This window comes from Cupressus sempervirens, chromosome 1 (assembly GCF_028749045.1).
Source record: "Cupressus sempervirens isolate cs-2001-9-10 chromosome 1, ASM2874904v1, whole genome shotgun sequence".
Classification (NCBI taxonomy): domain Eukaryota; kingdom Viridiplantae; phylum Streptophyta; class Pinopsida; order Cupressales; family Cupressaceae; genus Cupressus; species Cupressus sempervirens.
In genome coordinates, this window is record NC_143118.1 from 267,152,497 (window position 1) to 267,224,585 (window position 72,089).

A 72,089-nucleotide genomic window follows, 5' to 3' on the forward strand; every position below is an offset into this window, starting at 1 on the left:
TGCTAACTAGGAACAATTGATTGTTCATTTTATTGTACCTAATCTAATGATAGTTCTATAGGAATTTGTAATTAACCCAACTAATTAGAAACTAGACCAATTTAACTAGGTTATGGTTTCTTTCTTTCTAAGAATATTTGCTATGATATGTTTTTCTAAAATTTCTTACCCATTTTTCCTAGTTTACATTATTTTTGTTTAGGATCTCGAGCTAACTTAGTTAGAACAAGTTGAGTGAGTTTTATTATTTTATTATTTGAATTCTAGAATATAGGCTCTATTTTATCACCAGCTTTGTTCAAGTCCTAATTTTAATGAAGCAACAAAGTGGTTTTTAGGGTGGAAAGGACTATATAATGAATAGGAAACTTGAAAGCTTGAATGTTGAAATGCTGAAATGAAACCTATCAAGGATCAAATATCTATGGAAGAGTTACGACATAATGTGAAGTTGATTAGATATAAATTGAAAAAAACACAACATAAATCATTCCCCATTTGTTTTGATTGTGGAGAGTTGCATGCAAAAGAGGATGGAGAGCTCTAAAAAATGGTAGAGAGCTCCAAATGTTGGTGGAGATTTCATTTTCATTCCCTTGTGATCATTGTATTTCATTTTCATGCCCTTATGGTCTTTGCATTTTGTTGTCGTGCCCATGGTGGAGATCACTGGAGATTTCAAATTTCATTATCATGCCCTTGTGATCTCTAAATTTCATTGGCATGCCCTTGTGATCTTGGTGCCTTTTCTCTATTATTTCTTTCATGTGTTGTGCCCTTGTGATCTTTGTACTCTTTGCAACACTACAAAATTTTGGATCAAATTATGATGAAAATTTGCAATGGCAATGTAATTTGTGGTGTTCCAGCCCAAATATAGTAGTGCTTTCTCTATGTTGTTTGCAAGGGGAGAAGAGGTACCTATGTAAATGTTGTTTTCTTTTCCTTCTAAACATGTATATCTTTATGTTTCCCCCAATAGGTGATTAGAAGAGCTTCTCTTCATGTGTCTATGTGTGTGTGTGTGTGTGTGTGTGTGTGTGTGTGTGTGTGGATATATACACATATATATACATATACATATGTATATATATGTATATACATACATATAAACATACATATACAGAGATCACAAAGGCACACAAATGAGATTCAAAGATACATAAATACATAAATTCATATACACATACATATATGCACATATATACATACATACATACATATGCATATGCATTTTTATCACTATGGAAAATTGTATTTGATCTTTACTCAATCACTAAGAGATAATATAATTTGTAAGTACAGATGTCTGCATACATAGTTTGGTATGAATAGTTTCGATTGAATTTGTCTAAGGAGAGTGAGTCTACTTATGATGCTAATGGTTCCATTTATTGGGTCGTCAGAGGAGAGATACTTATAGAATATTAGATGTTTATGGATATGGGATAATTCATTTTTGTGAATGGTTGATCAAGCAAGTTATAAAAATCAAGGTGTCATTTGCAAGTAGTTTCATTAATTAGATAAGGGAATCATCTTTGAAAGCAGGATGATCAAAATTGGCATGTCCATCCTTATGATAGATGTCTTTATCTCACAATAGAAAATTACCTAAAATGGCAAGCAACAAATTATTAAATATATTGAAAATCAGAAGAACATTCACTTATCATATTTTTCAATGACAAAAATATAATAAAAATATATTTTGGTGGAAAAGTCCATGAGCTATGTGGTTCAACATTGTGGTTATTCCACTATCCAGTAGTGGGAACTCTTCATATTAAATATGAAGATCTTAAAATTAAAAAAGATAACTATCAGAGATCTATATTTGTGTTTTAGTGATTAAAAATATACAATCTAATTTTAAGAAAAATAATAGTCTTGAATGTATTTGAGTAAATAAAATAAACAAGATTACTAGTTGTAGCTGTATAATTCTAGTATTACTGATTATGTTAACCAAAATGTTCAATGAAACAAGTATTAAGTAACATAAATAGATCATCTGCTCAATCCTATGATGACTTAATGTGAATGCATCTAATCATTACTTGGACAATATTATGCATGAGATCTTTACTCAATCGCCTAGAGATAATATCATTTGTAAGTACATATTTCTGCATACTTAGTTTGGTATCAATAAATTCAATTGAATGCAAGGATAATTTGTTGTGTGAATCGAAGACATGAATGATTAATTTAATTTAGCACAAGCACTATAAAATTGTGTATGTATGCATGTAAAGTAGTTCACATAGTGAACTAATTTACATACATACATGCACATATGCATACAATCATTATAATCAGTTATCCTTGAATTTGACCAAAGATATTATATATGAATATGGGATACATGTTTAGAAAGAAAAGAAAAGAACATTTACATAGGTACCTCTTCTCCCCTCAAAGAAAATTGCATAAAAAAGGCATGAAGATCACAAGGGAATGACAACAAAATCCTAGATCTCCACTAATCTCTACCATTTTTTAAAGCACTCCACCCTCATTTAGAGCTTTCCACCATATTTTGCACATAGCTCTCCACAATCAATCAAAATAAATGGGTAATGATTACTGTCATGTTTTCTTTTCCTTTTTGTTTATAATCCATAATCCATAATCTACAAGATCTATCTGTATACATACATACATACATACATGCATACATATATACATATATTACATACATATATACATACATATATAGATGTATATATATATATGCATACATACATATATATGCTTACATACATGAAAACAACAATGCATTTTCTAAGAGTTTACAATTTTTTAACAAAATTAATGTTTAAAAAAAAATTGCACCTAAAGAACTATTAGCTTAGAAGCAAGAACATGGTGTTGAAAAAGTTCAAAAAGTGCTTGACATGAGAGGTCTTCAAGTGAGGGTGTTAACCAATCTTGAAAACTTGAATGCTAAAATGAAAGCTATCAATGATAAACACATATGTCAGAGTTACAACACATAGTAAAGTTGATTTTAGATAAGGTAGAGGTAGATATTCAGAAGTTTGATAAAAAAAATTTAAGACACGAGAGCAAAGAAGGAGTGACTTTAGAAAGAAAATGAGAAGGAGCAGCTTTAGAAAGAGACTGCATGGCAGAAACAACAACCAAACAATATAGAAGACATTATGGGATCCATTGGATAGAACCTAGGAAAGTGTTGTGGTAGGTATTATAACATTGGAATCACTTGCAAGTGTCCTTGAGAATTTATAGTCCAAATATCAAATGCTTATAATAGTGTTTCACATAATGGCACAGTCTCCCTATGATGATCCCAAGTATCAAATGTTTATAAGAGTATTTCAAGGTTGGGAATCACTTTAACACCCTTTACAAGGTTCAAAGGTAATTTCATTGTGGCAAAGGCTTCTACAAGGGAATGAGCCTTGTGATTATGGCTAGTTTCTTTCTAAAAATATCTACTATGATATGTTTAGTAAAATTTCTTGCGAACTCTAGCCATTTTTCTTGGTTTGCATTATTTTTGTGGAGGATCTTGAGATAAGTCACTTAGCACAGGTTGAGTGAGTTTTATTTTTTTATTATTTGGATTCTAGAATATGTATGTAGCTGGATAAATTTTTCTATTATGTAGCTAATATGTAATAAGCACCTTATAAAATATCTCTAGATATACATGTTCAAAAGGAGATATAAACAAACACATGTTTAGAAGGTAAAGAAACCAATACTTACATACCCTTGAAGAAAATTGCAGAGCTAGGGCATGGCAAAAAAATCATAGAGCAAGGGCATGATAACAAAACATAGAGATCACAAGGGCATGGAAACCAAATCGTAGAGCAAGGGTACATCAATGAAATGTAGAGAATAACATAGGAAAGAAATGCACCAAACACATATGCATAATCATGAGGCTCATTCCCTTGTAGGTGTCATAACCTAGTTAAATATACATATATATCAACCCAGCTAATCAATAACTAGACCCATTTAATTAGTTATGGCTTGTTTCTTTCTAAAAATATCTACTATGATGTGTTTTTATAAAATTTCTTGCGAACTCAGCCCATTTTTCACGGTCTACATTACTTTTGTGCAAGATCTTGAGGCAAGTCACTTAGCATGGGTTGAGTGACTTTTATTGTTTTATTATTTGGATTTTGGAATATGTATGCAACTAGATCATATATGTAATAAGCACCTTGAAAAAGATCTCTTTAGATATATAAAGAGATACATGTTTAGAAGGAAATATAAAGACATACATGTTTACAAGGAAAAGAAAAGAAATTTACGTACATACCCCTTCTCACCCTTGAAGAAAATTATAGAGCGACATTGAAATCATAAAGCAAGGGCATGACACAACAATGAAATCACAGAGCAGGGGCATGACAACGAAATGCAAAGATCATGAGTGCACATCAACTAACTACACTAATCACAAGGGCACCATGACAACATTCATAACTCTCCACCTCTTTCACACACAAATCTTTGCAAAATCAAAACAAATGGAAAATTATTCACATGTTTCTTTTTTATGCTCTCAAGGGCATTGCAATTACAATGCCAATATTAGTATTGCAATGGCATTGGGAACAATTGCAAAAATAAAACATGAAAATAACCACAAATTACACTACCATCACAATTTAACCCCAAATGTTGTAGTGGGTTGAGGGAGGGAGTCATAGTCACCTACTAGTCAAGATCTGTATATGAAGCACCACTCCCTACCATTATCAATTTAGTTTAGATTATATGTGTATGTAAATGCTCAAAATTTATGTAGATTGTAGGTACTTGACATTGACTTCCATGAATTACTAGGATTAGCGTGCCTTATTACAATATCTCAATGGGAAAAAATGGGAGATAATCCCCGAGTCCAAATCCTAACCTTAAGCCAATTGTCCTAGAAAGTAGGACAAGTATTTGAGTTTTACCCTTCTGAATTTGTCAAGTGATGTGAATTCATGATTTTGACCCTTGAGTTTGATTTAGTATTATGTACTTCATAATGGATTTTTGTATTTAGTTTTGTGAGTCTGATGTGATTTGCAGTTATAATTTAATCAAATCAAACATTTTTAGATGATTTAATTTAATGAAATATTTACAAAGAAAAATCAATATTTAATTAATTAAATAAAAGAATTAAATTTAAAGATTTAATTAAAGTTCTAATTTTGGCGTAGTTATATTTATTTAATTTAATAATAATATATTTAGGAGTTTCATTTTTATAATAAAATCTATATATTATTTTTAGTTTAATTAAAAAATAATTTATTAAAAATGTCTTGTGATTTAATAAGAGAGAGCAAGAATTGATTTAATAAAGTCTATTTTAATTAAATTGTATAAGGTTGCATATGAAATTAAAATATAGTAAAATAATTAAGAAAAATGTTTGTCATGATTGCAAAACCGAAGCCCTAATTGGAGAAAACTCTTTATTTTAAGAGACTAGAGCTCATTCCTCCACACACAGGTTTGGAGGAACCAATTTCCAAGAAGAGAGTTTTTTAAAAAAAGGAATTCCTTGTGAGTTCTATGTATCCATTGTTAGCATAAGATCCAAGTAGGATCTTGTGGGTTTTTCATGATAGTCACCTTCCTTGAAATAATGTCTTCTCCATGACTAAATGGAATGGTTTTCAAAATGTAACAAGGTTGAAACCCATGTTTCTGAATTTAATTGTTCTTTGTTTGGAAACCTCTATAAACGAAATGATGATTTGAAACCCTTGTTTTGTAAATTTAGAGATTTATATTTTGATTTGGGCAGGGTTTGAAAAATAAAGAAATCAAGATTTGATATACAAATTTGATTGGTTATTCACATTTTCCCTATTAGGTATATATATATATATATATAATTACCAAATTAAAATATGGATCTAGCCATTTCTGAGAGGGGAGCTTATGTTTTCTTTTTTATAAAATATTTTGTAATATGAGAGAAGGGGTTGTGAACTCCCCCCAACCAACTCGGTTGCGATGGCAAGTCAGTGCCATAGTAGCAGATGCTACAAAGGTAGCAAGCGGTGCCAAGATAGTAGACATCACTACAGTAGCAAGCTACCCAAGTAGCCAAGCCATACTTTGGCCTCCCCAATTATGGGGTATGCAATGTAATCACGTTTCATATTTAAAAAAAAAAGTCTTATTATGTTTTTAGATTATGTTAATATTATTAATATTATTATTATTATAATATTTATTGTAATGATTATTAATATTAATAAATTAAAATAAATATAAATATATTATTTTATTGATATTTTGATAATTGTTGTTATTAATAATTTGATAATTTTTATTAGGATAAAAATAATAATAATAAATAATTAAAAGGCTGCTGTAAATATACATCATAAATTTTTTAATTGAATTAATAGTGTATTTTCATAATTATATTTTTAGAGAAAATGTTTGCTATTGAAATTTGTTGAGCGTTTGAGGTTCTTTTAGACTCAAAGGGCTTAACAAATCTGAGACTTGAATAAATGAAAATGTGATCCTTGATTGTAATCAAAGACCCTATAAACTGTAAAACTTGAAAAAAATGAAAAATGAAAACTTGAAAGCCAATAGTCAGAATTTGAACTTTTGTGTTTTGAAAACCTAATGAGTTATGAAAGTTACATTGTTATGTACTTTATGTGATGTGCTGTTTACTAGAGTTGGGTTCATGTTTGACTTAGTACATTGACCAATCAGGATGTGCAGTAGAGGCTTGGGGGTTTTTGTTCTATGATGATGTTATGAATACGATCTTTTATACCTAACCATGGTGATGTGTCACATATTTTCTATGATGAAATTTGATTAATACTTGTTAGTGCTTTCTAGTTTCTTGTATAGAACTGAGATGAATGGTATGATTTTTTTCTTCGTGTAACCTTTAAGTTTTGATAAATTATCTTTTGGTGCTTTCCAATTGCTTGTATAGGACTAAGGTGATGATTTTGATTTATCTTTAGGTTATTTTCGATTGCTTGTAAAGGACTAAGGTGAATATTGTGCTTTATCTATAGGTGCTTTCATGTTTCTTACAAAGGACTAAGGTGAAAATTGTAATTCTATGAGTTGTACTTTTGATGAGCTTAGGGTAGGTAATCTAAGTGTACATTGGGAAGTGGCTTACAATGGAGGCCAGAGCCCTAAAGAGGTTTCTTGGGTAACCCATTGTAAGTTATTTTAATAAAAAAATAATATTTCATTAAATGAGAGTAAAATGAATTAATAAGAGTCATTGTTTTTCCTTGCCCATGCCTTGAGTGCTAGTACTTTCTAGGAATGGAATAAAGAGGATGCTTTGTTGTATCCTTGCTTTATTAGTATGCCTTATCTATACAAAAGGATACTAGTGCTACGTAGAGACACTAGGGGGTCAGAGTCCAAAGAGGCTACTAGGATAACCTTAGAGTTGGCTCATGTGATGACACTTTCCCACTTGCATAGTAGATTTCCTGCGTGTCTTTGTTGCCTCTAGGTTTAGATGTTACTTGTATCTTGGTACCTTTGAGATAGATTACTATCCGGATTTTCTTGACCTAGATGTTGGTTATGACTTGTGGATTGATATTTGTTTGGGACTTGAGACTATCTCTTGAGCATAGTGGTAGTGGGCCATTTAGGTTCCATGAGGTTGGGTGGTAGTATTTCTTATACCATTAAGATTTGACTGTTGGATGTCACTGCTAGATGTACCTGTGCAGTTCTTTCTTTCTTTTTGATCTTGTATTTTATGATGGATGGTTATACTTTGTTGTATTGTATTTGATTATCAAAGATCTTATGTGTTGATGTATTTTATTCATGATGTATATTCTTTGAGATTTTCATACCTTGTGAATTGTACAAGGGATGATTATGGATTCTAATTATTGCCAAGTGGCATCTTAAATAATTGTATATTATTTATTAGATTCATACTCCTAGTTATTCTATAATCTGGAATTGTTGTGTATTGGATTTAGTATTAATAAAACTTATTTTTATAAATGTGATTCAATGTCATGGAACCCTTAGGAGATGTAATATATTTTGATTGTTGTATGTATGTGAGCTATTGCTTCCGCTATATTATATTTGTTGTTGTTTAATTTTTATCTTTCAAAAAAATATATTTCTGGTAAACTTAGTGAAACTTTAGGTTTATTTATTTTGGGTTCCCTAGAGGGGTGTTACACTAGTCCTTCCTTTTCATTTTGGCCAAGCATTGGATCATAGCCACCTCGATACTAATATAGAAGGAAAAAAGTTTAAAAGTAAAAATATTTATGCGTTCAAATATTAAATTAGAAATTCATTGTAGTTCTATTTCAATATGTCCTTACATCCAATGTATTGATTTTATAAGGCATTATTAGAAATCAGCTTAATAACTATAAGTTATTAAATGTAAACCTTGTTATCCTAATATTTTTTCATGGATGAGCCCCTGGATTTAGATAAAAATATAACAAAAAATTTTTAAAAATTGAGTCATATCTAAATGTAATGCCCTAAAATATTTTAGCCAAAATAAATGTGCACTGTAATTTATTTTATATACCTGAGTTTTTTTCTTTGAAAATGTTGAACATTGAGGTGCTAAAACATAAAATTGGGATATTAATCTTTGTTCTCATATTTTTTAACTACATTGCCACAGGTTCAAAGAGGATTTGAATGACTAGATCTTTGATGTCTTTATTAGAATGAGTAAATCCATCTCTCTCTTTATAGAGGAGTTGGTAACTTCTTCCAATATTGTAGGCACAGTCCTTGCTTATAGTTGGAACATTATCAGGCTTCAAATACTCCCAATCTAATTGCTTGAGTTTTTTTTGCAATAATTCTTTAAGGTGATCCAAAGCTTCTTCCTCTGTAGATTCTGGGTGGTCTTTAATATAACATGATATTCCCGATACTAATTCTCCACGATTTGCCTCGGCCTTCAAAATAAAGATTCAAAATTATAATAAAAATTAGTTGGACTTAAAATAAACTAAATTCAACTTACATGTATATTTTTGTGAAAATATAAATATAAAATTATGCAAAGAAAATGATTACATACCTTGAAGGTTCTAGTGTCACCTTTTAGTCTAAGGGATAGGGATAAAAGTTCATTGAACTTTGATGGATAGTCTATTTCTTGAATGATGTTATCTGAAAGAATTTCATCTAATGTTAATATAGGTTGCAACATGGTTACACGATATCCTGAGCTTGGTATACCATTTTCTAGGTATTCATCTAAAGATGGTATGTAACCATCAGCAAGCCATTGAGCTTCCTTTGTAAGGGCTTCGAGATAATCTTCCCACTGTACAAGAAATTTTTTTTATTTAAAATGAACAATATTTTCACACAAAAACATTATATATGAGTTCAAATTTGGAAGATTATTAAGAAAAGTTATTAAAGCATTAAAATCAAAGTGTAAGATCAATGTTAATTCTATTTTAAAATGATCAAAGCAATTCAAAAATATATTATATTAAATTTCAATTTTCTACATAAAGAATATTTTATTTAAAATCAAATGCAATATAAATCTTAATAAAAATATAGAAGAAAAATACCAAGCTCTTTCAAAGTTGTATTACTACTATACTATGAGGTCTAATCAAAATAACATATAATAGAAAAATAAAAATAGTAACATTTGTAGGGAAGTTGAGTACTAACATAAAAATTGAGTTTAATAGTTTATAATGACTAGAGATCATTTATTTAGTTTTTAGTATTAAATTTGAAACATGAAAATGTTATGAATATTTGGCAACCTAAAATAAGTTTGATCCAAAATAACTCATTTAATCTCATATGTTATGTGTGGTGTAAGATGAAGTAGCGATTTAAACTTGTTATGAGTGATAGGTTCGAATTCATACAGCTTTACGTATGTACGGGAGGGTATCTCGTTGTTGAGTCTTCTGTGCTGCATCTGCACTTTCATTTACTCCCAAGTAAAATGCCTTATATGTTATTTTAATACTTTCAAGAAATCTTTCTGGAGGAAAAGGATCCCACCTAAATTAAAAGCATTCCAATACAACAAGTTAGTTTATATTAATAAAACACACCCTAGTTTATGCAACTATGAGTAAATACAAAGTAACAAATTAATAGAGAGCTTTAATTTTATATTTATAAATTGCATGAAAATTGTTGAGTAAATATAGTAATTGTTTCTTAACCTCAATTACCTATCATTTTCATTAAAAGTATCAATTTAATCTACTATTATGTTCTTTATACAAAAAAAATTTACATGAATATAAGCCTTTTTGTATACCATACTTACATTTTAATAGCTTCATTGAAGAGTTTTATCTCATCAATAGTACCATAGGTGTCATATATATCATCTACAATTTTTGCAAGAGAACAAATCTTTGCAAAGTCACTTCAATAGACCGAATACTTAGCATCTATAGAGTATGCACAAGCTAAAGCAAAATATTCCACATGACGATGACGAGCAAAGTCCACTTTATCCAAATTCAAATCCTTCCACCATCTAAGCACAACATTCATACAAATTTTAGTAATTTTGTATATTTAAACCATAAAATAAAATGAACACATAATCTCATTTATAAATGGTAAAGTAGTGTATATAAATTTTCAAATTAAAAAGTGTGCCTAGCTCCCACTTGAAAAACAGAAAATCTTATTGAAAAAAAAGAATGTATAAGCATATATTGTCCAAAATAAAAAGTTTATACAAAAGGATTAAAAGTTAATCTACAGTCTCATAAAGTATTTCAGTCTTGAAGGAAAGTTTTCCATAATGCACAAGTAGCATTTTTCTCTCCTCAATCAATATATGTGTCAATAAAGAAGTCTATTCCCCATCACTTAAAGGTTTAATCTATGATATTTACAATTTCCACCTAGAAACACCTTCTCCTTTAAATCCCAGTCCTACCCATAATGTATACCGCTCATCGGAAAAAGCCATAACCTTTTATAAAGTATAGGAACTAAAAGGTAAACTAAATTTGGATGGTTTTCCCTCCTTATCCAAGGTGATATCACCAAAAATGTCTTGTTTTATTCCCATAGAAAGAAAGAAAGAAATAAACCTTGGTTGTGATATTGTTCCCTTAATTGTAGAGCTCAACCCAAATCCCACAATTGATAAAGGAAAAGAAGGTTCTCAATCCTCTAGGTGCTAGAAAAAAGGGAATTTTAGGCAAAGGGAAATTTTTCAATATCCTCCATGAAAAAAATTTGACTATCTCACCCCATCTCTCTCTTACTATTGGTATCTCAAATTACAATTGTGTCAACTATATGGAATTAGGAGCTCGTAAGGTGATACCATGAGGGGCGCTATGAGACATGCTAAGCTTACATCAATGTATAAAATTGTTGCCACTCTTAGAAAGAATAGAAGACTCATTTGTTATGATCAATGCATCCCTAAACAAGTAAAGGAGACTCACTTAGAGGATTCGACCTAGTATGTGAAGGTTAGTGAGGACAATGTAAAACTCTATTGTAACCACTAAATCTCATTTCCAAAGTCTCCATTTCCATCTCCCGCATCCTATGAGACACATTTATGAAGGAAACAAGAAAGAAAAGAATTTTACATCTTTTATAATAACAACTCTAGAACATATGACCAAAGATTAGAACTATATCTTTTTAAGTATGTTATGCTTCTAATGATATTCTATTTTTGTTTTTGTTTGATTATTAATGTTATAAATATCCTTTATCTTGATCATTCTTATACCAATTTTTAATATATAAAAATAATAGCTTATCACTTGTAATTATTTAGTCACTTGCCCTCTATAACTTTGATTTTTATAATTAACTTACTTTACAATCAGCATAATTTCTATCTATTTTCATATTTTCACCTCATTATATGATATCCACTTGTTATTACTTTAATCAATCAACTTACTTTAATATCGGTTGAAGCTCTCGTCGATGGACTGATTGCATGATATTGAAGTCCAATTTAGCAAGACTTAGAATTTCTTTATTACCGCTCATCCTGAAAATCAGGGTTAGAAGGTCAGACTTTCTATAATAGAATAAGCCCTAGCTAACCACAAGAGGTAAAAGAAAAAACATATTGAAATAAACCAGCGCCATTACTCAGTCCAAGATCTATTTTTGTCATAGATGTCCATGTAATTTCTTGCTTCTACTCTGGGCAAATTTCCATGCCAACCATACTCTAGGTTGTACTTTATCTACGTGTTAAAATTTTGGATCAGGACCACAATAAGCAAATTTTTCCATAGTCTTGAAAGAGTTAAAACTTTAGCCTCACCTCTTGTGAAAGATGGGAACTGATATTATCCTTTTGTAGAGCTTGATTTAAATATGTTGTTGCAAAGGATTTAGCCTCGTCCATAATATTCTCCTCTGGGAAAGCAATTAAAGAAGCTCTATAAAGATTTATAACACTTTCTATCTTCTCTTCTTCTGATTGAGTTGATGGAGTCAAGAACTGCCCATCATTTCCTTTGAAGTGTCTCAACACATCTGCCATTATATCAAATAAATTTAATCAAAATCAAACATCATGAAAAAATTTAAATTAATATAAATGGATCTTCTTTAGTGATCACAGATTAATGAAGAAATTAAGTTTTGAAAAAATAAGCTAATCTTGACTATTTAACACTTTTAGTCTAAGAAGTAAGATTTAATGTGTGATATTTAATCTTTCAATATAGACATAATTTGATAACCTGAAGAAACAGGATATCTGTTCAAACGAAGAACCCGAAGTCCCAAGGCTGCCATATTCAGATCTTTAGAACAATTGTTCCAATATCTGCTAACAAATTATTTTATTAATATAACAATCACATAAATTTTAACTGTTGGAAAACAACATAAGCAAATATACTGGCCAGATACTATTTTGAATGATAATTAACAATGTAGAATAGCATTTTGTTTATTATAAACTTTTAAACCAACCTGTAAACATAATCAAGCGCTTGTTTTATTTCATTTTGGAAATGTCTATCTATTGCAAGGCGTTGAACTTTTTCAACCATCACAAGGCGCTCAAAAGCATTCTCTTCACAAGATTTGCCACTTTCTGCTGAGGGCATTTGATTGAACATTTCCTTGACCTCTCCAATAAGCCCCTCCCAATGTTCCATGTAATGAGAAGTCTGTAAGATTGTTATATATGATCATCTTGAAAGCTACAAAAAGGAATAAGAGAATATAAAAGAATGACCTAAAATGAAAGAAGATTACATACATCATATGTCTTGTCTTGGATGGTTTTAATAAGATCTTCATCGTTCCACAAGTTGGGATGATGGTTGCCTGTGCGCCTGATTGGAGCTTCAACGGTGGTGGTGGAAGCCTTAGCAATGAAGGGATTAATCAGCCTCCTCCTACTTAAGCTTTGAATGCTTTTATTGAAAAGCTTGACATTAGGGTTGGGAGGAGATCTAAAGCATGAGCTCAAAACAGAGGGGGAAACAGAGAAAAGAGCCATTGCAAGATCTCTAAATATGCCACTAGAGAACCCTTTGATGCCCTTTTATAACAGGAGATCATGATGAAATCTGTGGCAAATATAGCTTGGTTTGGAAAACGTGATTTATTATCTTTTCGTTACTCACATACCGTTTTGACTACGCAAATAGAAGTTCGGTTCACCGAGCAATGACAATACAAGCATATGCACGCAATTTTAGTTCTAATCGAATTGTTATTGAAAGTAAATTATATGGGATAGATTATTTTCAAGTTCAGTTTATATGAATTTTTATAAGTTTTAAATAATAAAAAAATATTTTACTTTAAAAGTATGGATGGAGAATGTTACATTTTATTAGTATTTGTTCATGGGTTAAATAATTATAAATTTATGAAAATGATTTATCTCAAGACTAAATTAATTGGCACATGCATTTAAGATGGATTGTATGAAGAACCAATATTTTAGAAATCACTACCTCAACTCTCTTTCCTTAAATAAATTCATAATATTTGTTTTAATATAATAAAAAAAATACATTCATCTAAATATTTTAACAACTCACTATTCATAAAATATTTTGAAACATTTATCCTTTCTTTCCATGAATCCAATATTTTCTCTAAAAAAATATTAAAATAACTTTACTATTCATAACAATATTACAAAATACAAATCAAATCCTCATAATTAGATGATATTGTTCATATATAAATAATAATAGATTTTTTAATTCTTATTTTATATTTTAAATATATATTTAGTAAGTTTTATAAATGTAAAAAAAATATTTAAAAAAATTACTCAATATATTATAATTATATCTAACTATTAGGCAAATACTTCATGTTTATGGAATCTAATATTAGTAATATTAAATGAAAGAAATGTAATTGGAAGATATCTTGATCTACTAGGAGGCAACATGTCACAACTATTAGTTTGTAGTAGAAATTTATGAGTTGAAATAATAGCTTCAAACAAGAATAGTCAATGCAAGATGGAAAATTTTGTCGCTAGGATAGTTTAAACAACACATGACACTTTTAGACTAAAAGTGATATACTCTTTTTAATTTAAAGATGAAAAATATATCTTATAATATGACAAAAATAAGAATAAAAGTTAGAATCATGCCACATTTTCAACTACCATGCATTTGATTAAATGTCAACCTAACTATTATTTGAAAATTATAGTTACAAGTGATAAAGTTATATACCTTTGATTTAGAGAGTGCAAAATAATGGAAATAAAGTATTGCCAGAGGTGCTAACTCAACTACACCACCACCCTCCACCCCCTACCCAACTCACATGTGGATGACACTGTTAAGTAGATAATAGTTACATACATACATACATGGTTAAGTGCTACCTAATTATGTCCACGACATCTGTACACTGGATGCATACTCCACCTACTAGGTTGCCTACATACCCATATCCACGGGATCAAGAGCCTTGAACTACTCACTCTAATGCATGTATAGTTTTGGTTTCTAATTGGTTAGATGCAGTTGTATTCCTATAACCATTGGTGAGATTTACTCACCTAGTATAATTGAAGTCGCAAGAATACACCCACTCAAGTGAATCATGTGGTTTTCTATAATTAAAATACTATAATACCCTAGTGCAACCTTTGTGTTGTAGTTTACAGTTAATGTAAGGTTAACTTACATATTTCTTAACTCACTCCTTATATAGTTATTTTTAAAAGCTTGTAACAATACCTGTGGCCATGCAGCCTATTGAGTGAGTTTTATTATTTTTCTATTGTGTCTCCATCTCTTTGTTCATATACATAGATACATAAATACATATACATATGTATATATATATTCATATACATACATACATATACATAGATCACAAGGGTATGGCAATGAAATCCTAGATCTCCACTAATCTCCACAATCCACAAGATCTCTATATACATATATACATACATACATACATACATATATAGATACATACATATATATACACACATACATGCATACATACATACATTTGTATATATGCAATTTTATCACCTTAAAAAACTATATTTGATCGTGCTAACTAGGAACAATTGATCGTTCATTTTATTGTGCCTAATCTAATGATAGTTCTATAGGAATTTGTAACTAACCCAACTAATTAGAAACTAGACCAATTTAACTAGGTTATGGTTTCTTTCTTTCTAAGAATATTTGCTATGATATGTTTTTCTAAAATTTCTTACCCATTTTTCCTAGTTTACATTATTTTTGTTTAGGATCTCGAGCTAACTTAGTTAGAACAAGTTGAGTGAGTTTTATTATTTTATTATTTGAATTCTAGAATATAGGCTCTATTTTATCACTAGCTTTGTTCAAGTCCTAATTTTAATGAAGCAACAAAGTGGTTTTTAGGGTGGAAAGGACTATATAATGAATAGGAAACTTGAAAGCTTGAATGTTGAAATGCTGAAATGAAACCTATCAAGGATCAAATATCTATGGAAGAGTTACGGCATAATGTGAAGTTGATTAGATATAAATTGAAAAAAACACAACATAAATCATTCCCCATTTGTTTTGATTGTGGAGAGTTGCATGCAAAAGAGGATGGAGAGCTCTAAAAAATGGTAGAGAGCTCCAAATGTTGGTGGAGATTTCATTTTCATTCCCTTGTGATCATTGTATTTCATTTTCATGCCCTTATGGTCTTTGCATTTTGTTGTCGTGCCCATGGTAGAGATCACTGGAGATTTCAAATTTCATTATCATGCCCTTGTGATCTCTAAATTTCATTGGCATGCCCTTGTGATCTTGGTGCCTTTTCTCTATGATTTCTTTCATGTGTTGTGCCCTTGTGATCTTTGTACTCTTTGCAACACTACAAAATTTTGGATCAAATTATGATGAAAATTTGCAATGGCAATGTAATTTGTGGTGTTCCAGCCCAAATATAGTAGTGCTTTCTCTATGTTGTTTGCAAGGGGAGAAGAGGTACCTATGTAAATGTTGTTTTCTTTTCCTTCTAAACATGTATATCTTTATGTTTCCCCCAATAGGTGATTAGAAGAGCTTCTCTTCATGTGTCTATATGTGTGTGTGTGTGTGTGTGTGGATATATACACATATATATACATATACATATGTATATATATGTATATACATACATATAAACATACATATACAGAGATCACAAAGGCACACAAATGAGATTCAAAGATACATAAATACATAAATTCATATACACATACATATATGCACATATATACATACATACATACATATGCATATGCATTTTTATCACTATGGAAAATTGTATTTGATCTTTACTCAATCACTAAGAGATAATATAATTTGTAAGTACAGATGTCTGCATACATAGTTTGGTATGAATAGTTTCGATTGAATTTGTCTAAGGAGAGTGAGTCTACTTATGATGCTAATGGTTCCATTTATTGGGTCGTCAGAGGAGAGATACTTATAGAATATTAGATGTTTATGGATATGGGATAATTCATTTTTGTGAATGGTTGATCAAGCAAGTTATAGAAATCAAGGTGTCATTTGCAAGTAGTTTCATTAATTAGATAAGGGAATCATCTTTGAAAGCAGGATGATCAAAATTGGCATGTCCATCCTTATGATAGATGTCTTTATCTCACAATAGAAAATTACCTAAAATGGCAAGCAACAAATTATTAAATATATTGAAAATCAGAAGAACATTCACTTATCATATTTTTCAATGACAAAAATATAATAAAAATATATTTTGGTGGAAAAGTCCATGAGCTATGTGGTTCAACATTGTGGTTATTCCACTATCCAGTAGTGGGAACTCTTCATATTAAATATGAAGATCTTGAAATTAAAAAAGATAACTATCAGAGATCTATATTTGTTTTTTAGTGATTAAAAATATACAATCTAATTTTAAGAAAAATAATAGTCTTGAATGTATTTGAGTAAATAAAATAAACAAGATTACTAGTTGTAGCTGTATAATTCTAGTATTACTGATTATGTTAACCAAAATTTTCAATGAAACAAGTATTAAGTAACATAAATAGATCATCTGCTCGATCCTATGATGACTTAATGTGAATGCATCTAATCATTACTTGGACAATATTATGCATGAGATCTTTACTCAATCGCCTAGAGATAATATCATTTGTAAGTACATATTTCTGCATACTTAGTTTGGTATCAATAAATTCAATTGAATGCAAGGATAATTTGTTGTGTGAATCGAAGACATGAATGATTAATTTAATTTAGCACAAGCACTATAAAATTGTGTATGTATGCATGTAAAGTAGTTCACATAGTGAACTAATTTACATACATACATGCACATATGCATACAATCATTATAATCAGTTATCCTTGAATTTGACCAAAGATATTATATATGAATATGGGATACATGTTTAGAAAGAAAAGAAAAGAACATTTACATAGGTACCTCTTCTCCCCTCAAAGAAAATTGCATAACAAAGGCATGAAGATCACAAGGGAATGACAACAAAATCCTAGATCTCCACTAATCTCTACCATTTTTTAAAGCTCTCCACCCTCATTTAGAGCTTTCCACCATATTTTGCACATAGCTCTCCACAATCAATCAAAATAAATGGGTAATGATTACTGTCATGTTTTCTTTTCCTTTTTGTTTATAATCCATAATCCATAATCTACAAGATCTATCTGTATACATACATACATACATACATGCATACATATATACATATATTACATACATATATACATACATATATAGATGTATATATATATATATATATATATATATATATATATATATATATATATATATATATATATATATATATATATATATATATATATATATATATATATATATGCATACATACATATATATGCTTACATACATGAAAACAACAATGCATTTTCTAAGAGTTTACAATTTTTTAACAAAATTAATGTTTAAAAAAAAAATTCACCTGAAGAACTATTAGCTTAGAAGCAAGAACATGGTGTTGAAAAAGTTCAAAAAGTGCTTGACATGAGAGGTCTTCAAGTGAGGGTGTTAACCAATCTTGAAAACTTGAATGCTAAAATGAAAGCTATCAATGATAAACACATATGTCAGATTTACAACACACAGTAAAGTTGATTTTAGATAAGGTAGAGGTAGATATTCAGAAGTTTGATAAAAAAAATTTAAGACACGAGAGCAAAGAAGGAGTGACTTTAGAAAGAAAATGAGAAGGAGCAGCTTTAGAAAGAGACTGCATGGCAGAAACAACAACCAAACAATATAGAAGATATTATGGGATCCATTGGATAGAACCTAGGAAAGTGTTGTGGTAGGTATTATAACATTGGAATCACTTGCAAGTGTCCTTGAGAATTTATAGTCCAAATATCAAATGCTTATAATAGTGTTTCACATAATGGCACAGTCTCCCTATGATGATCCCAAGTATCAAATGTTTATAAGAGTATTTCAAGGTTGGGAATCACTTTAACACCCTTTACAAGGTTCAAAGGTAATTTCATTTTGGCAAAGGCTTCTACAAGGGAATGAGCCTTGTGATTATGGCTAGTTTCTTTCTAAAAATATCTACTATGATATGTTTAGTAAAATTTCTTGCGAACTCTAGCCATTTTTCTTGGTTTGCATTATTTTTGTGGAGGATCTTGAGATAAGTCACTTAGCACAGGTTGAGTGAGTTTTATTTTTTTATTATTTGGATTCTAGAATATGTATGTAGCTAGATAAATTTTTCTATTATGTAGCTAATATGTAATAAGCACCTTATAAAATATCTCTAGATATACATGTTCAAAAGGAGATATAAACAAACACATGTTTAGAAGGTAAAGAAACCAATACTTACATACCCTTGAAGAAAATTGCAGAGCTAGGGCATGGCAAAAAAATCATAGAGCAAGGGCATGATAACAAAACATAGAGATCACAAGGGCATGGAAACCAAATCGTAGAGCAAGGGTACATCAATGAAATATAGAGAATAACATAGGAAAGAAATGCACCAAACACATATGCATAATCATGAGGCTCATTCCCTTGTAGGTGTCATAACCTAGTTAAATATACATATATATCAACCCAGCTAATCAACAACTAGACCCATTTAATTAGTTATGGCTTGTTTCTTTCTAAAAATATCTACTATGATGTGTTTTTATAAAATTTCTTGCGAACTCAGCCCATTTTTCACGGTCTACATTACTTTTGTGCAAGATCTTGAGGCAAGTCACTTAGCATGGGTTGAGTGACTTTTATTGTTTTATTATTTGGATTTTGGAATATGTATGCAACTAGATCATATATGTAATAAGCACCTTGAAAAAGATCTCTTTAGATATATAAAGAGATACATGTTTAGAAGGAAATATAAAGACATACATGTTTACAAGGAAAAGAAAAGAAATTTACGTACATACCCCTTCTCACCCTTGAAGAAAATTATAGAGCGACATTGAAATCATAAAGCAAGGGCATGACACAACAATGAAATCACAGAGCAGGGGCATGACAACGAAATGCAAAGATCATGAGTGCACATCAACTAACTACACTAATCACAAGGGCACCATGACAACATTCATAACTCTCCACCTCTTTCACACACAAATCTTTGCAAAATCAAAACAAATGGAAAATTATTCACATGTTTCTTTTTTATGCTCTCAAGGGCATTGCAATTACAATGCCAATATTAGTATTGCAATGGCGTTGGGAACAATTGCAAAAATAAAACATGAAAATAACCACAAATTACACTACCATCACAATTTAACCCCAAATGTTGTAGTGGGTTGAGGGAGGGAGTCATAGTCACCTACTAGTCAAGATCTGTATATGAAGCACCACTCCCTACCATTATCAATTTAGTTTAGATTATATGTGTATGTAAATGCTCAAAATTTATGTAGATTGTAGGTACTTGACATTGACTTCCATGAATTACTAGGATTAGCGTGCCTTATTACAATATCTCAATGGGAAAAAATGGGAGATAATCCTCGAGTCCAAATCCTAACCTTAAGCCAATTGTCCTAGAAAGTAGGACAAGTATTTGAGTTTTACCCTTCTGAATTTGTCAAGTGATGTGAATTCATGATTTTGACCCTTGAGTTTGATTTAGTATTATGTACTTTATAATGGATTTTTGTATTTAGTTTTGTGAGTCTGATGTGATTTGCAGTTATAATTTAATCAAATCAAACATTTTTAGATGATTTAATTTAATGAAATATTTACAAAGAAAAATCAATATTTAATTAATTAAATAAAAGAATTAAATTTAAAGATTTAATTAAAGTTCTAATTTTGGCGTAGTTATATTTATTTAATTTAATAATAATATATTTAGGAGTTTCATTTTTATAATAAAATCTATATATTATTTTTAGTTTAATTAAAAAATAATTTATTAAAAATGTCTTGTGATTTAATAAGAGAGAGCAAGAATTGATTTAATAAAGTCTATTTTAATTAAATTGTATAAGGTTGCATATGAAATTAAAATATAGTAAAATAATTAAGAAAAATGTTTGTCATGATTGCAAAACCGAAGCCCTAATTGGAGAAAACTCTTTATTTTAAGAGACTAGAGCTCATTCCTCCACACACAGGTTTGGAGGAACCAATTTCCAAGAAGAGAGTTTTTAAAAAAAAGGAATTCCTTGTGAGTTCTATGTATCCATTGTTAGCATAAGATCCAAGTAGGATCTTGTGGGTTTTTCACGATAGTCACCTTCCTTGAAATAATGTCTTCTCCATGACTAAATGGAATGGTTTTCAAAATGTAACAAGGTTGAAACCCATGTTTCTGAATTTAATTATTCTTTGTTTGGAAACCTCTATAAATGGAATGATGATTTGAAACCCTTGTTTTGTAAATTTAGAGATTTATATTTTGATTTGGGCAGGATTTGAAAAATAAAGAAATCAAGATTTGATATACAAATTTGATTGGTTATTCACATTTTCCCTATTAGATATATATATATATATATATATATATATATATATATATATATATATATATATATATATATAATTACCAAATTAAAATATGGATCTAGCCATTTCTGAGAGGGGAGCTTATGTTTTCTTTTTTATAAAATATTTTGTAATATGAGAGAAGGGGTTGTGAACTCCCCCCAACCAACTTGGTTGCGATGGCAAGTCACTGCCATAGTAGCAGATGCTACAAAGGTAGCAAGCGATGCCAAGATAGCAGACATCACTACAGTAGCAAGCTACCCAAGCAGCCAAGCCATACTTTGGCCTCCCTAATTATGGGGTATGTAATGTAATCACGTTTCATATTTAAAAAAAAAAGTCTTATTATGTTTTTAGATTATGTTAATATTATTAATATTATTATTATTATTATAATATTTATTGTAATGATTATTAATATTAATAAATTAAAATAAATATAAATATATTATTTTATTGATATTTTGATAATTGTTGTTATTAATAATTTGATAATTTTTATTAGCTTAAAAATAATAATAATAAATAATTAAAAGGCTGCTGTAAATATACATCATAAATTTTTTAATTGAATTAATAGTGTATTTTCATAATTATATTTTTAGAGAAAATGTTTGCTATTGAAATTTGTTGAGTGTTTGAGGTTCTTTTAGACTCAAAGAGCTTAACAAATCTGAGACTTGAATAAATGAAAATGTGATCCTTGATTGTAATCAAAGACCCTATAAACTGTAAAACTTGAAAAAAATGAAAAATGAAAACTTGAAAGCCAATAGTCAGAATTTGAACTTTTGTGTTTTGAAAACCTAATGAGTTATGAAAGTTACATTGTTATGTACTTTATGTGATGTGCTGTTTACTAGAGTTGGGTTCATGTTTGACTTAGTACATTGACCAATCAGGATGTGTACTAGAGGCTTGGGGGTTTTTTTTCTATGATGATGTTATGAATACGATCTTTTATACCTGACCATGGTGATGTGTCACATATTTTCTATGATGAAATTTGATTAATACTTGTTAGGGCTTTCTAGTTTCTTGTATAGAACTGAGATGAATGGTATGATTTTTTTCTTCGTGTAACCTTTAAGTTTTGATAAATTGTCTTTTGGTGCTTTCCAATTGCTTGTATAGGACTAAGGTGATGATTTTGATTTATCTTTAGGTTATTTTCGATTGCTTGTAAAGGACTAAGGTGAATATTGTGCTTTATCTATAGGTGCTTTCATGTTTCTTACAAAGGACTAAGGTGAAAATTGTAATTCTATGAGTTGTACTTTTGATGAGCTTAGGGTAGGTAATCTAAGTGTACATTGGGAAGTGGCTTACAATGGAGGCCAGAGCCCTAAAGAGGTTTCTTGGGTAACCCATTGTAAGTTATTTTAATAAAAAAATAATATTTCATTAAATGAGAGTAAAATGAATTAATAAGAGTCATTGTTTTTCCTTGCCCATGCCTTGAGTGCTAGTACTTTCTAGGAATGGAATAAAGAGGATGCTTTGTTGTATCCTTGCTTTATTAGTATGCCTTATCTATACAAAAGGATACTAGTGCTACGTAGAGACACTAGGGGGTCAGAGTCCGAATAGGCTACTAGGATAACCTTAGAGTTGGCTCATGTGATGACACTTTCCCACTTGCATAGTAGATTTCCTGCGTGTCTTTGTTGCCTCTAGGTTTAGATGTTACTTGTATCTTGGTACCTTTGAGATAGATTGCTATCCAGATTTCCTTGACCTAGATGTTGGTTATGACTTGTGGATTGATATTTGTTTGGGACTTGAGACTATCTCTTGAGCATAGTGGTAGTGGGCCATTTAGGTTCCATGAGGTTGGGTGGTAGTATTTCTTATACCATTAAGATTTGACTGTTGGATGTCACTGCTAGATGTACCTGTGCAGTTCTTTCTTTCTTTTTGATCTTGTATTTTATGATGGATGGTTATACTTTGTTGTATTGTATTTGATTATCAAAGATCTTATGTGTTGATGTATTTTATTCATGATGTATATTCTTTGAGATTTTCATACCTTGTGAATTGTACAAGGGATGATTATGGATTCTAATTATTGCCAAGTGGCATCTTAAATAATTGTATATTATTTATTAGATTCATACTCCTAGTTATTCTATAATCTGGAATTGTTGTGTATTGGATTTAGTATTAATAAAACTTATTTTTATAAATGTGATTCAATGTCATGGAACCCTTAGGAGATGTAATATATTTTGATTGTTGTATGTATGTGAGCTATTGCTTCCGCTATATTATATTTGTTGTTGTTTAATTTTTATCTTTCAAAAAAATATATTTTTGGTAAACTTAGTGAAACTTTAGGTTTATTTATTTTGGGTTCCCTAGAGGGGTGTTACACTAGTCCTTCCTTTTCATTTTGGCCAAGCATTGGATCATAGCCACCTCGATACTAATATAGAAGAAAAAAAGTTTAAAAGTAAAAATATTTATGCGTTCAAATATTAAATTAGAAATTCATTGTAGTTCTATTTCAATATGTCCTTACATCCAATGTATTGATTTTATAAGCCATTATTAGAAATCAGCTTAATAACTATAAGTTATTAAATGTAAACCTTGTTATCCTAATATTTTTTCATGGATGAGCCCCTGGATTTAGATAAAAATATAACAAAAAATTTAAAAAAATTGAGTCATATCTAAATGTAATGCCCTAAAATATTTTAGCCAAAAAAAATGTGCGCTGTAATTTATTTTATATACCTGAGTTTTTTTCTTTGAAAATGTTGAACATTGAGGTGCTAAAACATAAAATTGGGATATTAATCTTTATTCTCATATTTTTTAACTACATTGCCACAGGTTCAAAGAGGATTTGAATGACTAGATCTTTGATGTCTTTATTAGAATGAGTAAATCCATCTCTCTCTTTATAGAGGAGTTGGTAACTTCTTCCAATATTGTAGGCACAGTCCTTGCTTATAGTTGGAACATTATCAGGCTTCAAATACTCCCAATCTAATTGCTTGAGTTTTTTTTGCAATAATTCTTTAAGGTGATCCAAAGCTTCTTCCTCTGTAGATTCTGGGTGGTCTTTAATATAACATGATATTCCCGATACTAATTCTCCACGATTTGCCTCGGCCTTCAAAATAAAGATTCAAAATTATAATAAAAATTAGTTGGACTTAAAATAAACTAAATTCAACTTACATGTATATTTTTGTGAAAATATAAATATAAAATTATGCAAAGAAAATGATTACATACCTTGAAGGTTCTAGTGTCACCTTTTAGTCTAAGGGATAGGGATAAAAGTTCATTGAACTTTGATGGATAGTCTATTTCTTGAATGATGTTATCTGAAAGAATTTCATCTAATGTTAATATAGGTTGCAACATGGTTACACGATATCCTGAGCTTGGTATACCATTTTCTAGGTATTCATCTAAAGATGGTATGTAACCATCAGCAAGCCATTGAGCTTCCTTTGTAAGGGCTTCGAGATAATCTTCCCACTGCACAAGAAATTTTTTTTATTTAAAATGAACAATATTTTCACACAAAAACATTATATATGAGTTCAAATTTGGAAGATTATTAAGAAAATTTATTAAAGCATTAAAATCAAAGTGTAAGATCAATGTTAATTCTATTTTAAAATGATCAAAGCAATTCAAAAATATATTATATTAAATTTCAATTTTCTACATAAAGAATATTTTATTTAAAATCAAATGCAATATAAATCTTAATAAAAATATAGAAGAAAAATACCAAGCTCTTTCAAAGTTGTATTACTACTATACTATGAGGTCTAATCAAAATAACATATAATAGAAAAATAAAAATAGTAACATTTGTAGGGAAGTTGAGTACTAACATAAAAATTGAGTTTAATAGTTTATAATGACTAGAGATCATTTATTTAGTTTTTAGTATTAAATTTGAAACATGAAAATGTTATGAATATTTGGCAACCTAAAATAAGTTTGATCCAAAATAACTCATTTAATCTCATATGTTATGTGTGGTGTAAGATGAAGTAGCGATTTAAACTTGTTATGAGTGATAGGTTCGAATTCATACAGCTTTACGTATGTAAGGGAGGGTATCTCGTTGTTGAGTCTTCTGTGCTGCATCTGCACTTTCATTTACTCCCAAGTAAAATGCCTTATATGTTATTTTAATACTTTCAGGAAATCTTTCTGGAGGAAAAGGATCCCACCTAAATTAAAAGCATTCCAATACAACAAGTTAGTTTATATTAATAAAACACACCCTAGTTTATGCAACTATGAGTAAATACAAAGTAACAAATTAATAGAGAGCTTTAATTTTATATTTATAAATTGCATGAAAATTGTTGAGTAAATATAGTAATTGTTTCTTAACCTCAATTACCTATCATTTTCATTAAAAGTATCAATTTAATCTACTATTATGTTCTTTATACAAAAAAAATGTACATGAATATAAGCCTTTTTGTATACCATACTTACATTTTAATAGCTTCATTGAAGAGTTTTATCTCATCAATAGTACCATAGGTGTCATATATATCATCTACAATTGTTGCAAGAGAACAAATCTTTGCAAAGTCACTTCGATAGACCGAATACTTAGCATCTATAGAGTATGCACAAGCTAAAGCAAAATATTCCACATGACGATGACGAGCAAAGTCCACTTTATCCAAATTCAAATCCTTCCACCATCTAAGCACAACATTCATAAAATTTTTAGTAATTTTGTATATTTAAACCATAAAATAAAATGAACATATAATCTCATTTATAAATGGTAAAGTAGTGTATATAAATTTTCAAATTAAAAAGTGTGCCTAGCTCCCACTTGAAAAACAGAAAATCTTATTGAAAAAAAAGAATGTATAAGCATATATTGTCCAAAATAAAAAGTTTATACAAAAGGATTAAAAGTTAATCTACAGTCTCATAAAGTATTTCAGTCTTGAAGGAAAGTTTTCCATAATGCACAAGTAGCATTTTTCTCTCCTCAATCAATATATGTGTCAATAAAGAAGTCTATTCCCCATCACTTAAAGGTTTAATCTATGATATTTACAATTTCCACCTAGAAACACCTTCTCCTTTAAATCCCAGTCCTACCCATAATGTATACCGCTCATCGGAAAAAGCCATAACCTTTTATAAAGTATAGGAACTAAAAGGTAAACTAAATTTGGATGGTTTTCCCTCCTTATCCAAGGTGATATCACCAAAAATGTCTTGTTTTATTCCCATAGAAAGAAAGAAAGAAATAAACATTGGTTGTGATATTGTTCCCTTAATTGTAGAGCTCAACCTAAATCCCACACTTGATAAAGGAAAAAAAGGTTCTCAATCCTCTAGGTGCTAGAAAAAAGGGAATTTTAGGCAAAGGGAAATTTTTCAATATCCTCCATGAAAAAAATTTGACTATCTCACCCCATCTCTCTCTTACTATTGGTATCTCAAATTACAATTGTGTCAACTATATGGAATTAGGAGCTCGTAAGGTGATACCATGAGGGGCGCTATGAGACATGCTAAGCTTACATCAATGTATAAAATTGTTGCCACTCTTAGAAAGCAATGCACCCCCCCCGCCACCAAACAAGAATAGAAGACTCATTTGTTATGATCAATGCATCCCTAAACAAGTAAAGGAGACTCACTTAGAGGATTCGACCTAGTATGTGAAGGTTAGTGAGGACAATGTAAAACTCTATTGTAACCACTAAATCTCATTTCCAAAGTCTCCATTTCCATCTCCCGCATCCTATGAGACACATTTATGAAGGAAACAAGAAAGAAAAGAATTTTACATCTTTTATAATAACAACTCTAGAACATATGACCAAAGATTAGAACTATATCTTTTTAAGTATGTTATGCTTCTAATGATATTCTATTTTTGTTTTTGTTTGATTATTAATGTTATAAATATCCTTTATCTTGATCATTCTTATACCAATTTTTAATATATAAAAATAATAGCTTATCACTTGTAATTATTTAGTCACTTGCCCTCTATAACTTTGATTTTTATAATTAACTTACTTTACAATCAGCATAATTTCTATCTATTTTCATATTTTCACCTCATTATATGATATCCACTTGTTATTACTTTAATCTATCAACTTACTTTAATATCGGTTGAAGCTCTCGTCGATGGACTGATTGCATGATATTGAAGTCCAATTTAGCAAGACTTAGAATTTCTTTATTACCGCTCATCCTGAAAATCAGGGTTAGAAGGTCAGACTTTCTATAATAGAATAAGCCCTAGCTAACCATAAGAGGTAAAAGAAAAAACATATTGAAATAAACCAGCGCCATTACTCGGTCCAAGATCTATTTTTGTCATAGATGTCCATGTAATTTCTTGCTTCTACTCTGGGCAAATTTCCATGCCAACCATACTCTAGGTTGTACTTTATCTGCGTGTTAAAATTTTGGATCAGGACCACAATAAGCAAATTTTTCCATAGTCTTGAAAGAGTTAAAACTTTAGCCTCACCTCTTGTGAAAGATGGGAACTAATATTATCCTTTTGTAGAGCTTGATTTAAATATGTTGTTGCAAAGGATTTAGCCTCGTCCATAATATTCTCCTCTGGGAAAGCAATTAAAGAAGCTCTATAAAGATTTATAACACTTTCTATCTTCTCTTCTTCTGATTGAGTTGATGGAGTCAAGAACTGCCCATCATTTCCTTTGAATTGTCTCAACACATCTGCCATTATATCAAATAAATTTAATCAAAATCAAACATCATGAAAAAATTTAAATTAATATAAATGGATCTTCTTTAGTGATCACAGATTAAGGAAGAAATTAAGTTTTGAAAAAATAAGCTAATCTTGACTATTTAACACTTTTAGTCTAAGAAGTAAGATTTAATGTGTGATATTTAATCTTTCAATATAGACATAATTTGATAACCTGAAGAAACAGGATATCTGTTCAAACGAAGAACCCGAAGTCCCAAGGCTGCCATATTCAGATCTTTAGAACAATTGTTCCAATATCTGCTAACAAATTATTTTATTGATATAACAATCACATAAATTTTAACTGTTGGAAAACAACATAAGCAAATATACTGGCCAGATACTATTTTGAATGATAATTAACAATGTAGAATAGCATTTTGTTTATTATAAACTTTTAAACCAACCTGTAAACATAATCAAGCGCTTGTTTTATTTCATTTTGGAAATGTCTATCTATTGCAAGGCGTTGAACTTTTTCAACCATCACAAGGCGCTCAAAAGCATTCTCTTCACTACCCCAACTCTCTTTTCTTAAATAAATTCATAATATTTGTTTTAATATAATAAAAAAAATACATTCATCTAAATATTTTAACAACTCACTATTCATAAAATATTTTGAAACATTTTTCCTTTCTTTCCATGAATCCAATATTTTCTCTAAAAAAATATTAAAATAACTTTATTATTCATAACAATATTACAAAATACAAATCAAATCCTCATAATTAGATGATATTGTTCATATATAAATAATAATAGATTTTTTAATTCTTATTTTATATTTTAAATATATATTTAGTAAGTTTTATAAATGTAAAAAAAATATTTAAAAAAATTACTCAATATATTATAATTATATCTAACTCTTAGGCAAATACTTCATGTTTATGGAATATAATATGAGTTATATCAAATGAAAGAAATGTAATTGGAAGATATCTTGATCTACTAGGAGGCAACATGTCACAACTATTAGTTTGTAGTAGAAATTTATGAGTTGAAATAATAGCTTCAAAGAAGAATAGTCAATGCAAGATGGAAAATTTTGCTGCTATTTGGTCAATTGCAAATCGGATAGTTTAAACAACACATGACACTTTTAGACTAAAAGTGAGATACTCTTTTTAATTTAAAGATGACAAATATATCTTATAATATGACAAAAATAAGAATAAAAGTTAAAAAGATGAGGAATATATCTTATAATATGACAAAAATAAGAATAAAAGTTAGAATCATGCCACATTTTCAACTACCATGCATTTGATTAAACGTCAACCTAACCTCTGCCAAAACGTGTTTCTCGCCTGATTTTCTTTTCTTTTCAACCGGCGAAGAAAGCATCTATATTATAATGTGGAGAATCTCGACTTTCCTTTTCGATGGGTAAGGCACATGAAAGGAATTTATGAATATAGCATGTCTACGGTTGATTTTTTTAATCTATCTCTTCTAAATATAGTTAATTTTATGTCCACCAAATTATTATCACTTCTTTCCATTTTAGAAAAGATCTGCCAAAATCTAATTTAATAATTTATTTTACAAAATACTTTGAGATAATATGTTTTCATATTAGTATTATATATTTATATATATAATGTGTTTTCTATACTCTTCATTATTATATGTTTTCATATTAATATTACTACTTCACTCACTTAGAAAAGATCTCTCAAAATCTAGTTTAATAATTTATTTTACAAATTTATTTTAAATATTTTGAAATAATATTATTTTATATATGTGGTGTATGCTTTTTATTATCAAAATTTTAAAATTATTTTTAATACTAATTTAATATTTAATATTGTAAAATAATTGTTATAATTTGAAATGATATTTCTTTAATATTATATTGTATAGAAATTATATTGTATTATTAGTATTCAATTGTGTCTGATTAATCAAATGATTCTCATCGAACATTAAATGAAATCTAGAGAATGTTGGGCATGACATATCTTATTTGAGAGTTCTTGTTCGTTAATTTGGCTAGGTTTGTGATGCAAGAGCATCTTAGCTTGACATGTTATCCTACTTTGGTGTTCATTTTGTCAGTTTTTGTCGAGTTGTAGTCATTTCCATGTTGCAGTCATTGTCGAGTGCTAACAATTATTTAGTATTGATCGAGTTGTTTAGTGTTGACTGTGCTATCTAGTGTTGGTCAAGTTGTCTAGTGGTGGTTAAGTTATCCAATGTTGACAGTGCATTCCTTCAAGTCCTAAGTGAACCCATTATTTTTTGATGCTTGGTTCCTTCTTTGATCAAGTTTGTCTGTAATTGGTTCTTAGTTTGAGCTGACTGAGGTATTTAATTTCAATCATGAATTTAACCATAGTATATTGTCTTAGGAAGCGTGTAGACCAATTTGAGGTCAACCTTTTTGTTTTGTAATGATCTAGAATCTTTTGTAAGCCATTTGGGCAAGTATAAATAGGGTGCTTAGGCTTAGGTTTGATAACAGAGTGAGTAGAGCAAAGATAGTTGAAGAACTTAGAGAGTTTAGGGAATATGTTTCTAGAATGTGAATTTGAAGCTAGATCATGGATCTTAGAGTTATACTTTTTATTTCATTGTAACTCATAAGGCCTTATAGTTGGGCATGTATGCTGATAATTTGATGAATAATAAAAAAAGTGTTTGCTCTCTCTCTCTCTCTCTCTCTCTCTCTCTCTCTCTCTCTCTCTCTCTCTCTCTCCTTGGTGCTATTCTCCATGTTTTTTCTTTCATTGTGTTACTTAGCAAGGTGTTTGGATAGTTAGGTGTCTCTTTAGCTCTAACTATTTAAATCCTCCTTGTGTCAGGTGGCATCAAAGCTTGAGGTTCATCCTTGTTGAGATTGGATCATGTAGAACCTTAAGTGAATTTGGTTATAGGGTGATAGATCCAAGGATTTGAGAAACGAATAAGAATCAAATATGTTTTTTCATAATTTTGAGAAGATTGAGCTATGCAATTAATAACTGAGTGAGATAAAATAGTGGTGATTGAGGGACACTGGAAACTAGTAGCATTGATTGAGTGCCAGTGGAAATTCCAAGTTTACTGAATGAGTATAAGAATATTGTTGTAGAAGATATATCTAATGGTTTACCACTTATAAGAAGTATAAGTCATTGTATGGACCTAATTCCTAGAGGTAGTTTACCAAATAAAGCACCATATAGATTGACACCTATAGAGCATAAGTTGTTATAGAATGGTTTGATCAATGATAGTTTGAGTCCATGTGTTGTACCTACTATATTAGCACATACGAAGAATGGAGAATGGATGAGATATAGGTTTCCTATGTCAAGGATGGATGACATAATGGATCATTTTAGTGGAGCAAAGTATTTTACCAAGATTGATTTGAAGAGTTGTTATCATCATATCAGAATGAAAGAATTCATGGAAGACTACTTTCAAGACAAAAGATGGTTTGTATGAATGGTTGTTTATGCCTTTTGGTTTGACTAATGCACCTAGTACTTTCATGAGGTTGATGAATGAATTTTTCAAGATATTTTTGGATAAGCTTTTGATTGTTTATTTGGATGATATTTTGGTATTCACTAAGACTAGAGAAGAACATATTGAGCATGTTAGACATGTATTGTAGAGACTAAAAGAGGAGAATTTGATGGTTAACTTGAAAAAATGTTCTTTTATGCAAGAGGAGATTGTGTTTTTGGGATTTCTGATTTTAGCTTATGGTTTGATAATGTATCTTGAGAAGGTTAAAGCAATTTTGGAATGGCCTACAACTAAGAATGTGGGTGAGGTAAGATCATTTCATAGTTTGGCTAGTTTCTATAGAAATTTTATAAATAATTTCAGTTATGTTTGTAATGCTATGACTGAGACATTGAGAGGAGATAAAAAGGACTTTAAGTGGACACATGGAGGAGATAAGAGTTTTGATACTTGGAAAAAAAAGGTTCCTAATTTACCTGTAATAGCTTTACCTAATTTCAACAAGGCATTTCAAGTTGAATGTGATGCAAGTGGCAGTGCAATTGGAGCCTGTGTTGAGTCTAGCACCAGGTAAACCTTTTGCTTTCTTTAGCGAGAAGTTGAATGATCCTAAAAATAAGTATTCCATGTATGATCAAAAGTTTTATGCTATTGTTCAAGCCTTGAAGAAGTATAGACATTATTTGATTCCTAAGAAGTTTGTGTTGTTTACTGATCATAAAGCATTACAATATTTGGGAAGTCAACATATGTTGAATCAGAGACATATGAAGTGTGTTGAGTATTTTTAGAGTTTCATATTTGTGATCAAGCATAAAAGTGGAGTTACTAACTAAGTTCTTGATGCATTAAGAAGAATATGTTCTTTGTTAACTGAGATGAAGGTTGATGTTCTTGGTTTTGATGAAATGAAAGAATTATGTAATATTGACACTAATTTGAGGTGTAGATAGAGTGTAGAGCACCAAATCTATGATATCACATGCATAAGTATGATGCATATTTCATTCACAAAGGTATGTTGTTCAAAGGAATTTAAATATTTATATCAAGAAGTTCTATGAGAGTTAATTTGATTAAGGAAATGCACTATGGTGGTTTGGTTGGAAATTTTAGAATTGATAAGACATTGATTTTTCTAAAGGATAAGTATTATTGGCCACAAATGTATAAGAATGTTCAAAATTTTGTTAAATTAGTTGTGGAATTTTTCAAGTTGCAAAAGGAGTAAGTTAGAATACTAGATTATATACACATATTTCTATTCCTAAGAAACTTTAGAGTGACATTAGCATGTATTTTGTTCTTGGATTGCTTAAGAAAACAAAAGGGTATGATTCCATATTTATTACTAAAGGTAGATTTTATAAGATGGTTCATTTCATACCATGTAAAAAGACATCAAATGTTGAGCATGTTGATGAGATTTTCTTCAAAGAGATTGTTAGATTGCATGGATTACCAAGAAGTGTCATTTATGATAGAGACAGTAAGTTTGTATGCTATATTTGGAGGACTTTATGGAAGAAGATGAGTACTAAATTGAGATTTTGTTCTACATTCCATCCAAAGAAAAATAGATAGATTGAGGTTGTGAATAGAAGCTTGGGTAATTTTTTGAGATGCTTAGTTGGAGAAAAGCCAAATAATTGGGAACTAGTGTTGGCACAAACTAAGTTTGCATATAATAATTCTATGAATATGAGTATAGGAAAAAAACCTTTTGAGATTGTTACTGGAATGCAACCTAGAGGAATATTAGATTTTAGTGATGTTTCTAGTGAAGAGAAGACAAGTGTTGAAGGGGAAGAATTTGTTGGTTTTATGAAATCTTTGCATGAGGTAGTGAAGTTAAAGTTGGAACAAAGTAATCAGAGGTAAAAGGAGGGTGTTGATAAGTTTAGAAGGCATAATATTTTTGAAGTTGGTGATGAGGTGATGGTTCATTTGAAGAAGGGTAGATTTCCTATTGGGACATATAGTAAGATGAAAATGAAGAAGTTTGGACCTTGTACAATCTTAAGGAAGTTTGAAAGTGGTAATGATTAGGAAGTTGATTTACCTGATGATGTGGATATATCTCCTATATTCAATATTACTAAATTGTATAAGTATCATGAGTCAGATGATGAAGTTATTGTATTAGAGGATTATCCTAAGAAGCAAATTGGAGAGGTTGAACAACTTATGTGTTATTATGAGTATTTGGTGAAGTGGAAGAGTAGATCAATTGAAGATGCTACATGGATTTCTCAATCCAAGTTGCATTCAACTCAGGTTGTGACATGTGCATGACTCAGGAGAATCATTTATTTTTATCATGGTTGTCTGATGCAGGAGCATTATGGGTTAACATGTTATCTTGCTCATCCATCTTCATTATGCTAGTTAGTGCTGAGTTCTAGCCATTGACAAGTTGTAATCATTTTCGTGTGCTCATAATTATTTATTATTGACCAAGTTGTTTAATATTGGCAAAGCTATCTAGTGTTGCTCGAGTTGTCGTGTGCTCATAAAAAAAACTTTAAATTTTACAAAAATTTTGCAAGTTGTTTTAAATTTATGAAGAACTTTAAGTCTTCTTTAAAACATGTAGAAATATCACTTTTAATGCAAAAAACTAATGACATTATTTCTACATAACTTACATAGGTTATGTGGAACAAGGAAACACAGGAAGGGAGGGAGACAAAGGGATAAAGAGAGAGGGTGGGAGAAGGGAGAGGTATATGTATGTATGTATGTATATGTGTGTATATATATATATATATATATATATATATATATATATATATATATATATATATATATATATATATATATATATATATATATATATATATATATATAAACACACACACACACACACACACACACACACACACACACACACACACACACACATAGAGAGAGAGAGAGAGAGAGTGGAGGGTGGGGGGGAAGAGAATGAGAAAATGGGAAAGGGAGAGAATGGGATAGAGAGAGATTAGGAAAAGGAGAAGAGGGTGAGCGATGCCAGTTAGAGAGAGTACAAGAAGGAGAAGAGGCAAGAGACATGAGGTAATGAGAGAGATGAGGGATGCTAGAGAATTGAGATGGATCTCAAGGTGGATAATTAGGGCTCAAAATTCATTTCTAGACTATGATGGGTGGAGGAATACAAGAGAGAGATGGAACATAGAGAGACATGCATGTATATATAGATATATATACATATTAGTTGTGTGCACAGTTGGAGTTTCAAAAATACCAAGCAAAAAAGTACCTAATACCAGCATTCTAAGGATAAGTATTAATCTAAGGGTTAGCTACCTCCTATATTCAACTAAGAAATCTTTAGATCTAGATCCAACTTTAACATAATCATACCTAGGATTCTCTACTCTTTAAGCTTTGCAAAGCTTAGGAAGGTGCACCTTAGGGATAAAAGGCTTGATACTTGATATTGTCTTCACACTTCACTCATTCACTAATATTGTGTCATCATACTTATCCCCTATGGTGGATAATGATCACAATTCTTCTTAGATTTACAAATAATTCTTGGCTACAACAACTAACTATAACACATAGAGATTAATTGCAAACAAGTGCCAACTACTAATTAAATTCTTCATACATGAAAGTAAAAAATAATTTGATTTAAAATTTTTGCTTCATGCAATTCCATGATTTCTTGAACATGCAATTGAATAAATGATCAATGACCTATCTATTGGGATTTAGAGTTTACCTAACAAATTTGACCTAATTAATTGCCTTACAATTAATTATATAAGCAATTAACCCTAAAGCCCATTCTTATGAATATCCTGCTTATATAAATAGAAATCCTATCAATTTAATGAAGCATTTACTTAATTCCTTGAATTAAAAAAATAGTAAATTGATACACAACCTATCCTAGTTGCATTAAATTGTATAAACCTTGCTCACATAATCTCAACATAATTAACACATAACAATGGATAAAGCACTCAGAGGAAACATATATGGTAGAACATTCCCTTTGTATTAATTCTCCTTCAAAATTATACAACACTAACATAAACTCGGAAATACTTCAAGGTATGACAACTTCTCATTCAGTATGTCCTTGTATTCTCATATATGTAGATGAACACATTAGAAAATTGTACCTAAAGACTTATTGGATTGAATGCAAGACTATCATAACACTAAAAACCACATAAAATTTGGACCATTTCTCTAGCCTTGGGACCTCATTTATATAGTATGAGATGCAAAAAGTTTCAAGTCTTAGAGAAAAAGGAAAATTGTCCTTGAAACAAAAAGTTTTTAAAAAATAAAGGTTGTTGTCACAAAAAGATTTGGCTTATGCTCTCTTACTTTACAAAAAAATGTCTTTATCAATGATCCTTTTGGGGTGGGATCACTTCTATTGTAGTTACTTGTTGTTGAGGAGCTTCATTTCATGATTGATCCATTTATACCTATTTTCCTTCCAACTGTGGGACAATATGATTTGCACATAAAGTGTAAGGTTCTAATAGCTAGAAATTGATTACAATTCATTGCTCTCCCTCCAGATCATCATGCATTGTCATGTCCACAGTTACAGTTGATTATTCTTTTGTTGAATCATCATTTTGAATAACCATCTTTTTTTTTAGTTAGTTTCTTTTCTTTTCTTTCTTCTAGTGTATCAATTATCTGTAACTCATCTAGGTCCACACCATCTTCATCAATTTCTTTAGATATCAACTAATTTTCTTGAGCAAGATCTGACATCCACTTGTTGAAAAGTGAATCATCCGGGAAATTGAAGTTCAATATCTCTTTTTGTTTCTTCAAGATATCTTTTTCTAATTTCTCAATTTCATCAAAATACCTTTTGAAAGAATCAAAGAAGATTTGAACTTGCACAACTTCCTTAGTTGTCTTGGCGAACCATATGTGATCTTTTTCATTTATGACTTTATTTAATCTAATGCATATCAAATCATCCAACTCCTTAGCCCATTCTTCTTTATCCTTCAATTTATGTATAGTCTTAAGTGCATGAGGGAAAATCCCAAAAATCTTACTAAGATATTCTGAAAAATAATTGATAATTACCTTATGTAGTGCAATTCTCTTATTATCAAAGTCAGAAAGGCCATTAGTCATATCAATTTTTTCTACTTGTTCACAAGAAAGACTAATAACTAAACAACATAAAATGGTAAGGTCACTACCCTACTGTTCCATTTGTTCACAATTGGCTTCAAAGTGGCTTCATTACTTTTCAACTCATTCCACACATCCATTAATTTTGACAATTTCTCATAAAATATAGGCCAACCTATGCTATACTAGATACATAATTGTGTCTTTTTTTTTTTTTTCATACTGAACACCCAGCTCCACATGCATTGACCATAATTTAGTCTTTTCTTCTTCAAGTTCCTTAGTTGTATACATTTGGGGTTCCTATGGGGTATTTAGCATTTCTATAATGGGGGTTTTGTTGCAAGGTGAAATAAGAGGATCAGGATGATAAGTAATCCTTCATTGACTAGATTCTTCTCCTACTTTTATTTTCCCCAACTATCTCTCTAGTTGAACAATCATTCCTTCAATATGGTGTACTCTATTTCCTCTTTCTTCATATGCCTCTAGCACCTTTTCAAATTTAGCATTCAAATCTAGGAACTTATTTTTGTCTTTGGCTACAACCACAGCTCCAAAGTTTACCATTTCTTTAGTCATCTTAAAAACCCTTTTACTATCTACCTCATCCACTCTATAAACCATGAGATTGTCTATGTGTTCAAAATTTGAGACCTCTTGAATCCTAGCTTTGTCTCTTTTTTGGATGGACCACATCACCAAGACCTGATGATCATCACTATACTTTAACCCCTTATGAGCTTGTAAGACTTCTTCCCCAACCTTAATCTGGGTGTCTTTTTACTTCTTCACTATGTCAAATATCATTACATTGGCATTATCACATTATAGTAGTAGCATGACTCCTTAGTCTCTCAAAAAATTTCTTCCCCCTTCAGGGGTTATCCATGAAATCTCCTCAATAAGACTAGCTTTGACCTCTTTATCATTTTTACAGTCCTACCTACTAGGTTGCTCTATTTTAAATTTTTTGCATCTTGCCTCAAAACTATTAATATTAATTCTCCACAAAAATTGGCTAAATGCCCTAGATTCCACAAAACTCTCATCATCCAAGAATTTTTTAGAAGCTTGGTCTACTATAGAATCTATTTCTTTACCTCTAAAATCTCCCGTAGTGAGAGCTAATGTTGGAATAGGGGGCTCTTCAGGCACTTCTTCTTCTATGTTTGTTGTGGTTATAATAATATCCTTCTCAACTCCCATTTTCTTTAACTATTCTCTTAAAGAATCTTCATCATTAATATGGAGTGGAGTTTGGGTGGGAGAATATTATTCAACCCTAGAAGAAGATCCTTGTTCTAATTTCTACCTTTTTGTAGAAGGCTCAGTAAGTGGACTTCTAAAAGTTGTCTTTTATAAAGAGGTATAGGAAACACACTCTTTGCTACCACATACCTAGCTCTTCTTTGTAATATATATTGGCTTCAGTTTATAATTAATCTACTAGCCAACCTATTTTCTACCCCAGTGGCCTTTTCTAGAAAAGTTAGGGTCAAAATCTCCTTTTCTATTAGAGTAATTAATTGTTTTCACTTATTAATTAAATCACTTTGATTTAATTAAATAAGTTTCCTATTACTCTAGTTTTCTTAAGCTATCTTGTAGGTGCATATAATTAATATTTTATTAATTATAATGTGCAACCCTAACTTTTTTAGGCTTTAGGTTACCCTTTTTGGATTTCGATCTCCTTTATAAGGATTGATCTCTTTGTAAATTCTTAAATCCATTGAATAATATTTTTCTTCATCTAAATACAATTTTTCTATTTTCAGATCAAACCCTTGCCTCTTCTTGTCTTATTCTTCTCCATGACAGGTTTTCTACATGCAGGTTTTCTTGGGCTTCATGGATTTGATTGGTGTATTTGCTCAAATCCTACATGGTATCAGAGCCAAATATGCTATAACTTGTTCGGTATTTGGAGAAAAAGGGAGAACAAGGGTTTTGCAGATTAGATCTGGTGTCTTTTTGGATTTTTTTCTAAGAAACTAGGGGACCACTAATTTTTGGAGTAGTTTGAGGCCAAACAGACATCACAGATGGATTCAGAAGGCATCAAAACCCTCATTTCCATATAAAATTTGTCTGATTTAGACAACATTGATCTGAGAGGCAAATTTTTTTTTTGGGTAGGGTTGTATGACCCTTGGCACACAGTTCAAGGTGGAAATTATCAAAAATCACAAAAAAAAATTGAAAAAATGTGGTTTTTAACCCACAACAGTTAGCAAACCATAGTGGAACCACTGGCAGCCACTGTGAGTGGTTACCACTAGTGGTCTGTCAGCGGCTCCCCTGGGGGCCCCTGCTATGGCCCCACCATAACTCTGCCCCATAGCGACCCTCTATCCTCTCACCACCTCGATCACTGATGGTGTGGGGGTGGCTATTTTTTTAATTTTATTATTATTATTATTATTATTATTATTTTTTTTTTTTTTGCATATTCTAGAGGCCTTGTTGGTTTTTTCTCCGTAACTTGAGCATACAAACATTTTTTTTTAATGCAAAAAATGCACCGGAAAGCTAGTTTGAGATGGAGATATTTGTGTAGGTGTTTTTGAGTTTTGATGTAGTTTGGTTGCCTATTTTGGTAGTCAAAGCTGAATGTTCTATTTTGCAATCCAGGAGGCATATCTTGAGCATCTGATCTCCAATTTTGGACTTCTTTATATCATTGGAAATTTGTTTCTATGCTCTTTCTAGTGATGCTATTTGTTGTTCCATATTTTTCTCTAGGAACTTTCTATTCAGTCTTATGCATTTTTGCATTCTAGTGGATATCCTAGTTGTTTCAGGTTTGAGGATCAATTTTGTTGCTTCAGATGCTTTATTTTGGCTTGTACCTTCTATTGTACTAGTATTTTTCCTTTTCTAATCACTATTGATATCATTTGTAAGAATCTTTATGAAAATGCATTGAGATAAAGTGCCACTTCTTGCATTTTAGGATCCTTTTCATGATCATGATTTTTTGTACTCACACTATTTTATAAAGTGCCATGGGGGGGATAGTTGTTTGCCAATTTTGTACCCTCTTCCTCTTTTTCCCCATGAAGTGTCAATGACATGTGCCTTTATAGGTGTTTGTACCTCACTCTCGATGTGCCTGGTTCCTATGTTGTAGGAGTGTTTTGACCCACTTTTTCTATTGCCTATCACCTCACCCTGTCTGCATTAAGAGGGGGTTATTTTATTGATTCTAATGCTTCCTTGGTTCAATGGTTCATTAGTGTGAGCTATGCATTCAATTTTTTATCCTATCTACTAGGCGATTATAGTGGGTGGCTACCTATGCATTTTGGTGAGATGGATCATCTACCATATAGACAGGCTCAGTTTGTGCCTTCTTCTTCCATGGAGGTTCTATAGATCAACAGTTTCCTTTTTATAGAGTTTGTGGCTTCTTAATTCTTCAGTGTTCTCTTTCATGATCACTCTTTGTTCCTATCTTTTGTAACATTTTTTGCTATCTCTTTTTGGAGTAGGGTTTTTCCCATGTGGTTTTCTCTATTTCTCCATTTCATAGAGATTTTTTTGTGATTGGGTACCTCATCAAGCCTTATGGTTGGGACCCATTTTTATGCTTTCATAGTTGTGCTAGGTTAGCTTACCTCCTAAGCTTCACTTAAGGGGGGGGGTGTTAGAGTAATTAGTTGTTTTCAATTATTAATTAGATCACTTTGATTTAATTAAATAAATTGCTTATTACTCTAGTTTTCTTAAGCTATCTCATAGGTGCATATAATTAATATTTTATTAATTATAATGTGCAAGCCTAGCTTTTTTAGGCTTTAGGTTACGATTTTCAGGTTTTGATCTCCTTTATAAGGATTGATCTCTTTGTAAATTCTTGAATCCATTGAATAATATTTTTCTTTGTCTGAATACAATTTTTCTATTTTCAAATCAAACCCTTGCCTCTTCTTGTCTTTTGCTTCTCCATGACAGGGTTTCTGCATGCAGGTTTTCTTGGGCTTCATGGATTTGATTGGTGTATTTTCTCAAATCCTACATTCTCATGTAAATTTTGCATGATTCTAACAAAATTATCCATACTCATATCTATCTTTACACCCCATAATTTTTTATCACCAAGGAGATCACAATCTAGCTCAAATGAATTTACAAACTCAAGAACCTTTCTACACACTTTCCACTTCTCCTTTCTAACCTCTTGTTCTTGTAATGAAAACCTATTTTGAACTATATCTTCAAGAAAATAAACAATGTTATTATGTGCTTTAGTTTGTAATCTTTCCCTAAATATATCATAAAAACCTTCTAGGTCTATAAAGAGAGAATAGGATTGGGCCATGTGATATTATCTAAAAACTTTTCTATATATCTCCACCCTTTTTAACAATAACAAAATTATGCACAATAGTTATTTGAGGAAAAATGGTACCTTTGGATCTACCAATTAGCTCTCTTTCTTCTAGAAATCCTATTTTCCATATGGGTTCAGTAATCCCTACCTTTAAAGGGACCCAATATGGAAATACATGTGGTTTTCCAAGGAAATGTTGGAGTTAGAGTTACAATAGGAAAGGTGAACTTCTAGAGGTGGGGGAGTGTGAATTAGTAGTTTAAACTTGGACCCATAAAACTTTCACCATTCATTCATCACATGCATTAATAAGTAAACTAGAATAACATGTAAAGCATATGCATCTAAATCATATAACCATGTAATCATTCACACACATAACACCAAATATGATTACCCAGAAATGATCCAAGTGAGAAGGTAAAACTCGGGTGGGGATGACACCCAAAAATCTTCACTATTGTAGTAATAAAGTGTATCCATTGAAGGTTACAATGATTTTACCATGAAACATGATCTACCTTGTGAGAGGTTTTCCCTATCAAAGGCTTACAAAGACTATTAGGTCTCACCTTGTTAGAGGATTTCAACACCGGCCTGTTAGAAGTGTGCCTTTTTAGAGGACTTCAATTTACAATTAAGCACCCTATCAAAGGATTTCATACAACCTATTAAGACTACTCTACTTCAGAGATTTTGATTGTAATCACCTGTTAAAATGTCTCAACATAGATCCTATGGTTGGCATCTTGATAACAGATTGCCTTTAAATAATGTCTTTTGATCCTTCTTGATCAAATGTCTCAATGTTATATCCTTTCTTCTATCCTCTATTCTTTTCTAACTAATTGTACAATTCACTCTTTCTTCATATCTTCTAATTCATTTGGAATGCTCTACATGCAAACTATCTTGTTCACTCCTTCAATTTCTTATACACATTCTTCCCTTACTATAAAGAGTTTAGGGCTTTGTCCTCCTTAAGAAGACTTAGGTGGCTTAGGGTTAGGTATAAATCTACAACTAAGATTTATCCATTTTGTTGTTTAATCCTTCCCATTTTCTAATTGGTTGCATGTAATTGCATAAGGAATCCAAATAGAGATTCATCCTTATCTCCAAAATATCGAAATATAATCTTAAGTCAGCTCAAAAATGGTTTACATAGTTGTTTGTGCCATTACAAAAAATAATGTCAAAACTGTGTTACTTGGCATATGAAGTCCCTAATGCTCAGGATGCACTATATTTCTACTATGACTCAACACCTACACTACTCGGCATCCACTATTTACTCAACTCTTGAATCACTCAAGATGGTCTATCTGTTTGGAATTTGAGTGATTCAACACTCATTGTAACTTGGCATGGTCTAATATTTACATGTTGTGCTCAACATGTATTACTAGTTTGGCATGAACTGAGTAAATGATTTAAGTATGTTGACATTCAATTATCAAAACCAATTTGAAGTTAATAATCTCCCCCTTTGACATGAGTGTCAAAAACACTTGAATATTCATGATCAACCTTAATCCCTTGAGCATAACATATTCATGACTTGACATATATACAAAAATTCAAAATTTCAAAATTTTGCAATAACTTAGATACCTCAAAATTTGATAACTCCCCCTGAGTTAAGATGTCTATTTTGTATCCAAAATTTGTGCTCCTCTTTGAGTAAATGTATCTTTTCTATACACTTTGACTTCAATGTATTGTATTACTAATACTCTTTCATCTAATATTCTCTCTCTTAGCTATTATCTATCCCTATTTACTGAGTTTTTCTCAAAAGTATATATCACCCCAATGAAAAAATTCTACTTTGCTCCCCCTTTCTTATTTATTTCTCTTTTGTTCATACTCCCCCATATTATGTTTCTCGTCCATTTCTCCCCCTTTTTGACACTTATGTCAAATGGTCTATACACCTATGGTGTGTTTGTCCAAAAAGGATTTGTGGACATCCATTATTATCCTTAGAGCTCCATCCCAGTTATCACATACAACATCCAATTGATTTATTTGGATTGTAAGGTTAGTAGCAAGGTGTACTAGACCATCTAAAGTAGAAAGATTGGGGTCTTTCTTCCTTAAAGTCTTGGCATAGCCTAGCTCCTTGTGTAGTATCTCCATGTGTGGGGTGAGAGATGCCTGTATGCATGCTAGTTTGGCTCTTATGCTAGCCTAATCTATTGTCAATATAGCTAATTGAATTTGTATCTGAAGCAATGTCCTAAAGTGCTTCTCACTCTAAGTTGGATTTGTAGATAGGCTACCACCTAATGTAGTAATTATACATTCCAAACTCAGAATGTGACTTCTGGTCTCTTGAGTGAAGAGTGTAGGATCACATAGTTTTGTGTACAAAGAGAATATATTCTCAAGTACCTTCTTCACATCCTCAACCTTGGTTATCAATAAAACTTTTTATAATGCTATTTGACTAGATATTTTGTCATTTACCTTGCTTTGAAACTTCTTTTCAAACCATTCTAAGAGTTTTACATTTGTACCAAGGTCTTCATTGGTGACCTTTTCCATTATATCGGTCAGTTGTTCTATTAGAGGCTTGGTCTCTTCAAGAGTTGCCAAACTAAATGCATCTAGAAAGATGTCCTTGATATCTTGCTTTTTCCTGTGTCCTCTCATAAGCATTTCTTGATGCTTTTCCTTTCTAAGGCTTGTTGTAAAATGCCTATTTGTTCCAATGTCATAGTATCGTAGTCACACTTTGGAATAATAGTATCTTTATCAAGGGTTATATCTCCATAATGTATTACATTTTCTACCTTTAATGAGCTTGGGCTTGGCACTGGAATGTTCAATGAATGGCTTATATTCCTAGCTTCTGAAGAGCTTGAGTAGAAGGAGTGCTAGATGCTGGTAAGACTACCACTACTTGGATGGCCACTTATTCCTTCACCTTTGGTTCTATCTCTTCAGGATTTCCCTATTCTATCACTATGACTTGGCTTGCACCTTGTTCTTGTGTTGTAGGTATAGATGAATCTATCTATCATGTTTCCTACTATCCTATAGTGATGTCTTTCTCTTTTTCTTTCTTCTCAATAGTAACAATTTTAATACTTGTATCAATCTTGGTGGATGTGTCTACTATTTTTTGAACCAAAGGTTGTACATGAGTAACTGAAGGGATGATTGAAAGTGGTTCTTGTGGATTCACCTTTTCCCTTGTAACATTAGTTATTGCCTTCTACAATTCCTCTACACTAACCAAAATTAGATTTTTCACAGAGTTTAGCTTGGAGCATAGACTGATCTATTATTTTCTTCAAATATTTTATGGCAAGTGGATTGATGTTCTAAGCTGATGCATCAAGAGCATCCTTGATAGTGATGGTTTCAATTGTCTTGGTTGTTTCATGGGGAGGATTGAAACTCGACACTTGTGTGTCCTACACACTCTATTCATCTTGTTGTTGCTCAATTATTGCCTTATCATCTTTATCTTTTTTTGTCCCTCCTCCAACTATATTGTCTTTGTCATCATCTTCCTTATTATCATCTTCATCATTATCTTTACCCTTTGAAGGGTTAGCTTCTCCTTGCTTGACAGTGGTCAACCCATAAATGAGTTTCCATATTTGTGTTGACTTTTTCACAACATCCTCAATATTATTTTGGAGAATGCTAAGGGCTCTATATTTTGGTGTGAACCTAACTACATATTTATTGATTACCTTAGAAATTTCTCCCTTTTTCAACTCTGGAATTACTTGGGCTAATGTTGTTTCCCTAATCTATGTTTCCAAATTTAGACAATAATGCCATTTTTTCTCAAAAATATCATATAAGCCTTTTGGTATTGAGTTAGAAAATTCTAGTGCTATGTTCTTAAACTTTGACATCATGGCATATAATGTCTCTTCCACTTGGTTTTTTTCTTCTTTACCCATTTTATCAAAATCAATAGGTGAAAACCCTAATAAATCTGCATTGTCCTTTACATTTTCACATAAGCTCTCGAGATCCGAGAGAGGATTTGACTCACCACCTTGAATTGGTTGTTTTCATTTGACTCTGTCTTCTCTCCTTCAAAATCTAGCTATACCACATATTTTCTTCTTTGTTTCTTTTGTTCTTGGCCTCCTTGTTCTATTTTCTTTATCTTTTCATTGGTCTTCTAAGTATTTTCACGTATGTTGGCTCTAGTGGTAGGTGTAGTGGGCTTGGCTCGGCTAGGTTTGAAAATATTCTTTGGCTTTGCCATAGGTTGTGCCTTAGCCTTCCTTTTCTTTGACTCGATAGGAGTACGTACTTCCTCAACTTCTTCTCCCTTGGCACTTTTAGTCTCCTCTTCTTCCTTTTCTTCTCCCATGCCCTATGTCAATGCTAGAAATGCTTGAGTTTGAGGTTCATCTTCGTCATCATCCTCTTCTTCTTCTTCTTCTTCTTCTTCTTCTTCTTCTTTGGCACCCTCTCTAAGTTTTTCTTTAAATTTCTTTACTAGCTTGTCCTTTTTCTTGATTGTGGAAGCAATTTTTAATTCCATCACAATATTTGATTTCACCATCTCATAGTTTCCAAAGACTTTTGAAATCTTATCTACTTCTTCTACCAGTAGAGCTATGATGGTTACTGAAGCTTCATCAACATTGATCTCATACCCTAAGGGTCTCAAGCATCTTATCCTTGGTGTGGCAGCTTGTACAAATTTGTAGTTAGCATCAACAAGAAAACATACATCATTAAAATGTTTCTCCACTAAGGAAACTGGTATCCTCATTCTTTCCTTCATTGAATTCTTGAAATCTTCAAAGTAACTTGTCATCAATGACTCAAAGTTTTCCCCTAGCTGCTCAATGTAGTCATTAATCTACACTACAATTAATCTATTTGTCTTCCATCCTATAGTGCCAAATGAGCATAATGTATTTTTTACATAAAAGAATATAGAAACCAGCATGGAACCAAAATTGCATTGTGCACTCTTGGTTTTCTTGATTGCTCCAATGTTCTCCATTAGTTGTCATAATTGTAGCTCTGTGAGATCATATGTATGATCTTTCTTTCCAATTTTGTAACCAACATCTATAGCTATTTATGGTACATTATTAAATTGACTAGATTGATAGAATTTATTTGAGATTACCCTTACAAAATTTTTTAACAACGGATCAACAATTGTATCTATTTTCATGCCTCTCTTATTCCATTTTGTTCTAGTGTTCTTTTCAATGACTTCCTTAGAATCACTCTTGAGTGTCTTTGGCCGATCTAGGGTTGGGTGGCCAATAACCCTATGGATTATCCTCTTGGATATTTTGATAGGTCCTCCCTCTAGCCATAAAAAACCATCATGAATTCACCTCAACACAATTCAAATTCACTCTATTTTGAGTACATTAGGAAAGTCTAGGGCTCATGTTAAACCCTTTCTCTCTATGATATTTTATTCTTCCTTAAACACCATTTTCACACAACCTATTGCATGCATCCCTAATTTCCATGTCTCCAATGCTACCAATTTTGTAGTTATAGCATCTCCTCACATCTTGCACCACTATTACATTTGGTAGGATCATAGATAATGCACCAGGTGGGTCTTGTTTATTAGTGATATTAGGAATGGCCTTAAACATAGGTTGTTCAACATCATTACTAACAAACTAAACATTCAAAACTTCCTTCCCTTCAACATTTTTTGAACTAGATGTCATCTTGTCAAACTAGGGTTTATAAAACTTGAAACTACATAGCTCGACTCTTGATAAATGCCTTGTAAAATTTGATAAATTTGCATGAAATCACTGCTAAAATATCTACAAACACTTTGAACAAGTTTTTGAATTGTATTATGCTCTACTCACTCTTTCTTGAATTTGAAATGATGAAGAATGAGAAAAAATTGATCATATACCCTTCGAAAACCTTGCATTTAATGCTAAGTGCTTACATAGCTATAAGCTTGGCAATAACCAATTTTGGACTCATTTAGCATCCATTGATATTTCCATTACTCAATAGCTACTACATGCTTGACATTAACTAGCTAGAGTGCTAGCTTGACATCAACTAGCATTCCACTTGGCATATACAAGAAACTTTTTATACTTGGAAACAATGTAAAAAACTTAAAGATTTATCTTGAAATCCTAATAACATCTTGCATATTTATTCATGCTAATGTAGTCTTTTTAGTACTATCTCCTTTTGGAACTGATGCATTATGTAACCTTTAAATGACAGTCCCACATACCTCTTGTTTTCCTAATTTGATGAGGTGTGATCACTTGACCCATTGGGTGAAGTGATCCCTTCTCCATTTGATGTACTACAAACATATTTCTTTTTCCATGTCTTGTCCATCTCATCTTTTATGTGTTCAACATTTTCCTTGCCTTTACGTTTATCAAATTCACAATTTGGTGCCTTTGACCTAGTTGGATAGTATTTACTAATGTGACGTATCTTCAAATAGCTGAGACATGTATTTTGACTTAACCATCTTTTGTAATTGTTATTGAAGTGCATCCTAATACAATTCTTAGGAACATGTCCATATTCTTGATAATAATGATAGCTATATCTTGTGTTATAATCCCAATTATAAGAGTTACCATTGTTCCTTGCTTTTTTTTGCCTATTTGATGACTATAAGGATTTGGATCTGCATTCAAAAGCATTATGTCCATATTTTTGATAGTTGTAGCAATAACTTTAAAATCTTTGTGTGTTCATGGTCTTGGTTCTACATTCATGTGCTTGATGACCTTGCTTTTTGCATTTATGATAGTGAATCATATCCTTAGGCTTAGCATTTTGATTTGTAGTGTTGCTCCTATACACATTAGTAGTATGTTCTTTCTTGCCACAATTATGACAATTAGGTTTGGAGTTCTTATCTTTGTTGTTCCTTTATTATACACTTTTGGATGATTCTCCTTCTTTAGTGCTTGTCTATCCCTATCGAGATGTAATTTTGCAACTTCAATGTAGTTATCTCAATATCTTTGACATTCAGTTCATAGTTTGCATTCATCATTTTACCTAAAGTATCTAATTACATATTGGAGATCTTGGTTAGTTCTATTGATTTCTCTTCTATTCTATTGGCCAAAACTCTTTTGTCTTTTTCAATCATGGCTTTGTCTTCCATGGCTTTCTTCTTTTGTTTAGTCACTTCACATAGTAGTATAGCTTGTGATTCTTGTTCTAACTTGAGATTTTTTATTTCCTCAGCTTGGACTCTATTCATTCCCATTAGATCTACAATTGCTCCATCAAATTCATTGGAATCACCACTTGCAAATAGATTGGTAGTGTCTATCTCTATGTATAATGTTCTCTGCAATAGCAATCTCTTTCCTTCTCTTCAAGGATTTCTTTAGTTCCTCTCTTTCTTCATTTAGTTGATGTATTATGAGATGTATTTCAATCTCCTGGTTTTTAATAGTTTTTCCCAACTTGTAGACTTCCATTTAAAGATCTTTCCTCAAAGCTGCAAAGCTCTTCTTTTAGAGAACAAGGCTATAATATCAATTGTTGGAGTTACAATAGGGAATGTAAACTTCTTTGAGGGGGGTGGGTCAGTAGTTTAAACTTGGACCCATAAAAATTTCACCATTCATTCATCACATGTGTTAATAAGTAAACTGGAATAACATGTAAAGCATATGCATCTAAATCATATAACCATCTAAGCATTCACAAACATAACACCAGATGTAATTACCAAGAAACCATCCAAGTGAGAAGGTAAAATTGGGGTGGGGATGACACCCACAAATCTTCACTACTACAGTAATAAAGTGTATCCAATAAAGGTTACAATGATTTAACCATGAAACATGATCTACCCTGTGAAAGGTCTACACTGGAAAGGCTTACAAAGATTGTTAGGTCTCACATTGTTAGAGGATTTCAACACCCTATTAAAAGTGTTTCTTGTTAGAGGACTTTGACCTACAATTAAGTAAGCACCCTATTAAAGGATTTTATATAGCCTATTAGGACTACTCTGCTTAAGATATTTTGATTGAATCACCTATTAAAATGTCTCAGCATAGATCCTATGGTTGGCACTTGCTTGCTTGATACTAGATCAGCTCTAAACAATGTCTTTTGATCCTTCTTGATTAGATGTCTCAATGTTGTATCCTTTCTTCTATCCTTTATTCTTCTCTAACTAATTATGTAATTCACTCTTTCTCCATATCTTCTAAGTCACCTTGAATGCTTTGCATGCAAACTATCTTGTTCGCTTCTTCAATTCCTTACACACATTCTTCCCTTATCTAAAGAGTTTAGGGCTTCATCCTCCTTAAGAAGACTTAGGTGGATTAGGGTTAGGTATGAATCTACAACTTAGATTCATCCATTTTCGTGCTTAATCCTTCCCATTTTCTAATTGGTTACATGTAATTGCATAGGGAATCCAAATAGAGATGTGTCCTTATCTCCAAAATATCAAAATATAATTTTAAGTTAGCTAAAAATTGGTTTAAATAGAAAATATGTAAAATTGTGTTACTCAATATATGAAGCCCTTGATGCTCGATATGCATTATATTCTTGTTGTGACTTGGCACCTACACTACTCGACATCCACTATTTACTTGGCTCCTAACTCACTTAGCATGGTCTATTTGTTTGACACTTGAGTGACTTGGCACATGAGTGATTCAACACTCATTATAAGTCAGTATGGTCTAATATTTACATGTTTTTCTCAATATGTATTACTAGTTTAGCATAAATTGAGTAAATAGTTTAAATGTGTTGACACTCAATTGGCATAACCAATATGAGGTTAATCGGAAACCATATATTCTGAACACAATGGAAACTACATATGGGATAATATCTCCCCACTTGTGACTTACCTTCAATAATTTTTCATAATCCTTTGGTCTAATCAATTTTAGAAATGATTGTGGTATTTTAGGACTATCTCTAGCCAATAAAATCGTCATTTTGGAGGCAAAATATCTGTCAAATCTTACAAAATTGACATTTATGACCTATCATGTCATATTAGTACTCCACAGTTGGATTTTTAATCTCTCTCCATCCTTCTCCAATTCCAATTTCATTTCTTTAGAGAAGAAGGTATCTATGTTATGCAAACATACATACATTAACATGGAGTACCAACAAAAGGTTTATCAACTTTAGCCTTAACTATATCCATTAATCCATTATGAATTTCTTCTACTAAAAGAGTAGAAAAATTAAAAATAGAGCTCATTCCATAATGAGGTCTTTGAAAAATAATAAGAACAATGGATCCTTGAATGTGATCATGTTCATCCTTTCCAAAAAAATTGTAAAAAGATGAATATAGTGCCTAAGCCTTGGGATTGAAAAATTTTTTTAGCAATGGCTTTGGGGTAGAAGTAGTTATTAATGGAAGTGAACCTATCTTGACAAAATGCTCTTGCAATAGCCTTCTTCTAAAGTATACTCTATGCCAATCACATATAGTCTACAAATCCTCCAGGTCAATCTATTCACACACTGCATGATTAGGGTTTAATTTGAAAACTTCCCTAATTAACTCTAGAAAAACTCTAAAAAGATTATCCCATCATGACTTTTAAGTATCCTTGATATGGGGTCATATTTCTTCGCCATCATTGCAAGTATATCATCATCAAAGAAACCTCCTAGGACAATTAACTTACCAATGTCAAATTCCCATACATTATTTAAAGAAGTGTTGAGTTTTCTTTCTAAAAACCACTTAAAGAACAATTGTATACGCCAAATGAATGTTTCATTATCCCTCATCCAATTTTCTATAGCATAGAAACCCCCGTTGACCAAAAACCTAGGGTTCTTTGGTATCAATTCTTTTCCCCTAGAGAATTTATGTATAGATTATGGTATTTATTCTAAGAAATCATCATGTACAACCCTTTGTTGGTGATCTACTTTTCCTAAGAAATCCCTTCATCAAGGCATATTGAAAATATTATCTTACTATGACTATGATTTCTCAATTAACCAGAAGTGTCGGTACTTACCGAATTTTCCTATTTGTTTCACTAAAAAATCTATTAGCAACAATTCATGACTCTTAGAAAATGCACTTTGATCTTTGAATATTTCTACTCTCAAAGATTTCTATAAGCTTGGCATTCAATAATGAGAAAATAAAAAATCTTATGGAAACTTTAGTCTCACACAAAGTTGCATCAATCAGAATTAATGCTTCTAATAGTCATATTTTAGGTTGCACCATGAAATTTGAAACCCAACTATTGATCTATATCAAATCAAACTATTAAGATTTAAAAAAAAAAGGCTGCATTACCCTTTTTTTTTAAAAGACACATTACAAAACCCTACTTCCCCACTTTCTTTAAAGTTTTATCAATTCCATAATGCAGGGAACTGATAATCATCAATCTCCAAATGATCGATGATCATGAAAAATTCACATCATTAATGTATTTTCCTTAATATGTTAGGCCCACAGACCTAGCTCATTATCCACCTCCACATATACATAATATACCTTAGCAAATCAAAATAATATATTTGGTACACAATCCATCTCAACATTACCTAGAAACTTTTGAAACAACTAACTTTACATGGCCACATGTCCCAATATCACTTCACCACCTTCTTTAAAATTTGATCATCTCTATAATGTGGGGAAGTGCCTATTGTTGATCTTCCAAATGATCTATGGTTCCATAAGATTTTCTTTATTTTAATCTAGTCATCAATTGTATCCAATGAGATAATTCTAATTTGCCAAGTTGTTCTAACAACTTTCCAACCATTCTAACATCATTCCTTTTTGTAGCCCACAAAAGAAATGACATCACCAACTCTATGTGGCATCACCACACTTCCCTGCTTTCTTTAAAGTCCTTTAATCTTTAGAATCTAGGGAAACCCCTATCATTGATCTTCTCAAGATCTAATGGATATGAAAGTTGCTTAATCTTATAGTGTTTCAAAAGGTAAAATGGGACCCATAGGGATAGGTGTCATGATTGCACTTCCCCCCATTTCTTAAAGGTTTTAAATTTTCGAGATGCAGGGAAATGCCTATCATTGATCTTCTTTTTGATCAATAGTTGGGAACTAAACCACATAAAGGTTAAAAGTTTTCAAAAGAACATTGTGCTAGTTAAATTAAAGTAAAAACCAGGGTTAGAGGAATAAGGACTAAGGTAAAAGGATTTTTGCGAAAACATTTAAAATATTTTTGTGAAAATTATAAAACAAAGGTTTTCTAAGGGTATTTAGGGCTCACAAAAAAATTTCCTTGCATTTTTAAAATTTTGAACAATATGCAACCTTATTTTTGAAAACATAGGGCACAAATAATACTATGATAACATGAAATTAGAGGTTTTAATTTAGGAAAAAAAAAATTGAAACACACAACCCAACAAGTTAACTATATTTTCATTGTAAAATGAAAAAAAAAGAGTGAAAAAACTTGGCCAACATGCATGAAGATGGTGGATACAAAATTCGACACTACCTAAAAAGAATAAAAAAAAATCAAAAACTTGATCAAGTTATGTGAAATTTCAAAAAAAATAAAAATATGCAAAATTTTACAACCCTATTTAGTTTTAATGTAGCTCTATAAAACTCGATTGTGTTATGAAAAAAAAGTATAGGCTTTGCTCCAAAATATGCTTGAACTTAAGAAATGTTAGGACATCAAGATTTTATTTTCCATCCATTTGAATCAATCATGGTCCAAAATAAGTAGTCATTATTTTGCAAACACAAAATAAATAGGTAGATAAGGCTACTAATGTACTCTCTCTCTCTCTCTCTCTCTCTCTCTCTCTCTCTCTCTCCCCCCCCCCCCCCCCCCACCTTCCCCCACCCTCTCTAACTCATAGAAACTAATATACAATTTTGTCCCTCTAATTATTTATGATAACTGCTTCATATCGCCCTCTTTTTCACTATTGATGGTGCACTAATGGTAATTGTATTTTCTTATTCTTTGACAAAAATGCTAAAGACACTTCAACATCTTTAGTAAAAATTATTTCATACATCTTCAACATGTAGATCTCTCTTTGTTAGTTCTCTGAACTAGATTCTTCTTTTGTCATCTCACTTATGACTGATTCAACATCTCATGCTTCTCTCTTCACATCTTTAGGTAGGTCCTAAAGTATGACCTTCTACATCAATTTTTAAGATATTATAATCAAAATATTTGATGTAGAGCTCTATCTTAGCTTAAGATATTCTAACTCTACTATTCTATCAAAAATTTTAAGCCATTCTCCATCCCACCTAAATACACAACAAACTGGGGTTTTGTATGTAATGAAATCTAGAGAACATTAGGCACGACATGTCTTATTTGAGAGTTCCCATTCATTAATTTGGAAAGGTTTGTCATGCAAGAGCATCCTAGGTTGACATGTTATCTTACTTATCTATGTTCATTCTATCAATTATTGTTGAGTTGCAATCATTGTTGAGTGCCAATAATGATTTAGTATCGACCAAGTTGTTCAATGCTAGCCAAGATATCTAGTGTTGGCGAAGTTGTCTAATGGTGGATGAGTTATCCAATGTTTACCAAGTGTTCCTTCAAGTGCTAAGTGAACCCGTTATTTTTTGATTCTCACATCCTTCTTTTATTGAGTTTTTATGTGATTGGTTCTTAGTTTAAGCTTACTGACGTATTTAATTTTGATCATAAATTTAACAATAGGATCTTGTCTTGGGATGCATCGAGATCATTTTGAGGTCAACCTTTCTATTGTGTAATGATCTAGAATCTTCTGTAAGCCATTTGGGCAAGTATAAATAGGGTGTTTAGGCTTAGGTTTGATAAGAAAATGAGTAGAGTGAAGAGAGTTGAAGAACTTAGAGAGTTTAGAGTAGATGTTTTTGGAGGTGTGAATTTGAAGCTAGATGGTGGATCTTAGAGTTATATTTTATATTTGGTCATCACCTAGAAGGCATTATAGCTAGGCATGAATGGTGGTAATCTGATTTATAAATAAAACATGTTTGTTCTCTCTCTCTCTCTCTCTCTCTCTCTCTCTCTCTCTCTCTCTCTCTCTCTCTCTCTCTTGGTGCTATTCTCTATGTGTTTTCTTTCATTGTGTTACTTAGCAAGGTGTTTGGATAGTTAGGTGTGCCTTTAGATCTAGCTATTCAAATCCTCTGTGCATCAGGTGATATTAGAGCTTGAGGTTTGTCCTTGTGGATATTGGATCATTTAGAACCCTAAGAGAATTTAGTTGTAGGGTGGCAGATCTAAGGATTTGAGAAATGAAGAAGAATCAAATATGTTTTTCCATGATTCCTAGAAGACTGAGCTATGCTAGTAATAACCAAGTGAGAGAAAATAGTGGCAACTAAGGGACAATTGAAACAAGTAGTATTGACTGAGTGCCAACAAAAATTCCAAGTTTATTGAATGAGTATAAGGATATTGTTATAGAAGATATACATGATGGTTTACCACCTATAAGAAGTATAAGTCATTGTATGGACCTGATTCTAGGAGAAATTTTACCAAATAAAGCACCACATTGATTGACACCTATAGAGAATGAAGAACTTAACATCTACAAGTGCATGATTTGTTACAAAATGGTTTGATAAGAGAAAGTTTGAGTCCATGTGTTGTACCTACTATATTAGCACCTAAGAAGAATAGAGAATGGAGAATGTGTACTGATTCTAGAGTTATAAACAAGATCATAATGAGATATAGGTAAAAAATGTCAATGATGGATGAGATAATGGATCGTTTGAGTGGAGAAAAGTATTTTAGCAAGATTGATTTGAAGAGTTTCTATCATCATATAAAAATCAGAGAAGGTGATGAATGGAAGACTACTTTCAAGACAAAAGATGGTTTGTATGAATGGCTGGTTATGTCTTTTTGTTTAACTAATGCACCTAGTACTTTTATGAGGTTGATGAATGAAGTTCCCAAGGTATTTTTGGGTAAGTTTGTGATTGTTTGTTTGGATGATATTTTGATATTTAGTAAGACTAGGGAAGAACATCTTGAGCATGTTACACATTTATTGTAGAGATTGAAAGAGCAAAACTTGATGATTAACTTGAAAAAGTGTTCTTCTGTGCAAGAGAAGATTATGCATTTGGGATTTGTGATTTCATCTTATGGTTTGAGATTGAATCTTGAGAAGGTTAAAGAAATTTTGGAATTGCCTACACCTAAGAATGTGGGTGAGGTAAGATCATTTCATGGTTCGGTTAGTTTCTACAGAAAGTTTATAAATAATTTCAGTTATGTTTGTAATGCTATGACTGAGACAATGAGATGAGATAAAAAGGATTTTATGTGGACACATGGAGCTGATAAGGGTTTTAATACTTTGAAATAAAAGGTTCCTAAGTTACCTATATTAGTTTTGCATAATTTTAATAAGGTATTTCAAGTTGAATGTGATGCAAGTGGTAGTGCAAAAGGAGCCTATGTTAAGTCAAGAAGAAGGTAAACTTGTTGCTTTCTTTAGTGAGAAGTTGAATGATAGTAAAAAGAAGTATTATGTGTATGATCAAGAGTTTTTTTCTATTGTTCAAGCCTTGAAGAAGTGGAGACATTATTTGATTCCAAAGGAATTTGTGTTTTTTACTAATCATAAAACTTTATAGTATTTGGGAAGTTAACATAAGTTGAATCAAAGACATATGAAGTGGGTTGAGTATTTGCAGAGTTTCAAATTTGTGATCAATCATAAAAGTGGAGTTACTAACCAAGTTTCTAATGCACTTAGTAGAATACATTCTTAGTTGACTGAGATGAAGGTTGACATTCTTGATTTTGATGAAATGGAAGAATCGTGTTATACTGACCCTAATTTTTCTAAGGTGTGGGGAGAGTGTAGAGCACCAAATCTATCAGATCATATGTGTAAGTATGATGAGTATTTCATTCAAGAAGGTATGTTTTCAAAAGAATTCAGTTATGTATACCAAGAAGTTCTATGAGAGTTAATTTGATTAAGGAAAAGCATTGCAGTGATTTGGCTAGACAATTTGGAATTGATAAGACATTGAGTTTTCTGAAGGATAAGTATTATTGGCTGAAAATGTATAAGGATGTTTAAAAAATTTCTAGTAGTTGTGGAATTTGTCAAGTTGAAAAAGGAGTAACTCAAAATTTTGGATTGTATACACCTATTTCTATTCCTGGGAAACTTTGGAGGGACATCAATGCAGATTTTGTTCTTAGATTTCCTAAGATAGAAAATGGTTATGATTCCATATTTATTTTTTAAGGTAGATTTTATAAGATTTCTCATTTCATACAATGTAAGAAGACATCAGATGCTAAGCATGTTGGTGAGATATTATCAAAGAGATTGTTAGATTGCATAGATTACTAAGAAGTGTCATTTCTAATAAAGACAATAAGCTTGTATGTTATTTTTGGAGGACTTTGTGGAAGAAGCTGGGTACTGAATTGAGATTTAGTTCTACATTCCAACAACACATAGATGGATAGGTAGATATTGTTAATAGAAGTTTGGATAATTTTTTGAGATGCTGAGTTGGAGAAGAGCCAAGTAATTGAGAACTGGTGTTGGCACAATCTAAGTTTACATATAATAATTCTGTGAATATGAGTATAGGAAAAACACCCTTTGAGATTGTTACTAGACTACATCCTAGAGTAATATTAGATTTGAGGGATGTTGGTGGTGAAGAGAAGAGAAGTGTTGAAGGAGATGAATTTGCTAATTTTATGATATCTTTGCATGAGGTAGCAAAGCTAAATTTGGAACAAATTAATAAAAAGTATAAGGAGGGCATTGATAAGTTTATAAGGTATAATCTTTTTGAAGTTGATGATGAGGTGATGGTTCATTTCAAGAAAGGAATATTTCCTATTGGAACATACAGTAAGTTGAAAATGAAGAAGTTTGGACCTTCTAAGATCTTGAGAAAATTTCATAGTGGTGAAGCTTATAAACTTGAGTTACCTGATGACATGGATATATCTCTTATATTCAATATTAATAATTTGTATAAGTATCATGAGTAAGATGATGAAGTTATTGTACCAAAGGATTATCCTAAGTAGATTGAAGAGGTTGAAAAGATATTGGATTAGAGAGTGGGTAGGAGCACAAGAGGAAAATATTACTATGAGTATTTGGTGAAGGGGAAGAATAGACCAATTGAAGATGCTACATGGATTTCTCAATCTAAGTTTGATTTAGCTTAGGTTGTGAGATTTGCATGATTTAGGAGAATCATTTCTTGCTACCATGGCTATTTGACATAGGAGCATCCTGGATTGACATGTTATCCTACTCATCCATGTTCATTCTACTAATTTCTACTAAGTTGTAGTCATTGTTGAGTTGCAATAAGTATCAAGTGCTAATAATTATTTAGTATTGACTAAGTTGTTCAATGTTGGCCAAGCTATCTAATGTTGTCCGAGCTATCCAGTGGTGGTTGAGTTATCCAATGTTGGTTGAGCATTCCTTCAATTATTGAGTGAACCTATTATCTATTGATGCTTAGTTCCTTCTTTGACCAAGTTTATCTGTAATTGGTTCTTAGTTTGAGCCAACTGATGTATTTAATTTTTATTGTGAATTTAATGATAGGATATTTTCTTGGGATGCATACAAACCATTTTGAGGTTGTCCTTTATGTTGTGTAATGATCTAGAATCTTTTGTAAGTTATTTTGACAAGTATAAATGGGGTGCTTAGTCTTAGGTTTTATTAGAAAGCAAGTAGAGAGAAGAGAGGTAAATAATTTAGAAAGTTTAGAGTGAATATTTGTGGAATTGTGAATTTGAAGCTAGATCGTGGAACTTAGAGTCATATTTTTTATTTGGTCATAACCCAGAAGGCCTTATAGTTAGGTATGTCTGATGAATTTTAATGAATCAATAAAAAGTGTTTGTTCTCTCTCTCCTTGGTGTTATTCTCTATGTGTATGCTTTCATTGTGTTACTTAGGAAGGTGTTTGGATAGTTAGGTGTGCTTTTGGCTCTAACTATTAAAATTCTCCTTGTATTAGTTTGTATATATAATTTAATATTTCATAACATTTAGAATATTCTACAATTATCTTATTCTAGTTAGTAGCTATTGGGATTAACCCACGAATAGAAATAACAATTACATGCAAATATAACCAATATTAGAAAATAATAGATCACACAAAAAAGAACACAAGACACCAAGATTTAACGTGGTTCATCCAATCCCTAGACTACATCCACCAAAAAACAAGTCCAATACTATTAGGATCCAGTGATTACAACCTAATTACAATCCATAATCCCTTACTACTCAATATTACCATAAGAACCAATTTTGGCATCACCACCATTGAAACAATCCCTAACCCTAAGCTCCTTTTATACAAGTATTTCACCACCTTAGGGTTGTAATTAATAATTAAATATTGGCCCAAAATCCTGATAAAATAGGGCCAAAATTAGTCTGTATAGTACTTTCCTGATCAGTCACCACAATGTAACAGTAGCAAGGTAAGTGCACCAATTTGTTAGTTAGAAAAATGACCATGTGAAAAAAAACCCTTAAAATTTTACAAAATTTGTGCAACTTATTTTAAATTTATAAAGAATTATAAGTCTTCTTTAAAACCTATAGAAATATCTTTTTAATGCCAAAAACTAATGGCATTATTTCTACATAACCTATTGTTGGTAAACAAATTTGTTCTTTTAAATTATAACTCTTGAACGGGCAAACTTGGAACAATATCTAGCTACAAATAGTTGAAAAGCCTCTTTTGGATGAATTGGCATTTCTTTGAATTGGTAGGTACAACTCCCTAGAATAGATTTGCAATGAATTATGTTATTCTCCTAAACTAATTTGGGCTATGTTCTTGATTTGAGAATAGAAGAAGTATAAAGAAGCTAGACCTAAATAGAAACTAACTCAAGCAAATACAAATTTCTAAATATCAAAACAAGTTTGTGAATTTACACATCTTATGAATTCACAAAGATTAACCAAATAATGGCTAGTATTGAACTAAGTTAATTTGAATCTGAACTATGATTAATAAATAGAAAATGCTGGAGGGATTTCTCTTTAAATGAACAATGACACTACCTATCACATTCATTCATTCCCTCAAAATAGGGGGTGAAACTCTGTTCTTTCCTTGTTTCGACCCAAAAAAAAGAGAAAACATTAGACTAACTCTAATAAAAATTGGAACAAAAAATAATTGATATAAAATACCATTTAATTGTCTCTGCAACAAAAAAGTACTTCACACCAAAAATTCACAAACCTTTCATTAATCTTTCAATCTCATACATATACAATTATGAGATGACCATTACAATGGAAGTTCAATTAGTTCATCTTCTCAAGATTGATAAATTCCAAAGCACCAATTTTCTATGTTTCAATAATTACAAAAGAAAACAAAAGAAAAGGCAGAATGTGAATCCCTTTGACTTCTTCCCCTTTTCTACTTTTTCTCTATAGGCCTTGGTAGCAACTATGATTGGGATGAGCTCTTCATGCCTAAGCATGTGGATATTGGTATACCTTAAGAGCCATTTAGAATGCTCTCTAGGAAACTCCTTCACAATATTTAATTGATTTGGTAGTTCCTCTTTAGCTATGTGTATGCATCTGCTAAGTGCTTGTAGTTTAGCAACCATGTCTTGACTACACGAAGATATATTAGACAACCTATGAAATTTTTTGGAAAAGTTCTCCTTTGTGACATTGATTCCAATAAGTTCTTTCCCTAGCTACTAACTTGAGAATATATATGTAGTCCCTTCATAATTTCAAATTCTTTGTCTTGCATCTTCTTCAATTTATCCTTTGTTTCTTTAAGCCCTTTTTTTGTAGACTAGATCATCTCAGTCTTAAACTACATGCTTTGAAGCCATTCAAACATAGGTTCATCTCCCTTTGGAAATATTTTTGCTTCAACTAATTCCTTGGCCTTTATTTGGATGATTATCTTCAAGAGGGAGATGCAATAACCACACTTCAACCTTTCTCTAGCCAGAGTATTGCTATATGATATAATGTTATCTTTTTCTATTTCTAAACTTAAGATAACATTACCAAACTACTCCACAATAGTTGCTCCTTCTAATTTGAGCTTCTCAATCCATTCTTTACAAATATGGCTAAAATGCCTATCATCTTGGAGTTGAGAGATGAGGGCCTAAACTCTAGAGATGGTTGCTAATGGAGTGACTAGCTATCTGATGAACTTATTTAATTCTTCTATCTTAGCTTTCATTTTGGTCTTAGACAATTTTAGACTTTCTAGCTACCCCTTGATCACCTCATCGATTGACTTCCATCATTAAACTTTGGTGTCATGCCTTGCTTCTCCAAGAACCACACAATGTAGAGTAAAATCTTTGGTTTTCATGTCCTCAATCCACCCTCCTTTTTTGGGCTTGGCAATCTCCATTGTCAAGTGACTTGTTTTTGGATCTTGAACAAGTATGAACAAGGTTTTCTACTTCTTTACTCTTGTTAATGTAGACCTAGAGAAGATTGTGAGAGATACAATATCTTTAGTAGAAGTACTCTCATCTTTCCTTTTCCTTTTTCTCTTTAGAGTATCCTCCAACTAGGAGTTAGTATCTATCACCTTGGAGGCCATCCTGAATGATTCTATACTGAACATCTTCCTCTTAGCTTAGTATCTATCACCTTGGAGGCCATCTTGAATGATTCTATAATGACCATCTACATCTTAGCTAGGGTGACTATTATAGTAGCCGAAGAGAAAGGATTCTTTGGATCTCAAGAGATGAACTTAGAGGAACTTTGACCTTTAGCCACTTCTGGAGTCTACTTTATTGCTCCATCTCACTCAGTAGACACACTACTACTACTCTTTCCATCCCCTAAGTCTACTATATGTATTGAAGACCCACGTGGTTGCAGAAGTGTAGCACTTGCTAGTAGAATGGGACTATGATGAGGAGAATGAGCTGGAGTAGTGTGGGGAGAAGGAATTTGAGAAACATGAGGTGATGGAATTGGTGTGACATGGGGAGATGGAACTGAGGTAGTAATGCTATCCTTTGGATACTCCATCTTCTTTTATTCAATACCAGTCTGGGTTCCAATGACTAGTAGAGAACCATCATGATAGGTCTTGGCTATGGGGACATTCTTGTTTGGAGGTTGATCACCTCCACCTAATGGTTGAGCTGGCCCTTGTGTGGTAGCTATTGTTATGCCTGGTGTAGCACTGCAAGATGAGAAAGGTGTTGCAGCTACTAGAGAAGCTTGATTAGCTACACCTTTACTCTAGCTCCTCTTGGTTGTCCATTCAACCCATTTCCCCATTCTCTTGATGATCCTAGCAATCATGATATGAAAATTCTCCTCAACATCTACATACAACTTGAAACTAATAGGAATTCCCCTTAACTTAGTTAAATATGTATTGCCATACATATTTTCACCATCGTCCTCCAAGCCTTCTACATCAAAGTTGATATTGTATGTTTTGATTTGCTCCACTATGAGCCTAACAAAAGAATGACCTTTTCTTTCGAGCTCATCTCTGTAGTCTACCCAATAATCTTTGACAGTAGTAACATGTTTGATTATGCTCCCAATTTGCAACACATCTCTTGCATACCCATTTGGGTTGAACATAGGTCTTACAACCTCATATGCTTCTCATTGATATTTAGTCTTGAATACTTTGAGCCTAATTTTTGCATCAAAGTGAGACTCATAACTATAAGCCCCAACCTTCATAGAAAATTCATACCCTTTCTTCTTCAAGCTTTCACTCAGCACATTCACCTAGATCGCCTACCTCATGATCTCTATTAGCATGATCCTATCGCTTGGATACCTATGCAGCTTTAAAAGAAAGCTATCAAGAGCTACAAGATGCAAATATGAAAAGGATGAGAACTAGATAAAATAGCTACCAAACTAACTGATGGTCGCCGTTGCCTTTATGTTGAATCTTCTCTTCGGGTGTCCTTGGAGTTCCCTACAAATTCTCATTGTAAATGCACTATTAACTTTGAAATATTCTGCATAGCTATTCTACAATTGGAAGCATGGATATAATTCTTAGCTTTTCACACCATCAAGGAATTTCTCTATCCTGGTAAGGCCTAGCCACAATTTTAGAGAAGATAACATATAAATAAAGAAAAATAAAAATATAAAAGGTGTTGTAAAACTTTGGGGCACTAAGCACTCTGGACAGATGCTCACTTACCTCATAGGCCCAATCAACACATTGTGTATCTAAATAGATAATTTTTACTAGAAAGAAATATTTTTCAACTAAATTAAGTGCTTCTACCTCACCTTTCAATGTGTGAGAGAACTAGAATGTCTATGATCTTGGGGTTGAGATCAGTGTCGAATAGAGTTTTAGGAACCTTACTCTTAGCGCCCTATAGCTTTTGGAACCAGGACCTCATGATTTCTTTTCTCCACACCATTTTCTTCAAGGAGAACTCAAAAATTTCCTCTCCTACTATCAACTTAGAGAACTCTTCCAATTCTAGAACTCAATGGAAATTTACCATAGTTTACCTATCAATAGAGATTAGAACTATAATATTAGGCAACAAAATTTGTCTGGTATCTGGGTTGTAGTGATTAATGTATTCAACAATCAACTCAAGAGCTTGAACTACCACTGGAAGCCCCACTACCTCCACTAGCCCACTTCCTTAGAGCTTCTCAGTTATAAGATGAATTGGCTCCAACCTTAGTCTCCTTTCAAAATCTTGCATGCCATAGAAAAAAAGTGAGGTATCTATGTAACTCTGCAATGTGGATTTGATCCCATTGAGCTCGCCAAACCCAATAAATTTGGTTTCCATTTTATCTAAGGTAGAAGTAAATTGAAACCTTGAAATTGAAGGAAGAGAAAATGACAGAATTTTTAAGTATATGAGATTTTAAAATGTTGTGCAATTCAATAGCTTAATAGTTTAAGAAAAAATAGTAATTTGAAAAACAATTATGTTTCTCTCTATATAGAAATCCTAATTGACCCATTAATGTTCAAGATCCATGCCACACAAGTGAATTAAAGGATAAATCTACTGGATTAGTAAATGCGGGAGTTTCTAATAGAATTTTCCATGTCTCTTCACTATTTATGCTGGCCCAACAATAAATTTCCTTTATTTCATACTTACCTTCCCATTTTTCACCTAGTTTCAGAGAATTAAGAGCAGAGTACTCTATAAGGAAATATCCATCGAGCTAGATTTTGCTCACTACACTTTTTCAACTGTGATTAGTTTGTTTCCATTATCAGCTTAGGGTGTCTTACATGCAATATGTGTGCCCAATTTTCTTACAAAGTCAATTTCTTAATGAATGCAGAAAACCACCTTCATCAGTTGAAAACTATTTGAGGAGAAGGCATTTCCATTTCTCCAGCTATGCTTTTAATTTTCCTTTATCCTCCAAGTTAATATGCCTTTTATTTTTGGAAAAGCTAAATAAACACTGCAAAAGTTGAAGGGGGCCCACTTACTTGTTTTTCTCTTTTACAAATCTCTTTAGCAAAAGATTGACTTCATGTGTCAAAAGCCACCGCAGAGAACTCAATTTAGAATTTTCTGCTTAAATTGATTTTGAGCACTTTGATGAATCCTGAATGTTTTCCAAGGTAGATTACTATGATGAAAATAAGGCTTATTGATTGAACAATGCATTCCCTTCTTGCTTTAGTCTACAAGCTACATTTATTAACCTTTGTAGAAAATTACCTTCATGGGTCAAAACCCACCGAGGAGAAGGCAATGTTTGATTCTTTGTAAGCTTCATTTTTTTCATGTGTAAATCATTATAAGCCATGAAAAAGTCCATCATTGAATTTTTTTTTTGAATTACAAGAGCCTCCATCAAATTGGGTTCTAGACTAACCACAAACTTGTTAGATTATGGTGACTGATAAGGAAAGTACTATACATACTTCATAAATACTCCATTGAAAAAAAAATTAGGCTGTGGCCGACATGGTAGCCGACATATTATGGCCAACATATGGTTGAAATTTTGTAACCTTAAAATGAATAAAATACTTGTATAAAAGGGTTTAGGGTTAGGTATTTTCATTATGTTGTGATGCAAAATTGCTTCTTGTGGCGGTATTGAGCTATAAGGGATTACATATTGTAATTAGTTGTAATCACTGGACTGTAATAAGATCAGACTTGCTATTTGGTGGATGTAGCCCAGGGATTTGGTGAACCACATTAAATCTTGGTGCCTTGTGTTCATTTCTATGTGATCTATTATTTTTTGTTATTGGTTATATTTGCATGTAGTTTTTATTTCTGTCTGTGGTTTATCCTAATAAGTGGTGTCAAAGCGAGGTTGTCTTTCAGTTATCCTCTGCAGGAAAGTCTCACAGTTGAGTGGGAGAAATGGTAAATGAGGGTAAGCTGAGGGTTGACAGGTTTAATGGGTAGAACCTCAAGTTATGGAAGATGCAAATGGAAGACTATCTTTATCAGAAGGATTTATGGAAGCCATTGGAAGGAAAAGCCAAGAATCAGGGAACTATGTTAGAGGCTGAATGGGATCATTTAGATAGAAAGGCACTCGAAAGCATTTGGTTATGCTTGGCACCATCGATGACATTTAATATTACAAAAGCAAAGATGACAGAAGATTTGATAAAAACCCTAGCGACACTATATGAAAAGCCCTCCACTTCAAACAAAGTATTTCTCATGAAGCGTTTATTTAATATGAAAATGGCAGAAGGTGGATCTGTTGCAGATCATTTAAATGAGTTTAATACTATTACTAGTCAGTTATCTTCTATGGGTATCAATTTTAATGAAGAAATTTGGGCTCTCTTGATTTTGTGTTCTTTTCATGAAAGCTGGAATGGCTTGGTAATGGCGATGAGTAATTTTGTTCTTGGATCTAGTACCCTAAAATATGATGATTTGATTGGTGTTGTTTTGAGTGAGGAAACTCATAGGAAATCCTCAAGTGGATCTACATCAGGAAGTGCTTTGAATGCACAAAGCAGGGGCAGAATGATTGAGAGAGGAAATAACTCTAGAAATCATGGGAAATCAAGAGAAACGTCAAAGGGGAAGAGGTCTCAATTGAGAGGACCGAACGACTATTGGTACTATGGAAAACCAGGTCATAAAAATAAAGATTGCTGGAATCGAAAGAAAAATGAAGGAGATAAATCAGATGGAGACAAGGAGGCAAATGTGGTAAGTAAAAAATCCGATGAGGATGGTTTGCTTCTGTCTTTAGAAAGTGTTGATGATTCATGGGTTTTAGATTCTAGTGCTTCATTTCATGCTACACCTCATAGAGGTTATTTCATTGATTATGTCCAAGGGGATTTTGGGCTTGTTTATTTGGGGGGTAATGAACCCTATCAGATTGTTGGAAAGGGAAAAATTAAGATTAAGTTGCAAAATGGAAATCATTGGCTACTACATGAGGTAAGACATGTTCCAAGGCTAAGTAGGAATTTAATTTCAGTGGGGCAACTCATTGATGAGGGTTGTGTAGTTACTTTTAATGATAAAAATTGGAAGGTTTCAAAGAGTTCCCTTGTAGTAGCAAAAGGTGTGAAAGTAGGCACCTTATATATTTGTATAGGTCATATTGTTCCTTCTACTTTGATTTTTTAAGAGAAAAATGAATGTTTAGGAACAATTGCTATAGTTGAGTAGGGAGAACAAATAGTCGTTGTAGATTCTGATACAACACTACGACACAATAGACTTGGGCACATTAGTGAGAAAGGTATGAAAGTACTTCATTCAAAGAAAGTTTCACTAGGTCTAAAATGTGTGAATATGGATTTCTATGAAAGTTGTGTGTATGGAAAACAAAAGAGAGTGAGTTTTGTAAAGACTGGGAAGGAAAACAAAAAGGAAAAATTAGAGCTTGTGCATACAGATGTATGGGGACTAGCTCAGATATCTTTCCTTGGTGGCTCTCATTATTATGTTACATTTATTGATGATGCAACTAGAAAAGTATGGATTTATTTCCTTAGACAAAAATTTGATGTATTTCAAACTTTTAAGAAATGGAAATGCTTGGTTGAAAATGAGACTGGTAAGAAATTAAAATGTCTCAGATCTGATAATGGTGGTGAGTATTGTAGTCATGAATTTGAAGATTATTGCTCCACTAATGGTATTCATAAACAATAAACTATTCCAAGGACTCCACAGGAAAATGGAGTGGTTGAATGCATGAATAGGACTATAATGGAGCATGCAAGGAGCATGAGGTTGCATGTTGGGTTGCCCTTATACATGTGGGTGGAGGCTATCAATACTATAGTATATTTGATTAATAGAGGTCCCTCTACTCCTTTGGGTTGTGGTATTCCAGAGGAAGCATGGACTGGTAAGAAGGTGAGTTATTCTTTTCTCAAGACCTTCAGATGTGAAGCTTTTTCTCATATAGACTCTAAAAATAGAACCAAGCTAGAAGCTAAATCAAAGAAATGTATCTTTGTTGGATATGGTATTAATGAATTTGGTTATAGGCTTTTGGATTTTGAAAATTTTAAAATTATAAGAAGCCGAGATGTCATATTCAAGGAAAAAGTGTTGTACAAAGATCTGTTGTAGCAACATGAGAAGAAAGAAGATGATTATGTAGTGTTGGATGATACTCCAAAAGATGATGTTCTAGCCATTCCTCATGATGTGCAACAACCGCAACAAAAAATACTACACACACTAGTGAATGTTAGACAGTCAACGAGGAAAATTAGACCTCTACAAAGGTTTTCTCCCTCTTTGTATTCTATTTTACTTACTGATGCTGGTGAACTTGAAAGTTATGATGAAGTTGTGCAGGTGGATACTAAGATTTAGTAGGAGTCTACAATGAAAGATGAAATGGACTCTTTACTAAAAAATAAGACATGGGATTTGTGCAAGTTGCCTACAGGTAAAAAGGCTTTACAGAATAAGTGGGTTTATAGGTTGAAAGAAGAGGAAGGAGGTAAGAAAAGATTTAAGGCTAGGTTAGTTGTAAAATGATTTGCACAGAAAAAGGGAATTGATTTTGATGAGATATTTTCTCCTGTTGTTAAAATGACTTCTATTCATACTGTTTTAAGTCTTGTGGCTACTGAAGATTTTCATTTAGAGAAGCTAGATGTTAAAATAGCCTTTCTTCATGGTGATTTGGATGAAGAAATATATATGGCTCAACCATAGGGTTTTGAGGTCAAAGGTAAGGAGAACTTAGTGTGCAAATTGAAGAAAAGTTTATATAGCTTGAAGCAAGCACCTCGGGAATGGTATATGAAATTTGATAGTTTTATGCATGAGCATGGATATAATAGGTGTCATTCAGATTACAGTGTTTATTTTAAGAGGTTGGATGATGATAGCTACATTATTTTATGTTCATATGTTGATGATATGCTTGTAGCTAGGTCTAACATGGATCATAGTAAGGGGCTAAAACACCAATTAGCACATGCATTTTCTATGAAGGATTTTGAGGCAGAAAAATAAATCCTTGGTATGAAGATTTGTAGAGATAGGAAGAACAAAATATTGATGCTATCTCAGGCTAATTATGTTGAGAAGGTGTTGTAACATTTCTCTATGGAGAATGCTAAAGCTATTAGCACACCTTTACCTGGTCATTTGAAATTGACTAAGGAGATGTCTCCTAAGACACAGGAAGAGGAGGATAAGATGTCCAAGGTACCCTATGCTTTAGCTGTCGGAAGCTTGATGTATGCTATGATATGCACTAGGCCAGATATTGCACATGCAGTGGGAGTTGTTAGCAGGTATATGAGTCATCAAGGATTTGAGCATTGGAATATTGTTAAGTGGATTCTTAGATATTTGAGAGGGACATCCAGTAAGTGTTTACACTTTGGGGGCTCTACTATTGATTTACTGGGCTATGTTGACTCAGATTTGGTAGGGGATATTAATACCAGGCGAAGTACTATAGGTTATGTCTTTACTGTTGGTGGGGCAGCCGTGAGCTGGGTTTTTAGGTTACAGAAGATTAATGCTCTATCCACTATAGAGGAAGAGTATGTTGCTGCTACAGAGGCAACCAAGGAGATGATATGGCTTCAGTTCTTCCTAGAAGAATTGGGACATCCTCAGAAGGATAATTATTTGTTCATCGATAGTCAGAGTGCCATTCATCTTGCGAAGAATTCAGCTCTGCGTTCTAAGACCAAACACATACAGTTGCGGTACCATTTCATTCGGTCAGTTTTGAAGGATGGATAGTTAAAGCTAGAGAAGATACATACCAATGATCATCTAGTAGATATGTTGAAAAAGTTTGTAACAAGGGAGAAGCTGAACTCCTCTTCAACTTTGGTTGGTCTTTTCGACTAAACATGAATAAATGAACAGCAGAGTCCAAGGTGGTTTGATCCAGTGGACCCCCATGCAATAGTTGTATTGCTACAGGATTAGTCTCCAAGTGGGAGATTGTTGTTTAGTGTGGAGCCTGATCAGTCCCCAAGTGGGAGATTGTTAGATTATGGTTACTGATCAAAAAAGTACTATACATACTTCATAAATAGTAGCTGACATATTAGCCGTGGCCGACATGGTAGCTGACATATTATGGCCGACATATGGCCGACATGTTGTAACCCTAAAATGAATAAAATACTTGTATAAAAGGGTTTAGGGTTAGTTATTTTCATTATCTTGTGATGCAAAATTGCTTCTTGCAGCGTTACTGAGTTGTAAGGGATTACAGATTGTAATCAGTTGTAATCACTAGATTGTAATAAGATCGGACTTGCTGTTTGGTGGACATAGCCCAGGGATTGGGTGAACCACATTAAATCTTGGTGCCTTGTGTTCATTTTTGTTTGATCTATTATTTTTTGTTATTGGTTATATTTCCATGTAGTTTTTATTTTTGTCCGTGATTTATCCTAACAAAACTCACAACACCAAGGAAAACCCACTCGATCATGTAATGCAGGAGAAGGAAAAGGTGGGAAATTTGATGGAGAAACTTTTCACCTATGGAGGAAAGACTAGACTTAGACATACCTAGACCAAAAAAAGAAAAGATCTTTTCCACTTTACAAAATGGGTGCAAGATGAAAAGTGGGGCAAGAATTGGCTATAACAGGCGACTTGGGTAGAGCATACCCAAGCAACGAACTCAAAATATTTGGTTTTGCAAAGAAGATAAAAAGATGGCAACACAACAAAACAAATATGAGGAAAAGAATAGGAACATAAAAGGAAGGAAAGGAGACTAAATAGGATACACAAAAAGAAACTAAACCTAATTATAATAAAATATAGGGGTTACTTGTTCTCAATTTAAAATTTGATAAATGTTTAGATCATGACTGTTATATGTTAGGGGTAGTACTTTTCCATCTTCATAAGCCAATTTGAAAGAATTATTCTCAAATGCCTGATGAATTCTGAATGGACCTTTCTAGAAGGTGTTAAACTTCTTATGGATACCTTTTGGAGCACTTTGCTTATCCTAGAGTAACACACTGTCTCCTACCAAGAATTCCCATGGTCTAGCCTTCTCATCAAATAGATCCTTCACCTACATCTAATGTTGTGTGATGTGATCCACCATTTCTTTTCTTTCCTCTTCAAGTTTTCTCAGATACCAAATTCTCTTCTCTAGACCATCTTTTTAGATATCATCTTTGATCATAGTTCTAAGTTTTTATGTAGCCAATTCTAAAGGTAATGGTAGATTAGCTTCAATCCCATACACTAATTCAAAAGGAGATATGCCAATTGCTCTTTTAGGTGTTACCCTATTTGCCCATAGTGCCTCATGAATTTTCTTGTGCCCAGTCTTTTGATTGTCTAAGACTAGCTTCTTAATAATATTTATCAAATTCTGTTACTAGACTTGGCTTGACCATTTCCTTGTGGGAAATAATTAGATGAGTGACTAATAGTAATTCCATACTTAAAACAAAAATTAGTAATCTCAATTGAATAAAATTAGGTTGCATTGTCCATCACTAATTTGATAGGAACACCAAATTTGATTAGTATGTTCTCCTTAATGAATTCACACACTACTTCAGAAGTAGTCTTCTTGGTCACTTTGGCGTTCACCCATTTAGTGAAGTTGTTAGTTGTAGTTATCACATACTAGTGACTAGCATTGGATGTTGGATTAATAGGACCAATAAAATCAAGACCCCATTGTTCAAAGGGTCCCTCAATGATGACAAGTCTTAACTATAAAGTAGCCAACTAAGGATGCCTAGCGAACATCTTACATTTTTCATACTTTGCCACCCAAGAATAGGCATCTTTGAACATCCTAGGCCAATAATAGAAATGTCTCAATATTTTGAAAGCTGTGACTGAAGATGAAAAATACCCTCCACAAGCATCCTCATGAAATGTTTTCAACAACTTTTCTTGTTTTTGTTTGTCTACACATCTTAGAAAAGTTAATAAAACAAGAAAAGTTAATAAATATTCTCCATAAGTTAATAAATAAGTAATATTTTCAAACCATGAATCATAAAGACCTACTGCCAACACTAGTTTCTTTTCTTCTAATTCTTTTGATTCTTCAATGATCTTATTTTCTAAAATTTCTTTACGCAGTGTGTTGCCCCTAACTAGCTTGGTAGGCTTAATTTCTATATCATATTCTTATGTCTTTGTTATCCATGCTCCTTTAACATTGCAACGTGCATCCTGTTGTGTTAACACAATTTTCATAGCTACATCTGGGACAAAAATGATAGAGTATGAATGCAAGATATAGAATAAAAAATTCTTGAGTGCTTTGACTACTGCATAAGTGTGCTTCTCAATTTGTGAATACTTCAATTCATGATTTTTCAAAGGTATGCTCATGAAAGCTATTGGGGCTTATACCCCTTCATCATTGTCTTGCTTAAGTATTGCCAATAAAGTATGCTCAAGAGCATATCAACAAATAAGGAAATCTCGCTTATACTTTTGGGTGACTCAACATTGGGGCATTAGTGATAGCGGTGTTTATATATTGAAAGGCTTGCTTTCCCACCTTATTCCATTTGAAATTTGAATTTTCCTTTATCATATCTACAATATGTTTAGTGATTTCAACAATATCATGTACACACCTTCTGAAAAAATTCACCTACCCAGAGAATGACTTAACTCATGTTCTATTTAAGGGAAGGCTTAACCTTTGAATGGCTTTTACTCATTTGGGATCAATTCTAATGCTCTCTTGAGACAACATATGACCAAGGAGCTTTCCCTCTATAACATAGAAAACTGATTTCTTTTGACTGAGTGAGTTTCCATGTTCTCAGCATCTCTATAAGACTTTCTTTAAATCTTCCATGTGATCTTTTCTTTTTTTTGAAAACATGGCGAGGTCATCTAGATATATAACTATAATATGATCCTTTAAATCAAAAAATGTTTTTCTCATATACCTCTGGAATGTGGCACCAACATTAATGAGTCCAAAGGGAATTTTGCAATATGCAAATGTACCCCAAGGAGTGGAAAATGTCATCTTATGTTGGTCTTTCTCTTCTACCTCTACTTGATTGTAACTTGAAAATCCATGGAGCATAGGCATCACTTTAGAGCTAGCCATTGTTTGTAATAAGTGATCCATATTGGGAATGGAAAAATTATCATTCAAGGATGCCTAGTTCAAATTGTGGAAATCAACACAGATCCTTATTTCTCCATTCTTCTTTTTGACTAGTACTATATTGGCTATCTAGGTGGAGTGATGGATGGGATAAATGATTCTTGCTTTCAACATTTTATCCACCTCTTTAAAAATGGCATCTACAACCTTAGGATTATAATTCCTTTGTTTTTGCTAGAAAGGAAATGCATTAGGTGTTGGAAATATTCAAGATATGACAAGTTACTGAGAGGGGAGGGGTGAATCAGTAACTTCTAAAATTTCAAACAATAAAACTGTATACTGATATATT

At 32.0% G+C, this 72,089-nt stretch overlaps 1 protein-coding gene and 1 pseudogene across 2 annotated transcripts; both read right to left on the reverse strand.

Moving 5' to 3' along the window:
• Positions 1-8,611: 8,611 nt before the first annotated feature.
• LOC149577148 (alpha pinene synthase, chloroplastic-like) lies at positions 8,612-13,544 on the reverse strand (annotated as a pseudogene). The gene is made up of 10 exons (XR_016362802.1): positions 13,262-13,544; positions 12,970-13,169; positions 12,735-12,820; positions 12,311-12,525; positions 12,133-12,230; positions 11,936-12,028; positions 10,316-10,531; positions 9,903-10,041; positions 9,083-9,331; positions 8,612-8,957 (listed from the first exon to the last, which is right to left on the reverse strand). The product of XR_016362802.1 is annotated as an alpha pinene synthase, chloroplastic-like (transcript).
• Positions 13,545-24,273: 10,729 nt separating this feature from the next.
• On the reverse strand, positions 24,274-39,195 carry LOC149577149 (alpha pinene synthase, chloroplastic-like). Its single transcript, XM_089795780.1, has 10 exons — positions 39,093-39,195; positions 28,660-28,780; positions 28,425-28,510; positions 28,001-28,215; positions 27,823-27,920; positions 27,626-27,718; positions 25,978-26,193; positions 25,565-25,703; positions 24,745-24,993; positions 24,274-24,619 (listed from the first exon to the last, which is right to left on the reverse strand). The coding sequence occupies exons 1-10, from the start codon at positions 39,193-39,195 to the stop codon at positions 24,323-24,325; spliced, it is 1,617 nt and encodes a 538-aa protein (XP_089651906.1). The 3' UTR covers positions 24,274-24,322.
• Between the last annotated feature and the right edge of the window lie 32,894 nt (positions 39,196-72,089).

Excerpts from the sequence above, each read along its gene's own strand:
- LOC149577149 (XM_089795780.1), bottom strand. The coding sequence starts at position 39,195 with ATGGGGCAGAGTTATGGTGGGGCCATAGCAGGGGCCCCCAGGGGAGCC. Across the intron at positions 28,781-39,092 it reads CTGCCAGTGGTTCCACTATG|AGAGTTGGGGTAGTGAAGAG; the intron begins GTTTGCTAACTG and ends ATTTAAGAAAAG. Across the intron at positions 27,921-28,000 it reads GTTCCCATCTTTCACAAGAG|ATAAAGTACAACCTAGAGTA; the intron begins GTGAGGCTAAAG and ends TTTAACACGCAG.